Source organism: Panthera pardus, unplaced genomic scaffold (genome assembly GCF_024362965.1).
Source record: "Panthera pardus isolate Hobbes unplaced genomic scaffold, ASM2436296v1 HiC_scaffold_206, whole genome shotgun sequence".
Lineage (NCBI taxonomy): Eukaryota > Metazoa > Chordata > Mammalia > Carnivora > Felidae > Panthera > Panthera pardus.
The window spans coordinates 1-60832 of NW_026526773.1; the positions used below are offsets into that span (position 1 = coordinate 1).

A 60832-nucleotide genomic window follows, 5' to 3' on the forward strand; every position below is an offset into this window, starting at 1 on the left:
GCATTTAAACAGAATGTTAAAGGAATGAAAACACATGACTGCAGGGACATGAAATACACCTCACAAAAAGGCAAATTTATAGATGTATAGATTTATAGTGGGGGGAGGGGCACCTGAGTGGCTCAGTGGGTTACGTGTCCGATTCTTGGTTTTGACTCAGGTCATGAACTCACGGGTTCATGAGTTCAAGCCCCGACTTGGGCTCTCCACTGGCAGTGTGGAGCCTGCTTGGGATTCCCTCTCCCTCTCTCTCTCCGCCCCTCCCCCCCCACACTGTTTCTATCTAAAAATAAGTAAACTTATAAAAAAAATTTTTAAAAAGTGTGTACTGGCAAAAATGTAGCTTTCTAGAAGCCAAAATAATAAAAGAGGAAACCTGGTAAACATGGAAAGTTTTGATAGCAGCAAGTTAAAATTTAAGCATTTGCTGTGGAGAAATCTTCTACTTAAACACAAAGGGATAATCACTTTCCTGGATCTTAACGGAGAGGAATCAGTGTAATTATTACACATTGTCCTCACCGGCATCCTTCGCGTAGACACAATGATGAGCTGCTTAGGGTCATTCTTACTATATGTGACTTTGATCATGGTTCTGACGGTGGCTCTTCTCCATCGAGGGGTGTTGGTCTATTTGTACACATGACATACAAGTTGGGGTCTTGTGCAGGAACATAAATCGCTAGGATTAGCTCTGTAAGAACTGTCTTTAAGAGCAGTGGTATCCACCCCAAGCAAAGTATGGAAGTGCAAAGTGGTTTGCAGAATTTAAAACTAGGTGAGAAACTTTCAGTCTAGAATTAAATATCCTTTGGTGGATAGGAAACTGTCATGAAACATAAGGAGGAGGGAAAATATCCTTGTAGACTCCAATAATTTTAGTGCTACAAGGGATGTCAGAATATTTTTCAGAAGAAATTTGGGATCTGGAGAAATGGAGGCATTGTCCCCAACGTTAAACAGGTAAGTGATGGAGCAGAGGCCAAATGTTGTCTCCTATTTTCTGATTTGTATATCTGACTGCCTTTCCTATATTTTAGGTTAATATTGGTTTCTCAAATGGTGTAACTTATACTGTTGCAACCTCCAAAGAATGCAAACTGTTTTCAAATATGCTTTCTAATTTGCCAGCAGCTAACTTGTTAACTCTCTAGCTAACCAATTAGGCTAGTAACGTAGATACAGAATAAGAATTAATCCCAGGTTTATCTCAAGACCCAATCCTAACTCAACTGAGGGCTAATGTGCTCAGCTATATTAAATTCTCATCCAATTGCTAGTCATACCATTCAGGAAGAGCCATTGGCTTGTAGCCGGCATTTCTTCCATCAATTACCACTTAAACTGTAGTCACAATATTTCTGGCTTTTTGACATTCTCCAAGGTCCTTAATAACACAACAGAAATTTGACAATGATGGTATTCAGATAATTAGCCTACAAGAGAAAATATGTGGAAGGGGCTTTGAAAAGTTTCAAGTGCTATGCAAATGAGAGGTATTTCTTTCTTACTATTTTGCTCTAAGGAATCTTATGAATGTTTTCATTTTGAAACAGATAATGGAAGATTGTGATGCAGACTACTGCACATTTGGGATGCCAGGTTCACACATAATAATAAAGCCAGGACCGAAAGCCAGTTGGGTATGACTTGCTTTTTCAAATCAGACAGCTCTTTCTCCTTGAAACGAACAGTGTCCATAGTTGGTTTGCTCGTCCCTTCATTCCTGAATATTTTTAAATTTATTCATGAACCTGTCTTATGCTAGAGCACTGCGCTAGGTGCTAAGGGATAGAGTGATTTCAGAGCTAGATGTGTGGGGCTCTGTGTTGGAGGAGTACAGAGGCTGGTAGAAAAATCCATATAGGTGCAAATCAGTGCAATACCCTGTGCCGACTGCTATAATAAAGGCTGAAGAAAGAGCTGCAGGCGTTCAGAGGTGAGAGTGAATACTATTTATGAGAGAGAAGTGCCACAGAGGAAGGGACCTGTGAACTTGGCCTGGAAGATGATTAGGATTTTTCCAGGCAGTCAAAGGGAAAGGCCTTGCAGAACCAGACAACTTGATGAGGGAATCGCCGTCGAGGCAGACAGAAAAGTATCAATGTTGTGACAAACATACCACTTCGTGATGTCCCTGGGTTCATTGCAGAGCAAGTCCTATTTGTTGGTGTGCATCTGTGAAATTTCACAAGCATCTTAAGCTCCCCTTTGTTGGTGCTGTCTCAGAGTCCCGTGGAAGCCATAGCCATCTTGCGCCAGTTTCCATTTTCCTCAAGCCTGCAGAGGATGTCTGTGGTCGCTCAGGTGGCAGGGGAGGATCACTTCCATGTGTACATGAAGGGTGCCCCGGAGATGCTGGCCAAGTTCTGCAAGTCTGAAACAGGTACTAATTGACCCTGTTCTCTCTTTCAGGAGGTAAAAATGTTTTAGAAGCCCAAACACACAGAGCACACAAGACTAAATGAATGTGGAAGTGATTGTTTTCTCAGTGAGTGAGAAGTGGGCCCAGGAGATCTGATAAGACAGAGGTGATCATTTCAAGGCCGTGAGGCAGAGAGTAAATATCTGGCTTTGATCCATCCAGAAAAGTCCAACCACAATGGGGTATCAGGGAAGGAGATATGAAGCAAACATCAGGAGCCAGAACAGGAAGCTACGTAAGGGTGAGCGAACCAGGAACGTGGGAAGGGAATAATGGGACAGGTCTGGGCCCTGCACTCAGCCTGCAGCTGGGGTGCTCCGCCTGACACCTCTGGGGGCTGGCACCATGTAAGGGCCTCGTGCAGGTCAATGGAAGGAGAATACAGACAAGATAAATCTTTCACACACACACAAAGTAATTAGAGCAAATTAGACGGTATTAGAGCAATGCAATTGATCATTTTCACAGCAATTTCATCTTTCTGGGCCAGATTTTGAGCTGATTTGTATTGTCTCTTTGTCTTACAAACATATGCACTCTCTAAGTGGCAGCCCAGATTTGTAAGGATACTGTTGCATTCAAATGAGTTCATTTGGATAAAATTGGCCTTTTTCTCCTGATTTTCATCTACATTCTCCCTATGATTGCTGATAGCCATCAACTTGTGCACACAATTTTAGATTTGGCAAATGATTGCTTTAACTTCTCCCTCTACTTAGAGCCTTTTTTACCTTAGAAGCGGCCCCTTTTTCTGACTTTGATCTTCCTCAGAACTCCCATGACCTCTAACACTCTATCCCTCTATCACTCTATCCCTCACAGACTGATGGCCTATATTTTGCTATACATTTTTTTTTTCAGTCTCACAGATGCAAGTGAGTATCTTCTTGAAATTTTAACTGGTGATTATTGCCCTTGCTCCCTGGTAAGGGTTTGGGCCTGTCACTTCTCACCTCTCATCCTTCTGGTAGCCCAATTCTTATTTGTCCTGACCTCAGATCTTTGACATATGCTAATAACGTCAGTGATTTCTCCCCCTGTATTTAGGAAATAGAGAGCTAGGAGATGCCTTGATCCCCACCTTCTGGATCATTTTAGAATTACAGGAAGCTTGAGCTGAATGGGGATACTGAGGTCCACACCCTCTCATTCTATGGATGGGAAAATTGAGGAGCCAGAAGAGAGACCTACCAAGCCCAAGGTCAGAGAGCTAGTTGGCAGTAGAGTGGATACTAGAAATCAAGTGTTTTGCTACCTAAGCCACTACACTTCCATTACACTGTTCTTTTTAATGCTCTTCTAGGCATCCTACGAGCCATAAAGATTTCACAAATATTGTAATATTGGTAATGACTACCATGTCAAAATACACAAACGGCATTGTGTCATCTGTCCTCTATAGCAGGGATTGCGAACTTTTTTGCAAAGAGCTAGGTGGAAAATAACTTTGGTTTTGCAGGCCACATGGTGTCTGTCTCAACTGCTCAACCCTGCCATTGTGACCCCAAACCCGACATAGATGATAAACAAATGGACATGGTTGCATTTCAATAAAACTTTATTTACAAAAACAAGCAATGGACCAGATTTGGCCTTTAGTTTGCTGACCCCTGATCCAGAGGATCAGCTGTTTTCATTTTATCCTTGTAGACATAGTCGTGAGGTCTAACCTTATTAAAGCCAGCCAGTGGAGTTGACACCCAGGGGATGACCGGCGCATCCTTGGCATTCATTTCTGTCAGAATAATAAGAGCACCCTAATGAAGTTGTGGCTTTTAGCCAGAGCTGTAGTTTTTCTATTAAAGTATTTTTTTTTTTTTTGGAATTTTAAAACAAAGGTACAGTGGATCCCAGAGTCTTGCTTAGGAGGTGGGCAGTCTTCAGTGTGACCTTACCTTTACCTCTTTCCTCTCACCTGACAGTACCCAAGAATTTCCCACAGGAACTCAGGAAATACACAATACAAGGCTTCCGTGTCATTGCTTTTGCCCATAAAGGCTTGAAGATGAAGAAGCTTTCAGAAGTAGAGAATTTAGCCAGGTAAGGAAGTCAGATATCGACACTAGAGCAGGCTCTGTGTGTGTGAAGTAAATGAATGTTGGAGATGGACAGAAGGACAGCTCCAATCACGAGGAAGCCTCCTGGAGATGGAAAGTCGTCTCATCCAATCTCCTAACTTGGAGCCGGGCAACCGTAAGCCACACTGGGGAAGACTGGTTGGAGGTAGAACAAAGATGGTAGTCCAGATCTCTTGACTCCCAGCTGTCAGTGAGCTATCTCTGCCCGGCAGTCCATCATCCAATCAAAAATAACCAACACTCCTTCAATCTTGGAACATTATGTGGCTGACTGGCTTGGGGGTCCCACGTACAAACGGGTTGAGAAGGAGAGAGTGGGCGCTGTGACACACTGACCTCCAGTATGCTTTAAACCTGGTTTCAGACCTGGAGATGTAGTGAGTCTAAGTTGAGTTATATGAAATAGGATTCAGTATTCTTAATTACATTAATGGATAAGATGTCCTCTTGAGAGTATAATCTGCAGATTCTTTTCTCTTTTAATGTTTCTCAGTTTTTAAAGGTTATTTTTGAATTGTCTAAGACAAAGGAGTAGTGAAATACTGCGGAACATTGAATAACAAACTATGCATTATCTTCGATGTAGTGTTGCTGATAGAGAAACCCTCACTTATATACAATTAGCACCTTCACATAAGATGTGGATATCCTTGGTTCAATGTTACTGTTTACAAGCTATGTCCATGTGTTCTAATAGAATCTTTGTCCCTTCCTTGCACTGTGTCTATTTCCCTCGTCTCTCAAGTGTAGGATTGGATGATCTTTAAGGAGCCTTTCAGCCATGACATTTTAATCTTCTAAATAGAATCAGAAAGCTCATTTTGAAATCAATGAAATAAATTATGGCACTCTCAGATTTAACATTAAAGGTGTTAGCTATTCTTGAGCAAGCACGAAGACCCATAACACACAGGATTTTGTAATTTCTCAAGGCAAAAATTTTAATAACAAAATCTAAGGTTATGTGTGAAGAAAAAATTCATGTAGTTTGACAAGGAATATTGCCACCACCCAGCTGCCACACACTAATGTAGCTGTGATGTTCTCATTTAAAAGTCACTGATGAGTAGACATTATTATAAATATAACAGATTAAGAAAGTGATGATCGAATGTGCTAGATTTCCAATCATCTCAGATTTTCCCAGAGAATATCAGGATCCTATTATGCTTCTTAAAATTTCGCTACTATTTTCAAACAGAGTAAGGGAAAAGTGTTCTCAGTTTTTTTTTAGAATCAAATTATATTTCGCAAAGTTTTCGAATCAGAAAGATCAAAAACTTCTTTAAAAACTGGTGTGTCATAAAAGGGAAGTAGAAGAGTTTCTTTCTGTCTCTCTCTCTCTCTCTCTTTTTTTTTTTTTTTTTGGAAAAAATAAAACACCCACACTAACAAACAGAAGAAATACTTTGTCAAAATTCTCCCTTTCATTGGTTTAGCAAATTTCTATTGAGTTTGAGGGTGCACGAGATACTCTTTAAGGCACTGAAGATTCTGAAGTGAGACAATCTTTGCCCTCAGAAGCTTATATCCTAATTGGGAAAGATAAATAATGATACCATTTTACATGGAGTGATCAGGGAAAGTCCTCTGAAGAGGTGCCATTTGAACAGAGATATGGCATGAGGATATCCAGAAGAAGAGTATTGCAGGCAGTCAGAAGAGTGAGTGCAAGGGCCCTGACACAGGGATTTGCCGGGAATGTTGCAAGGGAGCAAGAGGCCCAAGTGCCTGAATTGGTGGAAAAGGGAAGAGTCCTCAAATAGAGACCAAAACTGGAAGAAACTGGTGGGACGATTCTTTGTTTTAGTTCTAGCTAATGGGAAAATATGAATCCAATGTATAATAGACAGCTATGAAGGTAAATGATAGAAATTTAACACATTCTGTATTTAGGTAGGTCTTTCATAATATTCTCTGAGATCACTGAGGCAGGATTCATATCCGATAATCTGAGTACTCAGCAAGTGCCCAATACAAGGTCTAAAACAGAGTGATTGTTTGGTGAGTGGACTTTTGAATGAAAGATGGAGTAACTTGTTCTGTACTCCAGAGAGAAGTTTCCTCACTGTGTTCCCATCTAAGTTTGAGTAATATTTTTCATCAAGAAATCCAACTCTGCTCTTTCTCTTGAAGAAGGTTTACTGACTGCGTGTTTATTTCTTCTATCTCCCAAGTCCTACCAGCATGATAGAAAAGAAATAACATCAAAGAAAACTAGAAAGGTGATTAAGTGCAGACAGGAGATTTCTACCATTTCTGTAAGATGAAAAATAGGTGGGGGGCGGTGAATGGAGTCTGAATCAGTAGGGATGGAAGAAGTGTGGTCTACGCCATGACAGAGAGAGAGATGGCGAGAGGGAAGTTGCTCCACCCTGTAGAGCCTGACAGGCAGAGACTCAGCTCTATCACGTACTGTGGAAGGTAGACGTGGGACAGGACTGAACATGGGAGATTGTACCCAACAAGGTTAGGTCCCTAGGTCTCCAGCTCCTCCTGCAATCTTAACTCCTCCCTGGGCAGAAAAAGGAACAATGCGAGATTCAGAAAGAGATCTTGGCCCCCCACGTTGACTTTTTAAACAGTCACCTGAGATTTATTCCATTCCTGAGGTGAGTTCCTATAAAATGAGTGTAACCCAGTTAGACTCCAAGCTTCCAATTTCAAATTCTGATAACTTTTTGAAGGCTTAGCTGATATCATATATTTTCTGGAAGTTACAGATGGAGGTTGAAAGGAATGATTCCATATTCAACTGTGACCGTAGTATCCCGTAGACTTACTAAATGCCTAACTAAACTGATTACCAGGTCACAAAAAAGCTCTTTGAAATTAAAAACAAAATATGTGTGATTAACAAAAATTTTAAAAACCAACAGAAGAGTTGGTAGATAAACACATTCTTTTAAAAAATGGAGTTGAAAAATGGAAGAAGTTGCTAAAAGATATAAAAGTGGTTGCCTCTGGGAAGGAGAGGGGGTGAATAGGGGTGGAGACAGGGACTATTGGTTTTCATCATAAGCTTTTGGGTTCTTTTTTATTTTTAAAACATATGCATGCATTACATTGATAAAATTTAGAAAAAGTTTTTTAAGGAAGAAATAAATTCAACCGTCAAGACTCCGTAAATAAGCTTTAATATTTTCTCCTGAATCCCAAGAGAGAAGGTGGAGTCAGACTTGACATTTCTGGGACTTCTCATAATGGAGAATCGCTTGAAAAAAGAAAGCAAGCCAGTCTTGAAGGAACTGCATGAAGCCTGCATCAGGACCGTGATGATTACTGGTGTGTACTTCTGGAGGCCTGACACGTTCAATGTATCCCAGGCGTCAGAAAAAGACCATGTGAGCTAAGTGGGTTCATGTGGCTGAGGCAGAAGGAAAAATACTTAGCTGTCATGTGTTACTGTTCTTTGACTCCTTTTCTTGCGGCACAAGTGCAGCAGCCCCAAGATGACTGTGAGATTTGGTAGCAGAGACCATACTTCATTCTCTTTGTCTAATGCCCCTTCTCCCTACTTGGGCCTGGTCCAGAGTTAATAGGCTCACAGTAAATGTTTAAACACAAGAACGGATATGTGCTCATCAAGAACCCCCGTGAGACGTCTGTGTAAAGTGTGTAAAACTCTACTTAGCTGTCCTTCAGGGCTGTGGGGCAGGCATAGCATATGCTGATCCAGTCCACGCATGGCCCAGCCCTCAGTGTTCTAGTCTCTGTTTGACTGCAACCCAGATCCCCAAAATGGTTGCATGCGATCAGAGTGGGCCCGTGTTATCTTCACCACTTGGGGCTCTCAGTCTTGTGAGGGTTCATCAAAAAGCATGTAACCATTTCCTTATTCATCCTTGCATGTTTTGGAAATATTCAATGTTGAAGACATGATACCATTGTGGCAGGGAGATGCAGACATTGTTTTTGACCACTAGAGACAGACAGGCTTGGGCAAGAGGGACAGACAAATGGTTATCAAATAAGGCCCAAAGTGGGAAATGCCCCACAAAGAGCACCAATATTGGGGTATGCCCACTCAGAGGAGGCAGAGCTCAATTTGAGCTGCTGAGAGATTTACACAGAAAGCAAGCTGACTCTCTTTGTCATCTAGGTGACAACCTTCAAACAGCGATTACTGTGGCAAAGAATTCTGAAATGATTCCTGGAGGAAGCCAAGTGATCCTTGTTGAAGCCAATGAACCAGAAGATTTTGTTCCTGCCTCTGTGACTTGGCAGCTGGTTGAGAACCAGGAGAATGGACCAGAGAAGAATGTGAGCAAATGTTAGAAGGCCCCTTGGTGGCCTGGGCTGATGGCATACAGCCCTGGCCTGGGCAGCCTTCTCTGGGCGTTAGAAGTCACCAAAGTCAAAACCCTTCACAGCTGTAGGTTCTGAAGTTTGCAAAGCATTTAGCATTTCCACTAGCACTTCTCGCCCTGGCTGCATGAAGAAATCACCTGGAAGAGTTTTAAAGCTTCCAGTGCCAAGGTTTTACTGGTGAAATCCAAATCTCTGGGTTGGGAGCTGGCATCAGCCCATGATTCCAATGTGGCTGGGAACTTATGTCCATATTTCCCATTTGAATCTCATAGTTGGCCTATACAGTTGACAAACTGTTCAATTCACAAATGTGAAAACTGAGGTCCAACAAGGTAAACTTGCCCAAGACACACCGCTGGCAAGTTGCAGAGCAGGAAATCAAATTTAGGTCTGTTTGATAGCACCCAGATCCATGGGCATTTACTTGTTTATTTTTTTAAAGACTTTTCAGAAGTACTTTTAAGTTAAAAAAAAATTTTAATGTTTATTTTGTGAGAATGAGAGAGAAACAGATTGCAAGCTGAGGAAGGGCGGAGAGAGAGGAAGACAGAATCTGAAGCAGGCTCCAGGCTCTGAGCTGTCAGCACAGAGTCCGACGCGGGGCTCAAACTCACTAACTGTGAGATCATGACCTGAGCTGAAGTTGGACGCTTAACCCACTGAGCCACCCAGGAGCCCCCAGATCCATGGCCATTTAGATTGTGCTGTGTTCGTGACGTTAAGTTAGCAAGTGTCAAGCTTTTCGAGATAGCAAGTTTCCTGTGCTTTTGTGAAAAAAATGGGCTGCAGCCTGACATTCCATCATTAAATGTGGCACATCTGCCTGTCTGAATTCCAGATGGTCCTCCAGGTGATAAATTACAAAAATGCTCCCTTCCTTCAGGCTGACCAGCCCTTTGGATTGTTAAATGTAGAGTAGACCTCGTACAGTATACAAACTGCACAACTGTACAGTGACCCTACCCCTACTTGGCTCAAACCCCATCATATTGGCTGTAAAAGATGACAGTTCTATCTGTACTTTCAGCAGATTTCTGGTGCTTTATATCCTTGCAAACTCGCTTGCTTCTGTGTCAGTGCATGTTGCCTCCATTTCACTGTGTGATAAAAATCAGGTCTTCACTAATTTTTAACAGTCCACTCACACTACCCACTCACTAATTTAATACCTTTACTGAAGTTTTGGCCATCGCTGGGTAGTCTGGTTCCCTCCCACCACACTTTCCCTATCCAACTTTCTATTGAAAGCAGAAGGAATTCTTTCCTTGCCTCATGTGGAATGCTTTAAGCATATTTTTGTTGGCTATTTTGCAGTTGGGAGAAGGGGCGTGGAAAGAGAGGGGTGTATCTCCTTGCCTCCCAATTCAGAATATCAAGATGAATCCCTCTAGTGAAAAGAATGTTCTCACCTTCTATGCTATTTGAACTCAGAGTTCTACACTAATGTAAGGACCCCTGAGAAATGTTGCATGAAAAAGCATGATCAGCTGTCAACACTGTGAGTGCATGTGCGTTCATCGGGTGCTCTCTCTTGGGGCTGAGCCAGGTAGAGCTAGATTGCAGTGATGGGAGCACATTGACAAGTGGAGGGCAGGAGAGAAAGAGCCGGTGCAATGGAACATAGGGCATGGAAGAGGAGTGGAACACCATGAAGGAACATGTTGCCTGTTGAGGTGGGGAGAAGGCAGGTGCTATAAGGAGCTAGGCTCTGAAGAAAGAGTCTGCCTATTTTACAAGGAAGAAATTGGAGAATGATTGGTGAGTGAATGACTGGTAAAAGATCTTAGGAAATAAAAGCATGAAGAGGAGAGGAAAGAGGAGGGAAGAATGTTTTCTACTCTTCCTTGGAATCACTAACGGGTACCTCGGAAGGATTTCCTCAGCAGACTGACATACATGTATTAACTCCTAGGACATGATCCTGAGCATTGTGTTGTCAATGTCTCATATGTTCATATAATTTGGGAAGGACATTTTGAGTGTCTTCTTCATCGGAGTCTAGGTTCCATGGACAAATTGCACATTATGCATTTGCTGGCATTACACTATTGCATAACTTGAATACACTTCCTTCCATAAAACATAGGAAAGCAGAGACATTCTTTAAGAGCCCATGTGGAAACAATGCCCTTTTGAATTTAGGAAACCTGCGTTAACATTGGGAACAGTTCGGTGCCTGATGGAGCAAGAGGGAGCTGTTATCATTTTGCAATGAGTGGGAAATCCTACCAAGTGATATTTCAGCATTTCAACAGCTTGCTTCCAAAAGTAAGTACTGGTGAAATGAAGTGTTTTGTTTTGCTCTCAAATTATTGAGGCAAAAAAAAAAAAAAAAAAAAAAAAAGAAGAGAATAGTGAAGGTGATGATCAGTGAGGTTGTCTCAGATTTGGGGAATAAACACCCCCAAAAGTGCTCCTTCAGAAGTTCCCCAGCCCTACCTGATCCTGCACATGCACATAACCCCCTCTTCAGAGTCTGAGCTCTGGTACAGCTCTTCACCCCCCCATGGCCAGCCCAATCCCAGTCTCCCTCCTCCTTTCCCTCCCCAGCAGGGAGGACCTCCAAATAGTTCCAAATGTGCTGCCTGTTTTGTGGGTCAGCCTCTCTCTGAAAGCCACCAACTCATGTCAGGTTGAGCTCTATTCCCCTTCCTGTCTGGATTCTTAAATTACAGCAGCAGGAAACAAAGACCCCGTGGTTTATTTTCAAAATCATTTGTTATCTTGTCCTCTGTGTGTCTATTTAAAAATAGTGCTGTGCAGGGTTGTGCTGTCAGTGTGAAGGAGATAAGTGGAGCACAAGCTGAGGGCAAGCAACCATCTGTTAGCAGTTTCCTGAAAATTCTGTCACCTTAACAGACAAGACCATTGAATCTAGACCCCAGAGGCTTCTAGAAAGCTCTAGTGCAGTACCTAATTGAGGAGATGGGGAAGCTGAGACTCAGAGAGTTGAGGTCCCTTGTCTAAGCTTTGCCCAGCTAGTGGGACCAGAGCTGAGAATGAAACGTTGGTCTCCACTCCTCACCTATCACTTTTCCTCTATCTATGCTGCAATTGTGGTGATAGTGTTTAGTAGAAAGAACTGTATTTCCTTAAGCATTTTTGTCCCATATACTCTGCTGCTTTTCAGCTATTATTATTAACTAGAGCTTATCCCATCTCAGAAAAATGGCCAGGAAAAAAGTCATAAAGTTGTGATGGGAGATGAAAGTGAAACTTAAATATTAAAGCATTGAGTCCCCTTTCTCCCTGTCCTGACATTTGGGCTAACCACACACCACCTATTGCTATATTCAAAGAGTGGCTGAGAATGACTTTCAGGGCTGTTCTTTTTTTAAAAAAGTGTCCTTGGGGGCTCCTGGGTGGCTCAGGTGGTTAAGTGTCCAACTCTTGATTTGGGTTTAGGTCATGATCTCGTGGTTCATAAGATCGAGTCCCATGGTGGGTCCATGCTCACAGCAGAGAGCCTGCTTGGGATTATCTTTCTCTCTCTCTCTCTCTCGCTCTCTCTTCCCTCTCTGCCCCTCCCCTGCTCTCTCTCTGTCCCTTTCTCTCTAAATAAATAAACAAACTTTAAAAATAAAAAAAAAGTGTTCTTCATCCTAATCTTATTGCAGTAGTTGTTTTTCTCTTTAGATCCTGCTGAATGGAACCATTTTTGCAAGAATGTCTCCTGGGCAGAAATCTAGTCTTATTGAAGAATTTCAGAAATTAAAGTAGGTATTATTGCACGAAAGGAGAGTGTATTCATTATCTATTGCTGCGTAACAAATTAGCCCCACATTTAGTGGCTTAGAATAACACCACTTATTATTTTACATTCCAACGGGTCAGAGAGCCAGGTGTGCTGAGCTGAGTCTTCCGGCTCAGGCCTCTCACAAGGCTGAAGCTGCGTGTTAGGCAGGACTGCAGCTACCTCAGTGCTGGAGGAGGAGGTACCCGCCACCGACCTCCCTCACGTGCTGTTGGCAGGATTTAGTTCCCTGTAGCTGTTGGACAGAAGCCACCCTCTGCTCCTTGCTACATGGATCATTTCATAAGGCAGCTCATAGTGTGGTAGCTAGCATCCACAAGAGTGATCAAAAGAGAGAAGGAGAGAGATCACCATTTTTTATATCTTCATCTCAGAAGAGACATCGCATCACTTTTGCTGTATTCTCTAATACAGCACTAATACTCTAATACAGCACAGTATTCTCTAATAAGAGGCACTTCACTGAGTCTAGCCCACACCCAGGGAAGGGCTTTATATAACGTCTTGAACACCAGGAGATGGCAATCATAGAGCCATTTGGAAGCTGCCTACCCCATACAGCATTCCTTCTGTGGCCCATACAGCATAACTTAAAGGAAGATCCTCTGCTTGGATGTGGGGAATAGAAAAAATAGGGGCTTATATATCTCAGAATGAGAAAAATGAGGAAGTGTGTGAGTCATCCCTTGGAATTATTTGAGGTTGGTCCATTAGAAGATATGTGAATGATTCCAGGACCAGTAGGAAAGAGGTGGAATGATAGTCTCACTATATCTGGCCCTGGCCATGGTTTGGGTATGGAGGCCAAAGTAAAAAAAAAAAAAAAAAAAAAAAAAAAGTCCTTTTTTTTTTATCTCCTTCAAAATATAGATAACCATGTACATCAGAGTGAAATGGTTCTTCTTGAGACCAGAACTACCTATAATTTTCTGGGAATGTTATAATTTCTGAGCTACATATTTCCAGAAAGTGAAATGGAAAGAGAGTAGTGAAACTTCATATAATTACTGACAAGTAGTAGCTAAAATCAGGAGACTGCCTTTCACTATTATTTTGTGTTGCCAAAACATTCTTTGGGAAGTTTTAAAGAGAATGCCTGTCAACTCCCATAATGCCTTGAGGCTGGGTTAGTAGCCAGTGTTTAAGTGACTATTTTACTTACATGGTCATTACCCATCTCAAATGCCTAAGAAATTTTGCCAATTTATATGCTTACTTTTGAAAAGCTATATTCCCTTAAAGAAAAATCAGTTCAGGAAAATATGCTGTCTCGGAATGAACTGTCTTCTCGATTTCCCCATCTTATTCCTCCTGACTTTATCACTGACAATGCACATAAGGTTGTCTGAGTTGTCTTCTGAATTCAGGGAGCACTTGAAGATGTAAGATTCTTTGTGTGATATAGAGACTAAATATGTGATTTGAGCCTGAAGAAAAGGACCCACTTCAGCAAATGTACACAGTCATGACATGCGTGTGAGCCCATGAAATGTTTATAAGAATATTTTCGTATATACCTGCCAAATATTGGGTTGAATCTTATGAGTTTGTTTGTTTTTGACCATTTTTGACTTATAAAAATGACCATCTCTTATGTGTCAGTTAATCATAAGGAAACTGTCCAAGAACTTTATTTTTTGCCTGTATTGGTTTTGTTATTACTCTTCTATTCATGCTGTGGTGTTTGCACACCAAACTGGTAGAGATTAGGAGCATATGCTCTCATATCACTCCAGAATGCCTCAAGATTATGTGTATATGCTTTTGGTTCTTTCTGTTCAACCATTTCCCAAAGGTTTCTCATCCTAGTGTCTAAACTTCCAGTGGCATCAGCCACCAAAAAACACAGATGGATCAGGTTATTCGGTGCATCAGGTGTGGGAAGTGCTGTGATTATGGCTGCACACGCTTAAGCTTAGCCCTGATGGATACAATCACCCAGGACTTGTTTAGAAATGTGTAATCTTCTTGGTGGCCGTCCTTGGCAAAATCACTGTCATTTCCACATGGTGGAAACAACTTAAATACAACACCCTTATTCCTCTGGGGATATTGCTGTCCAAGTCGTTTGCCATGAGCCTGATGCCACGTGTGTTCAACACACACACATACATCACGTGTGAGTTGGTTGTGATGAAAATTACCCAAGAGAGGCGTTAAGGCATTAATGTTTTTTATCCGTCCCCTGCAGTTACTACGTGGGCATGTGCGGAGATGGAGCTAATGACTGTGGGGTGAGTAGAACACATGAGTGGTAAAGGCCGAGTGAAGGAAACGTTTGAAACTGATGGTTTAAAGTGTTGAATTATGTATAAAATCATGTATGCATAACATATCAGTGAAATCGCAGACCAAACTATGTGGCTATTACAAACTATAGAGAGGCCTAAATTAAATAATTCTCAGCAGATGCCTTCCCATACACAAGAGAAAGCAGTACGTGTTTTAGACTCTGAGTGTTGAAGATATGGTTGAAATAATAGCCCACCTTGAAGATTTATGTGCGTAAGCAAATATTTTCAGTACAAAATCTTCAGCACAAAACTGAACGGGATTGCTTTGTATTTCCAAAGCCTACTAGATCCTTAGGATCTGGGTAGTTGTGCTCCTCTCTTTTTAAATATTTTCGTCTAAGTTCTGTGAAAAATTGTGTTCACGCTTAGAGATCTATTATGAATTTTTCTACCTTATGCTTCACGAGAAGACGCTCGTTGTTAGTCTACGCTTCAAAACCTAAAATGAGTTACCCATTCCCATAATTATGTAGAAATTAGAACAAAACAAATCATGCTAAAAAAGGACATAGTCTCTGCCCCCCTAAAATTCATTATCTAGTGGTGGAAAGAATCATGCATAATATTAACCCAAACAGGGGCCCCTGGGTGGCTCGGTTGGTTAAGCATCCGACTTCGGCTCAGGTCATGCTCTTGCAGCTCGTGAGTTCGAGCCCTGTGTCAGGCTCTGTACTAACAGCTCAGAGCCTGGAGCCTGCTTTGGATTCTATGTCTCCCTCTCTCTCTGCCTTTCTTCCGCTCATGCTCTGTCTCCCTCAAAAATAAATAAACATTAAAAATTATATATTAACCCAAGCATAAAACAGATGATCTTAAAATATGTAATAGAGATACAAAATACTAAGAGAGAATAGAGGGAGAAGGAACTATTCTAATGTGTATTGAACATGAATTTAGTATGTGCCAGCCACGGTAAACAGATGCTTTGCGGTTCTACAGAACTACAGAACTACGAAATCTCATTTTATGCTCATACAATTCTTATGGGATTAAAAAATTGACTCTGGCCTGCTTATTGGCCACTGTCTGCTCTACGCTCTCTCTGGGCCATTTCGAGTCTTGTGACAATGATTTAGCCTTTATTTTAGTGAGGCAACACAGGTCCTAGAAGGATGTGTGATAAGTACGATTCGGTCCCTGTCTCCAGTGAAGATGCTGTGAGCCCCGTACTTTGTCCCAACAGTTAACTGGTTGGCTATATCAGGCAGCCCAGGGAAAGGTGGGGATTTGATCTCTTTTCCTATCGTTCGTGAAGATGGTCTGCTGAGTGTAAGAACTGTTGATGAGGAAGACCCCCACACATACCCATCCAAATGCTATCACCTTTTCAGTTGACTTCTTGAATTATTCCTTCCTTTTGCTTATCACATCTACATCCGCACAAGCAATGCACACACATGCATATGAACGCACGCACCACTCTTTTGCCCCAGGAGCATCGTTTAGCTGGCGCCTCTTTGGTTGGTGACTTTCTGGATCTGGAGGGGGATAGTACTCCATGTGGAGGGACAGCGTAAACAGACACCCAGGGCTGGAAGGTTACAGGGTTATAAACTCAATAATGTGAAGAATAGCTCATGGTGTTCAAATAGAACATGGCCCGAGGAGTCATGGGTGTAACGTGGATTTATCCTTCTAGGCTTTGAAAATGGCTCATGCGGGCATTTCGCTGTCAGAGCAGGAGGCATCTGTGGCCTCCCCTTTCACCTCGAAAATAGCCAACATCGCGTGTGTGCCTCATCTCATCAGGTAAGCCACTAGTTCCCTTCCACCCTCATGACCGACGGGCTCATTGTCTGGCTCTGTACAGAATTCAACCACAATTTAAAGTGATAAATGTCACACAGAGGTATGGGTACAGTGCTATCCGAGCACCAGTTAAGGGGCCATTTGTGCTGCTTGGGAATGCTGGTAAAAACCACAAAAAGTGACCTTTGCCGAGGCTGAAAGGATGAAAGGCTATATTGTATGGACAGTTGAAAGGTAGAGTTGATATTTAAAAACTGATTGCATTTCTTACTTCTCTCCCTTATCTTGTATGTTGGGTGCTTACTGGAACCTTCCTCCTGGGGATTGGGAAGGGTGAGGCAGCACAAAGAAAACACTCCATCACATAGCCTCCCCAGATAATGTTATCTCTCCAAGATACCAATCAGCAAATATCCAAAATGATCGCAAGACTTTTATAATCGAGGGAAGGGGAAGGAATTAAAGACCATTTATTTTGTCAAGATAGCTCCCTCACCTCCATTCTGCTCTCATTACTGATTTTCGTCTCTACTCATAGTTTAAACGTAGTTAAGAATAAAATGTTAGGTTTTATATTTTGTTCACAAATCGTACTCTTCTGTTGCTCCCTATAACACTGTGGGGTAACTTTAGGCCATCTTCACAGCCAGTGGTTTGAAAGACATCCCTGAAACTTGAAGTTTATTCCAAAGGGATGAACATGAAGTTCTCCAGCATGTCCCCTGGTGCATCTGTGCATCTGAATGGGCACCTACTAGCAGGAGTTACTCACCTAAAGGTGCTAGGCTTGAAATTCTATGCCCGTGTCTGGTTGCATAGCAAATAGCTTGACACATCTCTCTGATCTCGGGGTGCCTGTCCCTGTGTCCTTCCACACCCTCAAACATCAGCAGCTCTTCTGCCTCCAGAGCAGGAGACTCCTCTTCCTAACTCCCATGTTCTCTGCTTCTGAGAACTATCTGGTCCTTAGAGCCCTCAGAACTTCAGAGAAATCTGAACTCTCTCCTTTCTTCATCCATAGCCAAGCAGGCATTATGTTTTACTGGATTGTCTTTGGGAGACTGTCTCCAAGTCCTCTCCTTACTCTCTACTGCCTTAAATTTGGTTCCTAGCCAGTGACTACGAAATGAGAGTGCCCAGGACCCTGTCCCTATGTCAATACAACTCATGGAGCTTTTTAAAATATTGTGCTTGGAAATATGGCGGATAAAGGATGAGACAGATTTTGTCCTGGAAGACTCATGTTCCAGTAAAGGTACAGAGAGATAGAAATATAATCACAAAACAGAGAATCATCTGCCTGATCAGTGAGAAGTGCTCAACAAATTAGTTTTAAAAAAATTAATGCTCAAACAATATGGTAATTGTTCCAGTAGTTCCAATTGGTAACTCAAGCCAGGAGGGAAGGTTTCAGGAGGGGAATTGGGACTTGAAGGATGGATAGGAAGTACGTAAACAGGAAGGAGGTGGGAGAACATTCCAAGTGGGAGAAGTGGAGAGCCACATTTAGAAATGGGATTTTAACTGGAGAGTGTAGAGCCCAATAGCCCAGGCTTCTCAAGCCTCCTTAAGCCTCCTGTTGGGAGGCTTCTCAGGTGGGAGTTATGGAGGGTAAGCTGGAGCAACAGGTGTGGAGGGAGTTTAAACTCTTGGATGGTTGCACAAGTGCCTATTTGATCCATCTGAGAAGCAGTGCAATTTGAATTTCAGATGCTGCCTCACACACATGGCCCAATTCATTTGTGAATGGAATGCAGTGTTTTAAGATACACGTCATGGTGTAAAATTTCTCTAGTGGCAGATGGTTTAGTAAGACTCAAGGTGGAAGCTCTTTGCTTTTTTATTTCCTAGATTCATAAAAATTAGATATGGTTCAGCTCTGTTAGGCTCATTTTACCCTTGCTATCCTTGATGTATGCTTATTTCTGAGAAAACATCCTCCAGAGGGGCAGCGAGGTACTGTTTTAAATGCATAGGTCCACAGGTTTTCATTTGTATCTTTTGAAACATGACTGACTTGTTGCTAGAGTGGAAGCCTTTTAGGATAAGGACTGCACCTTATTCATTTCTGTATTATTGTGCCCAGCCCTAAGCTGGACACAACAGAGCACTGGATGAATGTTTGTAGGCTGCATAAATAAATGAATTGGCTTCTTAAAATTCATAATTATAGGAGTAATTTTGGAGACCCATAGTTTATTTAGAATGGCTTCTTGAGCCCTTCACAAAAGGAGAAAAAGGATGAAACCACCAAGTTTATGTCAGAAAACGGTCTAGGCTTCACATGCCTGCCCCACTCTCAGCTTGTCTGCTGCTGCACCCTCTGTGCTGAAAACAAATGTTAGTGCCTCACAGCCTGGTGGAGAACATCTGCCCAACGCATCCTGGCCCATCCCTCCCAAACATTCTCATCCTGCCTGAGCCCAGGTGGTTATTTGTCTTTTAAGGTTTTCCTTCTTGAGTCCCCATTTCATTGACAAAGTCTTCAAGTAGCACTAATGCCCATGTCAATGTGGGGGGGGGGGTGGTGGTGGTGATATGGGCTGCCCCCCATGTGAATTCGCTTCTGCTTTGATGAGAGCAGGCTGCAGGAGGGGTTGTTTGCCAAGTTCACCATCCCTCCATCACATGTTCCTGCCTCGTGTTGCTGTCTTCTTTGGCCTGTCATAACCCACCACCACACCAAGCCTCAGTTAAGGGAATAGCAGCCAAACAGGATTTTTCAAGGCGGGGTGGATATTTACTTCTTAACCTGCGGTTTTTACTGTTGTCTTTGTGTCTTTTGAAGGGCACACCAGCTCAGATTATTACCATGGGTTCTCCCTGGAGTATGGAAACCAACAAAACCCAATTCATCTCACATATTGGAGGCACACCCACACTTCCTAACATGTAAAAGCACCTGTCCTTTAGCTTAATGTCTCCACAGGACTCCAAAACATACACACTTCAGTTCTCAGAAGCCTGTTGTTAGGATGTAAAGAGTCACAGCTGAGTCAATGCTTGACATTTTGTATCTCATCATAATGTCATGTGTTTCTACTATATGTGTTAATCTTTTTAATTCACTGAAAATAAAGACTGTGCCTGATTCATTTATATCCTCCATGACTCTTAGCACAATGCTGGTACCTTATAAGCCCTAAATAAAAGTGAGTCAATGAGTGAGGTCATGATAGAAGCTGAAAATGAATGAACAGATGAGTGTTTCAACAAATAATTGAGACGATGAATCATTGATTAAGTGAATGTATATTAACAAGCTATTAAATTTGAACTCCCTTTGAAATATAAAAGACTGGGAGATGTATATTATGCATAACCAGTTATTTTTATCTTTTCTTAAACAGAGAAGGCCGAGCTGCTCTGGTTTCATCCTTTGGGGTATTTAAATACTTGACCATGTACGGCATAATCCAACTTATTGGTACATCACTGCTCTATTGGGTATGAACCAAAATAATTTCTTCCCAGTTTTAATTGCATTTACATACTTGGTTTGTTCTTGGGGGTGTGGCTCCTACACAGGATTTAATGTTTTATAAATAAATGACATTTCTCAAAACAGATGTCTGCAAACTTTGGAACTTGACATAACTGCACATACAGCATGGAGCTAGAAATAAGTAGCTAGAGATCAGTTTTCTAGCAGTGCTGTTTTCTTCTAGATAACCTAAGATACTTGACCTCTTCAAGCATTTAGTTCTCCACTTGGAGTATGAAGAGAACTTCAGAACAGCGTAAATACAACTCAACAAGAAGTCGGTCTCCAACTATGGGCAAAAGACTAAGAAGAGATAAAAAGAAAGAGAAGTTCTGGAATTTGACCTTGAAGGGCTCAAAAACTAGGAAAACTCACATACTGGAGCTTTACTTCTGAACTCGCCCAGAAGTTAGACACATAGACATGTCATTAGTAAAGGATTAGCATTTAAAAATTTAAAAAAAAAAGACTTTTGCAATTAAATGATAAAAATAATCACTTACAAATTAAATAGCTATATGGAAGGGATATGTATAAGTTGAAAATCTTCATTATTTCAGTCATAACTTGCTCTAGAGTAAAATGATCCAACAGACTCAGGGAGTGCTTCAGAGAGCATTTATTACTATACTGCTTTCCTGGGACATTTGAGACATGAATGAGGACCACAGGTCTCTAGCATCTGGTGGGCTATTAAGCACAAGAATCACACACAGAGGGCTAAGGGGCAACCAGGTGGGTAGAAACAGAAACTGGACTGGGAGTCAGAAAACCTAGATTCAAATTCTGCCTTTATCACTAAGAACATACTAGATCTTGCCCTTGACCAAGCCTTTATATGCCTCTGGGAGGTCAGGCTGGCAGATCCCCATAGTTCTATGAAAACTGCTTCCGGAACAAATACTGAAGCTGCCTGTGAAAATTCCTCCCTGTTTCGTGTCACCCTGCCTATATATAACTGCACCATTCTGAGGGGGAAAGAAGAGGAAGGATGTGAGAAAGAAATGTAAAGAGGACAGAGACTTAGAGGATGAGAACCATTGGGAACCCTTTATGGAGGATGAGGAATCATTTGTATCTTCTTAAAAATCTGAAATATTTCTCAGTTCAAAGTCTTCACACATAGAATTGGAATGATAGTCTAGCCTGAAGCCATTCATTCTGATGGTTTAGACCCAGAAAAGAGTGTCCCCCAGAGACCTTAAATTAGAAACTTCAGGGCCTTGGGTTCACACTCTAAAAATCCAGAAATATTTCTCATTTGCATAAATCTGGTCTATAATGGCTCAGACCAGGTTATAAGTTAGTGCTCAGTCAGCAGCTATGAAGCACATAAACAGACCTGGCTGCAAAAGGTATTGCAAGGCAAATTTCTGGAGGTTATATGCTGACTTTTATATATGACTCCATAAATGTAAACTTCAAACAACTTCTATGTCTACACAGACCTTAGAAAGTCAAGCACACCAGACTGAAGTCTGTAATGGGCTTTCTTGGGAATAGTGGCAGTTGTTCAGTTTGTAAAAATGAATGGACCCCAAGAGAACTATTTGTGAACTCAATCCATGGATAGGATGGAGAGGAACACCTGTTGAATGATTTGAGGCTTGGATTTCAAATGTTTAAGCTTGAAGTTCCCAGCGGGTATCTTATGTCGAGAATTCAAATGTCCAGGCTGAGACTACAGCTGTCAGATTACTGTGGCCCAAGCCCGGGTGTTTCCCAACGGACTGACTCTTGTTGCTAACATGGAATTAAGTTAAACACTGGGAAAATAGTGATCTGGCTTCATTATCTACAATGAGATGCTAAAGATCATAGGTAAGTTACTTTCTTTTTAAAGAGGAGAGAAAAATAACAGTTGCTTCCTGATTACATTCAGAAAGAGAGTTGGCAATAATAAAAATGCTACAATGGCAGAAGCAACATTTATATTTACTTTTATTTCCTTTCCAGCAGCTACAGCTCTTTGGGAATTACCAGTATCTCATGCAAGACGTAGCCATTACCTTGATGGTCTGTTTAACAAGTAAGTACTTCAGCAAAGTAAACAGCATTATTTGTATTTATTTACCCATGACATTCTAGAAATGCTCATACAAATAAAAGCTTTTGCGAAAGATACACCTTTACTACTGAAACCACTGTACTTGTGAATTTTTTGAAAGAGGTGTTGGCAGTAAGTGGAGGCTTGAAGTCCTGAGATTTGGCACTAAAACATCCTGATAGCAAATAAATCTTAGCTTCATAAAATGGTCAATGTATTCTGAGTTCCTTGTGGGTTTGTGTCTTGTACATAGAAAATTGTACAAGAAACCTAGAAAGGGAAATGTTTAAAACCCAAAGGTGACTTTCCATTATTCAGCTATGTTTCACACTGATATGAAACCAGATTTTTGCCAGGTCTTTGACATGTTGAGAACAAATGCGAGCATTTAACTCTAGAAATTCTCTCAAAAGCAAGGTGTGACTCACAGCAGCTACTGCTCATTTCCTTCCTTTGCGAGGACACTGCGATAAAGTATTTCTTATCCAAGGACTCAGGGCTTCATACTAACTCTTAAGGGAGAAAGGAGACTGCCTCAACAGAGAGCAAAGAAAAAGAATGACATAGTCATCTCTTTTTCCTTGTTCAACAATGAGACTGTTATGAAAACAGATTAAAAAAATCAGACAATGCAGAATATTAATAACCTTGAGAATTTCATGTAGCATCTTAAAACATGAAACGGATACATCAACCCTGTGGCAAAATTTACCAGTGTCAGAAACATAAGTGACATCAATTTCGATTCTTAAGGTGAAAGTGTGTATTTGTAGTCCATTAGCCTATTTTTCTGTGCATTATTAATGGTCACATGACTGGAACATTTTGAGTCAATGATATTGCCTTTGCAGTGTTGGCTATTTTTAAGCATTTTGTATGATTTACTTGTGAACATGGTTGATGATGCTAAATAAAAGAAGAAGAAAAGAAGAAGAAGAAGAAAAAAACCCACCAGGAACTTCCAGGAGCTAAGCTAGCAGTAGTAGCATAAAGGTGAAGGCTATGGCTATTCTCCACCACTCCCTATCTCTGAGAACTTTGGCAAATTATTTATGAAATAATTTTCTGACATGAAATGTTCTCATATGGTTGTGAGGATCAGACAAAACAATGCATGTGAAGGGTACAACACAGTGTGTCACACACTTGTAAGCACTCACAGCAAGATGAATGATACCACCCTGCACCTAATCTCTTTTTCTTCTTTTGAAATAACTGGCTAACTCAGTGAGCCCTTGAACAGAGTTAGAATGCGTACAGCTAGGCTGATTGGTTCAAAATCCAAAAACGTGGGTAGTAGTGTTTGTGTTTTACTCCTCTGCCTTCAAACGCTATTGTTTTTCCATCACTGCAAGCCCAATCATCCCACGGGCACATCACTTCCTGGTCAATATCAGGTATTAAAATGATTTCATCTTCAGACATCAAAAGTCTATGTATCGTAAATTCACATTTTGTGTTTGCATCCAGTTCAAACTTTTTCTTCCTCTAGATCAAACCTGACCTTGAAGCAAGCAGTGGGAGAGAAGGCCATACTCTCTACTTTCCTTGGGCCCCTTGCTCAGGGAGCCTTGGAACAACAAAAGCAAATGGCCCTTTATACACGTGGGGGTATTGTAGTTTTGTCCTGTCGAGTACCCTCTAATGTGGCAGGCATCTAAACTTCAGGCAATTGGTATGGGATCACTGGTGAGTTTGGGGGTTTTTCAGATTCCTTTGAATTGCTCTGGACTAGACTCCTTCCTGACATGGGTGGTACTCTTTCCCTCTGACTCCCCAGGATTCCTTTCAACAATTGCCTGCTGGTGGTAAACACCACGAAGACTTTTTCTACTGCTTGGCTCCCTAGCCCCCGCAGACTGCCCCCACTGGGCAGATTCCTTCCAACACAGCCCCAGCCTGGCTAATTTCCATAGCATCCACTTCACCTAATGGATAGATATATAGCTTTCTCTCGCTGCTGCCCCCCGTCCTTCTCCTCTGATATTGCAACCGAAGGTGGCAAGGCAATCTTCCCCCTCAAGACACTTCAGGTCTCTCCTAGAGTAGTTCTTATGACCTCCCCTAATTTTGGATTGGAGTGATGCTAGGAAGATAACCATAATTCTTGCAGCTCTTAACAATTTCCTTTAAAGCATGGTTTTCTCTTATGTATTTGGCACATAGGTAATTGCTTGGGGGTAGGGGCATGGCTACACTTGAAGGACCAGTATGGATACCTCTGAGTGAGTACAACAGAGATATGGCATGATCTCTCTTTACATTCAGTTGGGATTTATCATTATCAAATATGAGATTCAGTAAAATTCCCCAGACAGAGGAAAAGCCCCATTCAACATCCTCTTAGATGTGTTCACCTCTTACTATATGTTAGGCACATAGGTGTCTGAGGCATGAAAAGACTGATCACTGAAGTATAGAGTTAGTTGGGGAGGGGGCTTCACACAAATGTATGAAGGAAATGAAAGTCAAAAGTAGTGAGTGCCAGAACACAGCAAGTGCTTTGGGAGTTCAGAGAAACAAGAGGTTATTTCTGATAATAGGCAGAGATGGCAATGGAGAAAAGAGAGAAATACTAAGGATGGCTTCATGGAAGAAGTAACATTTGCACCAAAATAGAAAGGATGGACAGATTTCAAAAATCTTTTTCCCAAAAGAAGAGCTTTTCAAGTAGAATGAGGCAGCATGAGCAAGAGAGAGCTGGGGCATGAGTTTTTCAATTTGACCACACTGTAGCGTATGTGAAAAGGAACAGCAGGAGATGCAATTTGAAAAGATGAGTTGGGTCAGATCATAGAACTTGACTACCGGGTTGAGAACCGTGGACATTCATCTGCAGATGTTAGTAGTCATTGACAATTGGATGATTAATATAAAGTCACTCTCACCAAGGCTCTTTTCTTTCCAGGTTCCCAGGTTAGGGTGTTTAACCTCAAGCCTGAATTAGTATGGCACAAAGACAATACCATTGCATATTTAATTTTTTATGCACCTGCATATCTATATATACCCTGTCTTGTTCTTACAAGATTTTAAGGTAACACAAAGGTAACTAATAAGACAAGCTATATTAAAGGGGAAATCAAGCAGAATAGTAAAATGAAGTCAGAGAAGTCAATTAAGAAAATATATGCCTTAAAGCTCAATTTGACCCTAGTAGGTATAGGAGCCATTTTGAAAGGAATTTGTTCTAGCTGCATCTCTATCCTCTTCAACAAAACCCACTCAAATTAGATCAAGAAAATAGAGATAGGGGGATGTTTATGAATATAATTCTCAGAAAAAATCTGAGACTAGAAACTCAGAAGCACCCAGTCCAAAGAAGGGCTAGAACACCAAAGAGTGAAAAACAGAGGCCACTTTTTTTATTTCCAAGAAACCATCTTGTCTCTTTCTTCTCCTTTCCACTCTGTTTTCATCTGACTTAAACTCATTCGCCTTGCAAATGACCCTAAATGGTGTCTCTATTATTGAATCTCCATAACCTTTCTGTTTGTCTTTGCACAGCTAATTAGCTCAGCCTCTCGGTGTCTCATTTGCAAATATTTTGGAGAGAAAATTCATTGACCTAACTTGAGTAAGATGTCTACCTTAAGCCAGTCATTTCTGTGAATGAAAATGAGGTCATGTAATTTGGCTCCATTCAGGCCAACCATTTCAGTGTGTGGAAGGAGGTACTGTCCAGAGAAAAAGGCTGTAGGAGGGACTCCATCCATTATGTAAATGCATCTCTTACATAAATTCCAACATTGCTTCAAAGAATCGTAAATTTTTTTTTTTTTTTTTTTTTTTTTGGTTCTTGGTCCCTTTGGAGAGTATCATGGAGGACAGAGATCTTTTCACCTTAAAAGCCTCGTGAGGCACATTCAAAATCTTGCATGTGGTTCAGGTGGGTTCAGGAGGCTCTGGAAATTTGAGTTACATGACTTGAAATGTCCATAATATAAAGCAAGCCAACTATTTAGGAGAATCACACCCACATTATATTCAAATAATGCTGAAAAATTATGAGTATCCTTTGAAAATAAAAATTTGAAACTGCTAGGTCCTCCCACATAGCAGGCCCTGTACTAATTTCAGTAAGGGACAGGAAATGGTATGAGCCTAGATTTCCTCCCTCAACGAGCTCACAGTCTGCTGAGTGCATGTGTCAACGACTAGATTTAATGTGAGACATCCTCACTACAGGGCAGCAAAATGAGTAATGTGCTGTGGACTCTCAGAGGAGAGAGTGATTAATTCTGAATAAAATATAACACTTCACAAGCTTACATTTCTCTCCATGCAACATGATTGCATATATCATCATCATTTTGAAGAAACCTGGGCAATTCAGAAAAGTTTTTTATCCTTTTTGATTCATGAAATCCACACTACTGTGATATGCTATAGAGCAGAGAATGGGGGGCTTTACAGACTTAAGTTTATTTTACCACGCTGTTGCTCACAAACTATGGGTCTTTACATAAGGGGCCCTACTTCTCTGAAGCTCAGTTTCTTCACCTGGAAAATAGAGATAACTATTTTGCATTGATTTTTAAAGAAATAACGTTTAGAGGCCCCTGGGTGGCTCAGTCAGTTGAGCATCTGACTCTCAATTTCAGTTCAGGTCATGATGTCACAGTTTGTGGGTTCGAGCCTAGCAGCGGGCTCCTCGCTGACAGTGCAGAGCCTGCTTGGGATTCTCAGTCTCCCTCTCTCTCTGCCTGCCCCCCCCCCCATTGGCCCTCTGTCCCCCTCTCTCAAAATAAATAAACATTAAGAAAAAAAAAAAGAAATGATGTGTATAAGACACTTAGCATAGCCTCTGGAACATAGTAGGGGCCCTTAAACGCTAGCCGTTAATTTTATAGTCAGATATACACATTCTCTATCAGAAAGTATTAGGATTTCTAATATGGGAAAAGTTAAAATATTCTTTATGTTAGGACTCTATCAATCAGCTATTACCACATTACTACTGTATAACAAACTTCTCCCCAAAACCCAGTGGCTTACAATACCATTGCTCTGTAGATAGTCAGCTGGTCTAGGTCAGCTGAATCTGATCTGTTTTAGGAGGTAGATCAGTTGGTCTTGCCCCAGGTTAGGGGTTTCATTCAAGTCAGCTCCACATTTTTAATTCTGGAGCCAGGCTGGCCTAACAGACCTGAGCATGATCACGGAGAGTGAGCATTGCCATGCAAGCAGGCCTCAAACCTCTAACATCTCTTCGGCCAGAGAAAATCACAAAGCAAAACCAAAATTAAAGGGTGGTAAAGTGCACTCTACCACAATGAGGCCAATAATTCAATCTAGCACAGTCTCTGTGTAAAAGAAAAGTCAGAAGCTCAGCGAGCATCTGAGAAAGAGTACCGGAGAGCAGAATACACAGAGATGCAATTAGACTTCTCTCCATTATCCACAGCCTACTTAGTCATTTGGTGGCCGTCTTCTTCCTTGAGTGCAGGAACATGGGAAGAACTAGAAACACTGTAGCCTCTCTGCCTTCTGTGGCCCCAGGGCACAGTCTCCTTGCATTGACCACAGTCCACATGGTGCCCCTTCCTTGCGTGCCATGCAATGACTTCTCACACCAACCATCCAGAGTGAGGCCAGACTTTACAACTTAAGGGCACAGCCTCCACAAGACTGCCCTTACTTTAGACCTCAGCCATAAGTTTGGGGGTCCCCATGACACCCACAAGTCTGATTAGCTGGCTGCAAAATTGGGGGGTTCTTCTTCTCCCCATAGGTTCAGTGATTCATATCAACAACTCATTGAGGGAAGTGCTATACATATGATTCCAGTTTTATAATAGCAAAGGGATACAAATCAGAACCAGCCAAAGGGAGAGTGAGGTCTGGTGGGAGGATCCCCACACATCCATTGTCCTCTTCGTGGGGTGTCAGTTTGCCTTATCTTCCTGGCATATCAATGTGTGACAATATGCAGAGGATTGCCATACAAGGAAATCCACCTGAACTTTGGTGTCTAGAGTTTTTATTGGGGTTTCATTATTTAGACATGATTGGTGGAATCATTTGCCATGAAGTTGATCTCAATCTTTTTATTTTTCAAATTTCTCTTTTTTGAGATTTATTTTTGAGAGAGAGAGAGAGAGGGCAAGCAGGGGAAGGACAGAGAGAGAGGGAGAGAGAATCCCAAGCAGGCTCTGCACTGCCAGCACAGAGCCTGATGTGGGGCTTGAACTCATGAACCACGAGGTCATGACCCGAGCTAAAGTCAGGAGTTGGATGCTTAAACCAGCTGAGCCATCCAGATGCCCCAAGTTGATCTCAACCTTTGGTGTCATGGCATCTATATGCTGGATTATCATTTTATCACCAACTCTCTTTATGCCTGCCATCTGTCATCTTATTTGCATAAACCATCATTGCTATTATGAATAAAGACACTCCTATCAACTTAGGAAATCCCAACAACTTAGAGGATACATCCCAGGAACTGGGAATAAAAGCCAACCAAATTCTTTATTACAACCCGTCTTTGTCTTCCATTAGACTTCAAGTTCTTTGGGGCAGATGAGATGACCTCCTCATCTGTGCATACTTCACAGCTTGCAGCCTAGCACTGTCCCAGGCAACTATTGATTAAATTGGTAAAGGTAAAGCCTTAGGTGCACCTGGGTGGCTCATTCAGTTAAACCTCTGACTCTTGGTTTCAGCTCAGGTCGTGGTCTCGCGGTTTGTGAGTTCAAGACCTGCATCAAGTCTTCATGCTGACAGTGCAGAACTTGCTGGGGATTCTCTCTCCCCCTCTCTCTCTGCCCCTTCCCTGCTCACTCTCTCTGTCTCCAAATGAATAAATAAATAAATAAATAAACTTAAGCAAAAAAAAGGTAAATCCTTAGATAGTCATAGAGCTTTAGAGTAAAAGAGTTGGAAGAGACTTTGGAGACCACTTAGATATTCCAACACATTCATTTTATACTTGAGAAAAATGAAGTACCAGAGGGTTCAGGTGATTACCCAAGAACCCACCGAGCAAACTGAAGACCTACTTTAGAGTTTTATCATCCCAGACTGGACACCTGCTCCTACCACCCTACCCCTTCATTCATGAACACAAACCTCAGCATACACAGTCTACTTTCTTCCTTACATCAAAGAAACCAATGATTTGCTATGAAAAAGGAAAAGGTATCAGCTATGAAGACAAGAAGTGAGACACGACTCTTGTGTAAACCTTTGATGTAATGTATCTAATTCCTGACTTTTCCATGCTTCTTCCCTGCACTGCCCTAAGAAGTAAAGTACATTCCATTTTCAATAGCTTGTTAGAACATATGGCTCCTAAGAAGGATGCAGTCTGTTGTTTTTGTGGTTCTGTTTAATCTCTGCCTATCGCCTATCCTTTAAATTAAAAAAAAATACATAAACTCTAGGATCAAAGCTATAATACATTTTAATACTCTCATCTGGAAGCAAGACTGTTTTGAGTTATTTTTCCTAACCAAGCTTAATACACTCTAGCAGTTCTCCATTTACACACTTATCCAGCAGGGAACAGAACACACCTCTAGCATCTATCCTGGTACACTAAAGTGCTCAGAGAATGTTGGATGAATGAATAATAAAATCGGTACTTAAAACATAATCTCCAGCATATGAAGATTAATCTAGCCTGATGCCTCTTACTCTCCTTATCTTAAACTCTCTGCCTTCCTACCAGCACTGAGAGATCATAGTACTGCTTATCCATGTGGAAGGCCACCTTTCTATTTTACATACATTTCCTGGTCATCTTGTTGTGAAGAAAATATATGCACCATGAAATATGGTAAATGTATTATTTATAGAGCTTTTAAACCTATTACTTTTTGTTTCTGAAGGTGAAACAAAAGCATGGAAGAGGCAAAGGCTGGTAGCATTGGATATACACCTAAGCAATGTGCTTCCCTAGATGTAAACCCTGAGTTCATGTTTGCTGAATCTGAATCCTAACGGAAGTCTCAAGATAACAGGCATCTCAATCTTCTATTGTCAATAATGAAACTGTAATAGGGGAAAATGCATTTGTCTTTCAGTGAGTTCAACTCATGCCTACCCCAAACTGGCTCCTTACCGACCGGCCGGACAGCTCCTCTCTCCCCCTCTGCTGCTCTCAGTCTTTTTGAACACCTGTTTCACCTGCATTGTGCAAATCTGTGCATTTCTCTATGTGAAGAAGCAGCCCTGGTATTGTGAGGTCTACAGATACAGGTAAAGTTCAGTTTTTTTAGTTTTCCTTTCTGAAGGTGATACAACGAGTGCCCAATGTCACTGTACAACTTGGTTGAACATACACCCTAAATTTTTAATTAACAACAGTTGGGTCTCCAGGGTTCTATGCTACCAATGTCAGGATAGAACACCAAACACAGTTAATAGGTGGAGTCCTGGGGTGAGCCATGTCAGTGGGGGGGGGGGGGGGAAGATCTTCACATTGGTTGTTAATGTGTAGACTAAATGTGTTTAGTAAATGAATGCATTCATTCCCTGGTGGTTTGGTTATCATATAGACCAGAGGTCAGCAAACGTTTCTTACATAGGGCTAGACAGTAAATACTTTAAGCTCTTTGGACTAGACAGTGTCTGTTGCAATTACTCAGTACTACTGTTGTAGTGAAAAGCAGACATAGACAATAAAAAGTAGGTGTGACTATGTTCCAATAAAACTTTATTTACAAAAAGAGGTGTTGAGTTGGATTTGGCCTATGGACTTAGTCAGCTGGCCTCTGATTTACAAGAGAGATTGGCTTAAATTAGCTTGAGTTTTTCAAGCCTTGAGGTAAGGCTTGGACAAACTCCTCTTCACAGACTCCATGATGCTCCTGAAGCACCGGAGCCCCAGCATCCAGTGAAAGATTGAAAACTACTGAATGATGTCTAAGATTGCCATTTACACCCTAAATTCAGCAATTCAAGTATTATTGCTTGGAGTAGAGAATTCATTTTTGTCTCAAAACCAGATTTTTCTCCTCATCGGAAGGCATATATTCAGATAAGTAAAATTCTGAATCTGGGAGACAAGCAGGGATAGCTAAATGGATGATGGCTAGGTAGTCCTGCCTTTATCACTAACCCTGCAACACTAGATCTTAACTCTCTTATCTGCAATGTAAGTATAACAGAATAAATATATTTTTGTGTTAAACTCTATAATTCAGGCCTTCTGGTCTATCTGTCTTGTGCAAAAACATTTTGTGACTACTGATTATTTGTTTCATTAATGTACTCAGCAAACATTAATTGAACATCTACCATATGCCAAACACATTGTGGGACCCTAGGGAACCAAAGATATTAAGACTTAAGTCTATTTATTGGGAACTAATTTCATCTATAAACAGTTACAAGAGTAAAAAGTTTCAAGCTGAACAAGAAAGCTGATACAAACTAATTTGTGAGTTTGGAGATTAAAAAAAAATAAACATTGCAAATAGATCAATCTGGACTGGGAAGGCTCATCTTTTAAACAAATGTTTTTCTGAGGAACTCTTCTGTGGCATTTCTGTGCTAGGTGTTAAGGTGTTGTAAATTTGGGTAAAATCACAACAAAGTAAACCCAAAAGAGAAATTCCATATTCAAGGAACTCTCATCCCAGGGGTGGAAAATAAAAACATGTGAATGAATAATTGCAGAACAATGAGCTAAATACAGCACTAGAAGCAAGAACAGAGAGCAGTAGGCAAACTTTCCAGTGAACTAAAGACAACAGAGGGATGGAGACGGAATAGAGTATTCGACCCAGGCGTGTGCAAACTGTAGTACTTGGGGAACAGAAAATTTTCCTATGTGTTTGGAGTATAAGGAGCAGAGAAGGGCTGGCAAAAGATAAGGGCAGGAAGCCAGATTCGAAGATTTCTGGGCTTGCCTGAGAAGTTGGCATTTAATTTATTAGCAAAATAGAGCCACTGACACTCAGAAACAGGAGAGGGTCATTTTTGGATCCTCAGGAAGAGAGTGATATAGAGCAGGCAGATTCATACTCAGGACCTAAGGTAGTAGGCTTATATTAGTCCTCAGAAGAGAAAACAACACATACATACTCTCTCTCTCTCTCTCTCTCACACACACACACACACATGTGCCCACCACAACCCTCCCCCAACATGCACGAATGCACACACATGGGCAGCCATGGTTCATTTGTTCTGAACTGAAAGGAATTTCATAGAAAATTATCATCCAAGCCCTTTCAACACAAATCACTTGTTCTAAATGGAATGAGAGACAAAGAATAATTTTGACTTGTTCTAAGTGTTATTTCTGCTTTGTCATTGCAAGAGGTGAACAAAATATGTCTTGGTAGTTACTGGCTGGGACAATCTGAAAGCTGAGACCCCATGGCAGTGATAAACTTTTTTTGTTTTCCCGCCACCTGGATAAAAATAGAATAGAAAATCCTATAAATGTTGGCGATTCTCTTGTAGTGAGTGCTTTCTGGACAACCAAAGTAATTTCTCAATGAATATGAGTTTGGAGAGAAATGGGACTGAAAATACAACGCTGATTCCTGGTTCAGTTTTAAGTTTTGAGAGTACCACACTGTGGCCCCTCACCACCATCAACTGTATCACAGCAGCGTTTATCTTCTCTAAGGGAAAGCCATTTCGAAAACCCATCTACACAAACTGTGAGTATATGAAGTTTAATTTTCCTTCCATTTCCCCACCCTCCCCAGGATTGCAGTTCAGTGGTAAAGTGATGGCTGAACTCTGGAATGAAGTATCTACAAATGGTTGTATAATGCTTTTGTGACTTGCTCTCATTCTTACAAGCTCTCCCTCTAGTTATCCACCATTTTTTTTTTGTTATTTTCTTTCACTTTCTGTATTTTCTCAGCTTTATCTTGCAATTAAAAAAGAGGGGTGCCTGGGTGACTCAGTAGGTTAAGCGTCTGACTTCGGCTCAGGTCATCATCTTGCAGGTCCTGAGTTTGAGCCCCACATCAGGCTCTGTGCTGACAGCTCAGAGCCTGGCTGGCGTCTGTTTCAGATTCTGTGTCTCCCTTTCTTTCTGCCCCTCCCCCAATTGCACTCTGTCTCTCTCTCCCCAAAATAAATACACGTTAAAAATTTTTTTTAAATGTAATTCCATTAAAAAAAAATGTTTTTTAATGGAGTATTGAAAGATAATTTTCATGAGTGGTAGAAACCTGGGCAGGAAACTCCTTATGTGCAGATACACACATGCATTATTAAATAGTTACGAGTCCTGTCCTGTTGTGTCATCAAGAATGATTTTGAGTATATATATCCAGATACTTTGTAAAAGACTTTTCTAACCAATTCAGATACAACTTGACCTCTTTGTAGCTTCACAACATTGGGCAAGTTACTTTATTCTGTGCATTTCTTGAATCACCAGTGAGGATGAACACATTTTCATGATTTTAGCCATCTCTTCTCTGAATTGCCTACGTACATTTTTATCCATTCTTTTCCAACAGGGTCACTCTTCTATTTCTTATTTATTTGTATGAGTTTATTCCTTTGCGATTTTCTTCCCATTGCCTTTAGGCACAGAGAGGTTTTTCCCATTGCAAAATCAGGTAGATTAGAATTTCTCTTGTTTTTTAAATTTCTTTTATTGCTTTTTAAATCTAATGTTAATTTCATCATACAGTTTGAAGTAGAGATCAAACTACTTTATCTAACTAGTGGTTCGTTTTCCCAGCAGATTTTACTTAATATTTCTTTTCATCATTTATTTCTCAACCGATTATATGCCACCTTTATCATACCTACATATTCATGTATATTTATGGCTTCATTATATACATAATTTATATTATGTGAGTTTTTATATTTGTTATATACTTACATATTAATTTATATACAATTAATTAGTTCCTAGACTATCTTTTCTGTCTCATTAACATGCCAGCTTATTCTTGGTCTATCACTATACTTTAAAAATTATAGTTTCATTTATTTAGCTATAGTTTTATAATAAGTTTTAATAAGCAGTTAGATTGATGTATCTTCATTACTCTTCAGTTTTCAAACATTTTTTACTTCTCTTTCTTATTCATCTTTCCAGATAAACTCTAGAATAAATTGTAAGGCTTTTTTAAAATTCCTTTTTTGAATTTTGATACTTTGGGGAAATTATAATGTTTACACAATTAAGTCCTTAGTTTTAAAGACATACTATATTATGCTTCTCCATTTGTTCATTCTTTATTTAAAAAAATTTTTTTTAATGTTTGTTTTTGAGAAAGAAGGGGGCAGGGCAAAGAGAAAGCTGAAGCAGGCTCCAGGCTCTGTGCTCTCAGCACAAACCCCTAGATGGGGCTTGAACTCAGGAACTGTGAGATCATGACCTGAGCTGAAGTAGGACACTCAACCAACTGAGCCACCCAGGCCCCCCAAATTTTATAGCTTTTTGATATCTGCATTTCCTGTTGGATTGATTTTGTGTGTGTGGGTAGTGTTTTGTTAGGTTTATTATTAGGCTTGAAAACTCTGACTTTTTCTTTCCTGGGTCTATTCTTGACAATTTGCAAGAACCCAGTAAAATAATCTGGCTCTAAATCCTTCCTTTGAAAGATTTGTGTTTTTTTTAAAGGACTGATTTGTTACCCTCTTTCTATTATTTTCTTTTCTTTTCTTTTCTTTTCTTTTATTTTATTGTTTTAATGTTTATTTACTTTTGAGAGAGAGAGAGACAAAGTGTGAGTGGGGCAGGAACAGAGAGGGAGACACAGAATGCAAAGCAGGCTCCAGGCTCTGAGCTGTCTGCACAGAGCCTGACAGGGAGCTCAAACTCAGGGGCTGCCAGATCATGACCTGAGTTAAAGTCGGACACTTAGCCGATTGACCCACCCAGGTGCCCCAAATTATCCTCTTTTTAAACTGTGTTTTCACATAACAAGTTTTCCCCCAGATATTTCTAGTTCATTGAGATTATTGAGTCTCAGCATAAGATTTTGAGTCGTATGTTCTTATAATTTTATTTCCTTTTATAACTCTTTGAATATTCTCATCCTGTATGTGTTACCTTTTTCATATATTCTTACAAGAACGATATTTTTGCTGGTTTTCTTTAAAAGACCAGTTCTCAGATTTAATAAATTCTGTATGCTTTCTCTTTTCTAACTTATTAATTTTGCTGTTTTCATTCTTTTTCTTCCTTCTTACTTTCTCTGAAAAAATTGTAATGTTTGAATTGACTTTATAATGTAAGTATTTTCTTTTGATTCTTGTGAAACAAGAAAATCATTCAAGATCAACAAAGTTTGGGCCACGTTCTTTACATTTTCACATGTCTCTAATTATGACTTGATTTCTTCTCTGACCCACCTAGTTTTCAGAATAGAGAGGTTTCCTTTTCAAGTGGAAAGGGATTTCGTTTTCATTCCTCTAGTCCTCTTTATTCAACAGTCTGCAAATGGACTTGATTTGCTTTTTTGTCCCAGCTGATGTTTTGAATTTTGTGTTAAATCTGTATGTTAGAAGGGATTTTTCATTAAATTTAGTTAATAATTTCTAGTTTTATTGTCCTGATCAGAGAACCTGGCCTGTAAAATTTCTGCTCTGGGGAATTTACTATAGTTTTGCCATCGTATGGCATAACCTGCAATCTGTAATTTTCTAAATAAGTCATAGATATTAGAAAAGTAAGCCTCATTCCTATTCCTAAATTAGAAATATACCTTGACTATGTTAAACTAGTTTTAGTAATTATTTACCATTCTATCTATTGTCACTACCACACCCCATTTTTTTTTGGTACAGCTGTTTTTTCAAAGGTTTTGAGAGCATGCTAAGACCTTCCTTTCATTTTATATTTTCTATAAACTTCTTCCTGATTTTCTTATGATATTTTTTAGTTTTGATTCAGTGTTTGATAATGCCCTTGGCTCTTGTCACAACAAATCAAGATTCTGCTTTATGTTTTAAGCTAAATCACTTATAGTCCTTTTTTTGATTGTGAATGTATTTTACAAGGAGGATATGATATATTACTTTGGCAAGTACTTTAGTTTGAACAGTAACTACAAAGCTTTTTACATACATTGAATTAAGTGAGAACCGAATTAGTTACATCATAGTGACTTAAAGCTTGTGGGTAAACTCAAGTCCTACATCGAAAATAACTGAAAATCTTAAGTTAAAAACAAGTTTTATAAACAAATATTCTAACAACAGAATCTCCTAATAAGTCACTTAGTCTCAAAAGTCCTTGGAACTTTCTATTACAATATCAAGCAATTTTATTTTCAACTCTGTATCTTTCTTGATAGCCTTTGGCAGATCAACTTTATAATGAGACGATCTAGAAAGAATACAAACTTAATCTTTATGGAAACAGATGTGACTATTTGCAAACCCTTCCCTTCCTTGCAAACAATCTGTAGTGTCTTGCCCAGGACATGTCTTCCCAAATGACGTGTGCAAAAAGAGTACCATTCTTTCAAGCTTCCTCATCAACAGCAACTGATCTAGGGAGGCAACAATCACTTCCGTTCATCATTATGTTCTCCAATCAAAGCTGAATTACATGAAGGCTTTATAATTTTCCTTCCACACTGGTCATTCGTGTGCCCACCTGGCCTGCTTTTCAGATCATTAGTCTAAGGACGGTGTGATGTGTCCAGCACTCCACTCAGTTGCTGTGACTACCAGGCCTTTGTCAGAATGGACACTTGGGGCATCATCTTCTTCCCAACATCTGGGTCCCTGGGACATGGAAACAATGACATAAATGAAAAATCCACACAGCCATCTCCTGGGCTCTTCTTACCCAGCTGCACACATTATTTTGGGAAATAAGCGATCCTGGTGCCCCTGCTTTTTCTTCTCTCTGCTTCACACCCCTCCCAAGCAAGCCTGGCTCTTCTTCTGGGAGGTGTGGCATCTAGCTGTATATATCAAGTGAAGCTTGGATGAATATGAGGGGGTGTGTAGGTGCACAGGGGTGAAACAGAGCTTTGATGTCTTCACAAAAATAGGGCCAGCTGCAGCGGCACGGTCATCTCCGATTTTTGGTTCGTATAGACCTGTATAGAGGTGGGGGCTGGCAGGCCATAAACCTTGGAATAAACGAGGTAGAGAGAATATAAGAGAACATCCAGTTTGTTTGTTTATAAATTTTAGAGCGTGTTAGGATCCTTTATATCATGGCAACACTGATGAAATCCAATTGTTCGGGCCTGAAGGTGCTAATCTCATCAGAAAACATTTGTAAGGCCCATCTACAAAGTGTGTAAAAGCTCTGTGGATGCAGACGTGGGTAGGGCCGGAGGGATAAAAACAGTGGTGTTGGCACAGTGCATCCTGGGAAGTTTAAGCTTCCTAAAGCAAAGCCATTCGGGCAGGTTGGAGAGAAAGAACCCAGCAGATGTACATGATAGCTCCTCATTCTTTCAATTCAGAGTCCTACAGAAGGGCATACAAAGTCACTTTTAAGAGGTTACAGTCTAGTAGATGCATAAAGATCTTGCAAAGCAGAGTGTTACATAACCATATGAAAGAAAACTTTGTGAGAGAGGCCTGGGTAGTCCTTAAAAAGAACGTGGTATCTGAATTGGGCTCTTTAAGAAAAATTTAAGAAAAACTGCCAAGACATAAAGAATATCCGCTATACAGGGTACTTTGTGAACAAAGTCCTCCATGGAGGTAGCAGGTTTGTGATTTAACCCCCCTCCAACACATAAGAAAGAGCAATAAGAGACTAGAACAGAAAGGCAGATGGAAATTGGATTCCATTCAAGGAAGACCTTGAATATCAGTTGAAGACCCTTGGACTTTATTCTCCAGGCAACAAAGAATGCAATGATACTAAGAGGACTGACCGTTCATCCATTCATGCACAATTCACCAGACACGCAGTGATAAAGCACTGGGGCTTCTCTGGTGACCCTTCACGTAGGCTGGTCACTGCAGGGCGTCCCGGCCCTCCCGGACTTCTCAGCTGACGTGACTCCTTTATGGAGTGTCCTGTATTAGATCAGCAGTTTTCCATAGCACGCCTTTCAAAGGAAAGATGTGAAGCTGTCACCTTTGTCTGGTAAGCATTAGAACATATTTTAAAACATATGAGGATCTATCAAAACATCTGAAGATAGAGCCGATATTTGCCCAACAGAGATAATTGATTCTGCAGTGTGTGCCAAATTATATGAAACATTCGTTTAGCATCTAAAAATAACGTTTGGTGTTTCTTCAGATATATTCTCATTTCTGCTGATATCTGCCTTGGGCCTCACAGTTTTCATTCTGTTTTCTGACTTTCAAGATATATATCGTGGAATGGAGGTAAGTGGTATTCATTTCCACCTCTGGAGTGACTCATATGTGCAATGGGACCATATTTGCACTGTAATTTGCAAGTCAGGTATTACCGTATTCTCTCCAACCATTTCATGTTGTGAGGCTATTCTGACTTCCTAGAGGAACAAATAACTCATCACACATATGCTAACCTCTGCTTGTTCCCATATCATCTGTATTATCAATCTAGAACATTTATCCTATTCACACCTAAAAATGCTGTTTGGATACTTTATTCATCCATGTTATGCTAATATGATAAATTGATGTGCTAATTCAGTAATTCTTCAAGTGTCGTTTTTTAAACATATAGTAGAAATCCTTTATAATGTAGTTGTAAGGAGTAAGAAAAAGTAGACCTGTAGGCCAATCAGGTTCTGTCTGTCAGACATTGACTATGGGGAGTTTTATTTCAGTGGGCATCACTTAACCCAAGGGGTGGTGGGTTAAAATAAAATTTAAGAAGAGGTCATTGAACCCATTCTTAGAGCCAGCATTGTGGGAGAAATGAAAGAGAGGGATTGACTCTTGCAGTCTATAGTTTTGTTGAGGACATTGTGTCCTATGCGAGTGAAATGATGACATGGCCACCTGGGACCACCTGTGCTTGTAGAGGGTGTAGGGAGAAGTGGGAAGAACACAGGAAGGAGGAGCTCTCACGGGGCCTGTACCCTGTACCATCATGGAGGGCCTCATGGTGGAGGCTCAACTTGATCTGGGTCCACAGGATAGGCTGGATTTTGCTAGGTAGGAGGTAAGGGTATTTCAAACCAGGAAAACAGCCTGAGCACAAGCAGAGAAGGCTGCAAGAATCTCTTTTGTCTTGGAAATGCAAAAGAATGTAAGGTGGCCGAAATAAAAATCGAAAGCAAGACTTGTTTCACAGAATGCTTGGAGGATTGGCAAAGCCTGAGGCAACATGCTGTGGAATGTGAGGAAGGCGTGGTGTGGCTGGACAAAGGTGGCCAGGGGAGTTTGGGCTTTCTCCTGAGAGCAACAGAGAGTCAATGAAGATATCTGAGCAGGCTTTCCAGCAGGGCTTTTAGGACAGCCTAATTACGTGATGGCAGCCTAATTACGTGATGCTATATGCTTGAGCAGAGAGTCTATGGAGGGAGATGCAGTTAGGAAATGAGAACCTAGACCATTTAGTCACTTACAAGACATTATGAAGCTCCAGAGCATGCTTGGCACTAGCGAGCCCAAGATGTGTAAGGCGCGTGGGCACAGCTCTCAAGTAGTTCAGAGGCTAGGAGGGAAGACCATCCCGTGGGCAGATAATTCCAAAGCAGTGTGACAAGTGTTTTCCAGGCCAAGGGATGGAGAGGAGTCCTCTCAGATCAGGGCAGGAGCAGCAGGGAGGGGAAGGACCAGGTTCTCCACTACGCTCTGACCCACTGCCAGATCTCACAACAGTCTCCAGACAGCTCTGCACCCAGGTGCTCTGTCTCACAACCCTGAGAAAGGCTGTCTCTACATGACGGGAGAAAATAAAGCGCAATAACCCGTATCTGACTGGGGATGAGAATTGCAAGGGGGCAATCAGATGCTGTGGAGAATCTGTGGTTTTAGTCCCAACAACAGCTCAGCCCCCATATTTGACTTTGGGATCAGAAAGGGAGTTGTGGGAGTAATCTTTTGCCACTGATGCCAGCATGGGAAGTTGTAGTGTTAATACCTATCATTTAATCATAATTGGTGGCCAATAGGTACCCTTGAATCCTTAAAAGGAGGTGGGTTGTGTGCGTTCAACGTTGATCAAGCCGTTAGACTTAGGGCTGGGAACCTTGGTTCGGAAAGTTTCCACCTAGTATCAAAAGTAACTGGTAACCTCTGTGCCCTTTATGTTTTACTCATACGTCAATTTCACTGAATGAATGAACTCCAAGTAGATTTTAACTTTGGGAGGATTAGAAGTGATAGCAATATTAGATGAATGACTTAATCCTGCATCCTCTTACCTCCATTTGAAAAGATAAAAATGAAGAGAGACACACAGGTTCCAAAGTGTTTTGTCTCATGTCTGTGACCCATGGCACATTTTACCGAATGTTTACTCTCAGGCAGTGGAGGAAACACAGGCCAAGAGGCAGTCAGTTCTGATTTGAATTCTGGCTCTATTTATTGATTGGCTTTGCATCCTTAGGCAACGCACTGACCTCATCTGTGAAGTGGAGAAAGCAATGCCTACCCTCCAAGCTCAGAGAGCTGTTACAAATACATAAATTAAATAAGATAATGTTTATGTGTGTGTGTGTTCAAAATTTAAGGTCTGCATGGTATAAAGGTAAGATTCTTTTTTTAACAGTTTATCCCAACACTGACATCATGGAGGGTTTCGATTTTGGTGGCAGCCCTCACCCAATTCTGTGTGGCCTTCCTCATAGAGGTAAATTTCTGTACATCTCTTACACTCTTTCTGGGAAAATAAACAAATAAAGGGTCTCATTCTCAACACATACCTGTTTTTTAGATGGACCGTTTTTGTCTCCCAAAGTGATAGTTATTAACGGTTTATAAGAACTGTGCATGTTCTCTTTGGGGGAAACTCTTGGAGAGTGATTTAAACTTCTCTAAAGGATGCATAGAAATGTTCTCAGGATCCATGTTTAGCATGGAAGGCAAAACATCAAATTAACTCTAATTTTTGTCTCCCATGAAGGCATCGTAGTGTATTTTTCTAGTATTATCAATAAGCTAGTAGAGACTAGACCAGGTGACCTACAAGCTCTAAAATTCAATGAGACCTTTCAGCGTGAAGAGCTGTCTTCAGAAGGGCTTCCTTAATTAAGAGTGGAAGGAAACCATTGCTCATCTAGTCAATTCTTACTCTTGAAAGTCTTCCCCTATAGTATTTTTCTTCTATTCACTGTCATTAAATGACTTTACCTACTCAGTGAAAGTCCTGGGTATTATTTTTTTTAAGGGACCGTTAAAAAAAAAAAGATTCATGTGTTGTAAATCCCTTGGGAAAAGGGTTCAAACAAATCTATATAAATATATGTGTGTGTGTGACACACACATCATTGTATACAATGAGTGTAAAATTTCTCATACTCTAAGGAATTCCATTTGAGACTATATATATTTTTACGTATTTTATTTTTTTTAAGTTTTTATTCATTTATTTTGATAGATAGAACACGAGTGGAGGAAAGGCAGAGAGAGATGGGGAGAGAGAGAAAATCCCAAGAAAGCTCTCTGCTGACAGCACAGAGCCCAATGTAGGGCTCGATCTCACAAACTGTGAGATCACTACCTGAGCCAAAAATCAAGAGTCAGATGCTTAACCAACTGAGTAGCCCAGGTGCCTGAGACTATAGAGATTTTTAAATAACCCAAAGGGGGAGAAAAAAAGCCTACATGTATGAAGGTATTCATCGTAGTATTATCTATGGTGGTAAAATTTTATTTTATCTTAATTATAAAACATTTTAATGTTTATTTATTTTTGAGAGACAGAGTGTGAGCAGGGGAGGGGCAGAGAGGGAAAGAGACACAGAATAGGAAACAGGCTCCAGGCTCTGAGCTGTCAGTACAGAGGCTGATGCGGGCTCGAACTCATGAACCATGAGATCGTGACCTGAGGCAAAGTTGGACGCTTAACCAACGGAGCCACCCAGGTACCCCTATGGTGGTAAAATTTTAGATTCAACCTATATGTTCAAAAGTAGAGATGCTGTTTGTTTAAATCAATCGTTATACACCAATTTGAAAAAATGGTATAGGATCATTAAAAGTGATTATTGAGAAGACTATGGCTACATGTGACAGAAAGTCTAGCATAACCAGAAGTGGAATGCAAAATTTGACCATTCCTATTATAAATGTGTAAACATTGTGAGTGCATGTGAACATAGAAAAAAAGAGAACCCTCCCCAAACGGAAAGCAAAACCCATTTGATTTCTAGAGTTCCTCCATTCATTCAACAAACCATCAGGGGGCACCTTGTAAGTGGCCTGTGGCAGGTAGCAGTGATTTTTTTTTTCCTTTTCTCGATTTTGAGTATGTTATTTTGTTATCATTTCAGTCTGGCAGTAAAATAATTCTAGGTGAATCACCAGCCAGGATTTAACTAGGAAATCTGTAGAAATGAAAGGCTGTAAGCTTTTGGTGTGAACACAAGCACACTCCCTTCTCAAGGGAGAGAACCAGGGAGCTGCTAGACTTGGTGGGGACAGCAGGGAGTAAAGTTGCCGCAGAAGCAGCTTTAAATAAGTACATCTGAGAGGCCCCGGGAGGGCAGTGAGCACCCTGGCTGCAGGGGAATGTGGAAGGATGGTTTGATTGTTTTCTCCACCTGATTTCTCAGGATTTCATCCTTCAAAATCGAAAGCTCTGGCTGTGGATCAAAAAAGAATTTGGATTCTATTCTAAAAGTCAATATAGGCACTGGCAAAAAACACTGGCAGAAGATTCCACCTGGCCTCCCACAAACAGAACGGATTATTCAGGCGATGGTGAAAATGGATTCTACATCAACCGTGGCTATGAAAGCCCTGAACAGATTCCAAAAGCGAAACTCGAATTGGAAGGCCAAACCACAGAACAGCATTTTTGGACCAGGCTGTAATCAGAATTATTGTCATATGGGGTTAACAGCATCTCCTTGCTCCCAGAAACTAACATATTGTGGAGAGGTGATGGCAGTCTACCTCTACCTTTCTTTATCCATCAGAGAATTCAAGGTGCATTTCTCGATGTATTGAACCTTGCAAAAAAGAACCTTAAATATGCTTATTTTGACTGTATCCTCCACTACTGAGGAAAAACATGAACTTCCTCGATTGTCTTTTTTTTTTTTTTCCTTAATATTGCATACCATTATCCTGGCTGAAATGCCCAAGCTTTTATGGTAGTGAAATTAGTGATATGAACATCAGTAGAAGGAAAATTCAAGAAGAGTTTGGTCTTTGAAAGTTTCACCAATATATCTTTATTTTCACAGACAAATAAAAGAATGTGGGGGGAAAAAGTCTTTCTGTCAATAAATTATCACAAGTTTACTGAACCTTATATTCACTTGCGAAGACCATTTATGTACTTATCTTTGCCCAAGGTCACAAAATTCCTCTTTTTGCTTCTTTTGTATGGCTTTAATAAAGAAAGAAGAACTGAGATTTCCTTCAGAAAAATTAACTCTGTAATAAGTAGAAAATGATGGAGGTGCCTGTTAACTGCCTGTAATCTTGGCTTGGGCACAGCTTATATCTAAGCCAACTCCACTGATGTTGGCATCACCCAAAGTATATTGTTTTGGGAGCAGTGAGCCTGAAAGTCCGTGGTAGATCACAAAGATAATGGGACAAATGTTAAACTATACTTTTCACTTAAAGAAGCATGACAGTTTTATTTATTTTTTGCTATGGACAGATGAAACCCTCAGGTTCTAAGTCAAAAAGTTGGTTCAAACTCAGCATTGCTCATCTTAAAACACAATCCTGGAGTAGGGACTCCTAATGTTTGTGTCTACAGCATGACAAGCATCAGGCTGCTGAACGACCTCAAGTCCCATTTCATCTTTTCATTATTTTACTCAATTATGTGCGCACTAATGGCCACAAGAAAAGGTATATCCTCTGTAAATATATTCTGTACGCTATTACCTTTAATATATATCTACCTCTCGGTGACCTTGAGAGGACATACATCTCTAGTGAACCTTTTAAATTAGCTAGTAGGCTTTCCTTGTGACCATAAATTGAGTTTTGCTAATTTAACATATCTTTAATGGCTCATAGGCAATTAGCTAACCAGTTCTATCCCACGAGCTTCAGTTATGTGCCTAACAGTGATAGATGCATTCAATAATACCTTTATAATTCTGTAATCCTTAGAGCTGAAAAAATGTTTTTAACATTTCAGCAATGCATTGCTGTATATAGTACTATACACTTTGTTATACACACCAGCAGCATAAATGCAAATTCCTATAAAAACAAACCCTTTTTATTTACACTTTATTTGCTTTTTAACCTTTTCTTGGGTGGATGGCTTTAGAGAGGGATTATTTTAAAATGTGTCTAATTTAGTGACTACCAATGAAAGATGAAAAGACAAAGCAGAATTCTAGATTAAGAAATGTATGCCAACCTAAAATATATGGCAGCTCAGATTTCTTGAACTGGCGTTATTTGTATTTAGTAATTTGACCTTCAGAATCAGAAGATTCAATTGACACACTATGACATTTAGATAACATAAAAAGATTAAAAAAATCTTTATTCAATAAATGTACAGCCTCCCTTGCCCAGTTTTTCCAACACCCTATTAGTTATCTGATAGATGATGATATTTATTTCATAGATCTTTTTTTGTGTGTGTGTGGGGAGGGCACATAATAAAGTTGAACCCTATGCTTGACCTTGCTGAAAGTACTCTCAGAGAAGGGCTTAATAGTCTTGGAAGAAATGTTTGATAAAAGCACAATGAGCATGACCCTGGGCAGTCTTAAGCTGCCCATCATGAAGAATGGACATTTTTATGGGAAAACTGATGACTACCTTTGTGAGCTTTCCTCTCAGGGTGAACACCACTGGAGCCTGAACACAACCTATGTGGAAAAGATATCATCGAATTCAATTTAGAAGTGCATTTGTGACCCAGCACAGCTAGGACTGCCTTGTGGAGTGGAGGGGTCTAGAATTCACTAGTAAGGTTTGACCTGAAGATCCTCAGGAGGTCCTTTCTGTCTCCACTTCCGTTCCCTCTCCCATCGGCTGGTGTGGTAATCCCACCACACCCGAGTCTCCTGCTTTGGGTAAAATTTGCCCTCTGCAGTCATACTTTATTAAAAGGTAAGCACACCCTGGGAAAGGTAACACATTAAGCTGATGCCAATTTCACCCTAGTTTGACAATATTAGAAAAATTCCTTTCTTTTTTTTTTTTTTACTATTACTTGAAAGGAGAGCATAAAAGGAAGAAGAAACTTAATGTAGAATAAAAATGAAGGGGTGACTTTGGATCATGGTATCCGGTAGAAGACACCCACCTCTCCCAGAGGACAAGTGGAGGAAGAGGGAGTTTGGGAGTTATCTGGAGACAGAACTGGTGTCATAAGAAAGGGAACGGATTAGACAGGGAACAAGGAAGAGAGATGGGGTCCCTATCATTGATAGGGTCATAGACCCTATCTATTCATTGAGTCTTCTGTTTAGTTACTTTATCTACCACGTTCCTTATTCCCTGATCATACCCTCTCACCCCCATTTAATTGAACTTTTTCTTTATTTAATGTCATGCTTTTAATTATGACATAAGAAGGATATCATTGCTTAGCAGTGTGGTTGGTAGGGTAATGTTACAATGTCTGATACAATCCTAGGGTATTGAGACCTGCATTCACTTTTTTTCCACCTGCTGCCAACAGGAATTACATTGGGAACATATTAAAAAGTAATTTGTTTCATTCAACATATAATCAACAAAATGCAAGGATAAAATCATGACACTCCTTGACTTACAGTAAAAGCCTTAAACAGTAACAGGAGATATTGTTTTCTAAAAATGGCATTTCAAACCTACATTTAATGATCTCTTGTTAGGGTTAAAAGGGTCAAACCCCCGAAATACTTCAAAGAAAACAATGTAGCTCCGTAGAACAGAACAACCCACTCTTGCTGTTCACTCCTGACACATACTCCTGACAAATGAGTGACTTCCAGGGAAATCTGGATCCCAAACACCAGAGCAAAGGACCCCAGCTCCCATCCGCCCCACCCCCATCTGCACAGGAACTAGGAGCTAGGAGTCCACCCTCAAATGGATTGTGAATCAAAGCTCCTCAAACTGCCTAACCAAATGCTCAATTTCCCAGTTTCTTTTTTTTTTTTTAATATGAAATTTGTTGTCAAATTGGTTTCCATACAACACCCAGTGCTCATCCCAACAGGTGCCCACCTCAATGCCCATCAATTTCCCAGTTTCTTTTCTGTTCAGTTAGATGTCAATCTGAACAATTTGGGAATCTTAACATTTCTTTTAAAACCACATACAAATGGCTCTTCATTCCTCTGGCAAGTACAAAATAGCCCACCCTCAGGAGAAAGGAAACCAATATTTATGGTAAAAGATAAAATATGATGTGATTGTGTTAAGATCTTCCGCTGGCTTGCTCAAAAGGCTACTGCTTCTTGTTTAAGCTGCCACAGCAAATCTCTGCTGGTAGGGAGAAAAATTTCCACGGCTCAATAATGAGATAACATCAGTAAGCAATTTATTAAAGAGACTGCCATCCATCACTGGAATTTTGAACAATAATGATGCATCGAAAATAAGTATTCCCAGTTTTTTTTTTTTCCCTCCTCACAAATTCCTTCAATTCCAATATCTCTTCAGTAAATTGTTAATAGTATTTTGCTCTTTGTCTTTTTGGAAACAAGCCCAGGAGTGAGAAGACACCAGCAGCAGCTGTCACAAACCCAATGGTACTTATTGCTTGGTTGGCCTATAGAGAAATGAGAAACAAAAAACACCACAGCTTATTCTAAAGGCACCTCAGTGTCCTAAATCCAAGCAAACTGAAGACCCTTTCAATGACACCAGAAAAATTTAAAGCTTCATGCCAAATTAAGTTCTGTGTGAAGATGAATAAGTTTATAATTTTTATAATTATGACAAAGAGATAGTTAAATACATGTAGGTATACGTTTCTCATATTTTTATGGCCCCCAATAGTTTATAACTCATGATGGCACAATTCCTAATAATCATCATAGTACATCTGGGAGGTAGTGTTACTCCTATTTGGGAAAACTTGGTAAGGTAAGTGATTTGCCTGAGGTCATACCACCAACATGTTTAGATATGGGTTGAGCCATGAACCATGTGTTTCTCTTCCAAACAATCCCTACCTCCTTAATACACCCTAGTTTGGTCTATACCAGAGTGAATATCATGTGTGTGTGTGTGTGTGCGCATGTGTGTTCCTGACTCAAGAATGTCTACTAGAGAAAGAATTCACAGATGTAATCTAAACTAAATACCTCTATGCTCTTATTTGGTAGCTACAATTTCTCTTTTGATAAACAAACTTCAAAAGAGGTCGCTACTGATGTTAACTATTGTGTCACAAATTAATTTCTCATGTAGACAAACTAAAATAAACTACTCTCAAGCTCAGTTGTCCATAAAGGAGTTCAGACGTTTGTAGCTTTAAGGGTATTAATCATCATGATGAGGGATCTAATAAATATTCATGATTTTCATGGCACTCAGCTAATATTGCCTTCCATCTGCATGAGTTTGCATGCAGTTTTATGACCCAAAGGTCATATTCAGATGCTTCAGAGTCATCAGACATTCTGAAAACAACAATTGTTCTCTGGGATTGAAGAAATCAGGCTTTCAAATAAAGCAAAACATTTTCCCCAAATGATTCCAGGGACCAACCCAAATGCTGGAAAGCCTGACCCAGATCACATTTGAGCATGCCTTCTCTCTAACCCACAGGTCTCCACCACAGAGCCTGCCACCCCTACGTGACTGCCACATAGTGCTGCCTCCCTACCTGCAGCTTCCCTGTGGGAACCAGACCGCAAGGGCCTGGCCAATGACAGGAGCATTTACTCCATTTATATCACCCTGCGGTCTGCAGGGACAAGGCCAGGCACCAAAACTCCCTGCTGTGCCACCATCCCCAGCTGCCAGGGAGAGTGGCAGCTGGCGAACAAATGACAAATGCTATTTTACTTTACAATCCTAACTTTATGTGGTTGCTTGATTATTTTACTCATAATTTTTAATTAGTCACCACCTAAGTTATTTCCCGGGGAAAGAGTCAGAATTTGCTGCAGTCCAGAACTACCCATGGGGAGCCAGGGGGACAGGCAGATACAAGACAGAGGACAAAATTCCAAAGAGAGGCAAAATCAGTAATCAGATAGTCAATCGGATAATCAAGCCTAACTCTCATATAATTCCAGGCAGATGCTGAGATCCCAAGATCTGATACAGGGAAATGTGGTGGTGGCGGGGCAATGAACAAATAGGAAGATGCAATTGGTATCTTTAGAGAGAGGAGTCAAATGGCAGTAGGGTACAGCCCTGGGGAAGATCCTGTGGGCTTCCCAAATCCCAAACACATTTAAAATTATATTCTAGACGGCAAAATCCTGTGACAATCCCTTGGCGTTTTGTGTATTGGGATCTGCTAAACGCAGACCTAACTCACTGGGTATCTTTCAGCCAGTAGAAATACAAGAGATGAAAGAAATCCCACAGATCTAAGAGGCCTGGGGAAAGCAATGTGATCCTAAGCCAAAATCCCCTGACAGCACACAGGCCAGATACAATTACAAGGAAACTATTTCCTATAGTGCACGCGGTTTCCCAAATCCCAAACACTTACTTCAAGTTACATTCTAGATGGCAAAACCCTGTGTGATTGGGACAATCCCTTGGCGTTTTGAGTAACAGGATCTGACTTGCAAGATTGTAACATCTCAGAATGTTCTCAGAACCTATATGAACACGAGCTTTTATTTCACAATTTAGGATTATAAAGTCACCTAAGCTGACTCTTCATACTTTTATCCTTTACAGGGCTTTCTGACTGTGGGCCATAATAAAAGCCTCATTCTGAGGATCTAAACATGACCAAGGAAACATTAGTTGAATCTGGAGTGCTGTATCCTGACATAGCACAGCTGGGTCACAGATGACCACAAGGTCTACCAAAATTCCTTTTCCTCTGAGACTCTAAGTTCACAGTGCTATGCACTGAAGCACAGTCAGGGTATATTGTAGATCAGCTTGTTCAGGCCTATGCAAGAGTGCTGCCATCTTCCACAAAGCTAGGCACATTTCAATACCTTGTTAAGACTATACCAGTGGAACATGTCTACTTAAAATCTTTTTTAAAAGAAAAGACAAGCCACATACTAGAAAACAACAAAACAAACCATTTCCAACAGGCAAATCTGATAAGGAACTGTTATCCAAAATATGTAAAAAGTTCTTAAAACTCAACAAAAAGAAAACAAGCAAGCCACCCAGTTTAAAAATGGGCAAAAGATCTCAAGAGACACATCGTCAAATATGCAAATCACAAAGGAGCATATGAAAAGATGCTTAACTTCATACACGTTTAGGGAATTGCACATTAAGATAGTGAGACACCACTGTGTACCTATTAGAATGGCTAAAACCCAAAATGCTCACAATACTAAATGTGGAAGAAGACATGGAAAAACAGGAACTCTCATTCGTTGTTGGTGGGAATGCAAAAGGGCACAGCCACTTTGTAAGACCTTCCATGGTTTCTAACAAAAATAAACATATTCTTACCATACAATCGAGTAATCATGCCCTTTGGTATTTACACAAAACCCTGCACACAAATGTTTCTAGAAGTTTTATTCATAATTACCAAAACTCGGAATCAACCAAGATGGTTTTTAGTTGCTGAATGTACATCCAGACAACGGAGCGTTACTTGGTGATAGAGAAAAATGAGTTACCAAATCATGAAAAGACATGGAGGAATTTTAAATGCCTGTTGCTTAGTATGCATTCTTCTCAGCAGTTGCCAGAGACTTGGGAGGAGGAAAGACGAATAGGCAAAGAGAGCACGGAGAAGTTTTAGGGTAGGGAAACTATTCCGTATGATACTGTACTAGTGGATATATGTCACTATACAGTTATAATTTATAGAATGCAAAACACTAAGACTAAACCCTAATGTAAACTATTTTAGGAGAGGCAAAATTTTTCCTTTGTGCATCTTAGGTTTTCAGCTGAGGCTCACTAATAAAAGGCAAATTGACAAGAGAAAAACAGAGGTTTATTAACATGTACATCTCAAACATACACAGGAGAAACTCAGGGAAGAGTAATTCAAAGAGGTGGCTTAGAATTCAGGCTTACATAGCACATCTTCAGCAAAGATCAATACATTTGTAGAGTAATGGCAGGACAAAAGAAAGCAGTTTCAGGCTGCCAAGGATGGCAGACTGCGGTAAGGTAAACATGGGAAATTAATGGCAAAGGCTAGTTAGTAAGGGTTGTTATATAAAATTTTTTTTTACATTTATTTATTATTGAGAGACAGAGAGACACAGAGCGTGAGCAGGGGAGGGGCCGAGAGATGGAGAGACACAGAATCCGAAGCAGGCTCCCGCTCTGAGCTGTCAGCACAGAGCCCGACACGGGGCTAGAACTCACTAACCGCGAGATCATGACCTGAGCCAAAGTCGGACGCTCAACCGACTGAGCCACCCAGGTGCCCCAGTAAGTGTTGTTATTTAGATTCCTCTACTGGTTGTCTGTGATGATTAATTTTTGTCCTTCCTGCTAGCAAAGGGAAGAGGGACACCTTTCAAAATGTATCTCCCACTTTTAGGCAAATATGTGGAGAGCAGGGCCTCCTTCTTAAGTGCCTTCAGCTCTTGATAATAAATAATAATCCTTATGACACAGATTTTGAGGTGATATTCTAGTTTCCTTCACTATGGACTTTGGTGGATAATGTGTCAGTATTGGTTCATTATTTGTAACAAATATACCACACTGATATGGAACGGTGATGGTTGGGGAGGCCGTGTATATGGGTGATGGGGAGGGGGTATGTGGGAACTCTCTAAAATTCCAGATCACATTTGCTGTGAACTGTAGATTACTCTAAAAAAAAAATAAAGCCTATAACTTTTTTAACACAAAAAAGCACGAAGAAGAAAAAGATGGACCATGATCCTTCCACCTTTCTAATCTTTTTAAATGCTGTTGAGGTTTTTTAATTTCAGAGAAATACATAGCCATTCCCCAAGAAAACTGTTCTTTGTCCAAGACCCCTAATCCCTTGCAGCAAAGGCAGTCCTGAGAAGAAAATACATTGCAATCCAGGCCTATCTCAAGAAACAAGAAATATCCCCAACCTAACCTCACACCTAAAGGAACTAGAAGCAGAGCAGCAAAGAAACCCCAAATCCAGGGGCGCCTGGGCGGCTCAGTCGGTTAAACTTCCAACTTCAGCTCAGGTCACGATCTCGTGGTCCGTGAGTTCAAGCCCCGCGTCGGGCTCTGGGCTGATGGCTCAGAGCCTGGAGCCTGCTTCCGATTCTGTGTCTCCCTCTCTCTCTGCCCCTCCCCCGTTCATGCTATGTCTCTCTCTGTCTCAAAAATAAATAAACGTTAAAAAAAATAATTAAAAAAAAAAAAAAGAAACCCCAAATCCAGCAGAAGAAGAGAAATAATACAGATGGGAGCAGAAATAAACAATATAGAATCTGAAAAAAACAGTAGAACAGATCAACGCATCAAAGAACTGGTTTTCTGAAAGAATAAACACAATTGATAAACCCCTAGCCAGACTTTTCAAAAAGAAAAGAGAGAGGACCTATAAAATCATGAATGAAAGAGAAGAGATCACAACCAATACCACAGAAATACAAACAATTATTAGAGAATACCATGAAAAAATATATGCCAACAAACTGGGCAACCTGGAAGACATGGGCAAATTCCTGGACACCCACACACTACCAAAACTCAAGTGGGAAGAAATAAAATATTTGAACAGACCCATAACCAGCGAGGAAACTGAATCAGTTATCAAAAATCTCCCAACAAATAAGAGCCTAGGCCAGATGGCTTCCCAGAGAAATTCGACCAGACATTTAAAGCAGAGTTAATACCTATTCTTCTCAAGCTGTTCCAAAAAATAGAAATGGAAAGAAAACTTTCGGACTCATTCTATGAAGCCAGCATTACCTTGATTCCCAAACCAGATAGAGACTTCACTAAAAGGGAGAACTACAAACCAATATCCTTCTTGAACATGGATGCAAAAATTCTCAAGATACTGGCAAATCGAATTCAACAGTATATTAAAAGAATTATTCACCATGACCAAGCGGAATTCATTCCTGGGCTGCAGGGCTGGTTCAATATTCACAAATCAATCAGTGTGATCCATCACATTAAAAGAAGAAAGGATAAGGGCCATATGATCCTGTCAATAGTTGCAGAAAAAGCATTTGACAAAATACAGCATTCTTTCTTAATAAAAACCCTCAAGAAAGTCGGGATAGAAGGAACATAGCTTAACATCATAAAGCCATATATGAAAAGCCCACAGCTAATATTATCCTCAATGGGGGAAAATTGAGAGCTTTCCCTCTGAGATCAGGAACACTACAGGGATGTCCACTCTCACCGCTGTTGTTTAACATAGTGTTGAAAGTCCTGGCCTCAGGAATCAGACAACAAAATGAAATAAAAGGCATCCGAATTGGCAAAGAACAAGTCAAACTTTCACTTTTTGCAGATGACATGATACTGTACATGGAAAACCCAAAAGACTCCACCAAAAAGCTGCTAGAACTGATATATGAACTCAGCAAAGTCACAGGATATAAAATCAATGTACAGAGATCAGTTGCATTTCTATACGCCAATAATGAAACACTAGAAATAGAAATCAATAAATTGATCCCATTTACAATAGCACCAAGAACCATAAAATACCTAGGAATAAACCTAAGCAAGGATGTAAAAGATCTGTATGCTTAAAACTATAGAACACTTAAGAAAGAAATTGAAGAAGACACAAAGAAATGGAAAAACATTCCCATGCTCATGGACTGGAAGAGCAAATATTGTTAAGATGTCAATAATACCCAAAGTAATCTACCCATTCAGTGAAATACCAAAATTGCACCAGCATTCTTCTCAGAGCTAGAAGAAACAATCCTAAAATTTGTATGGAACCACAAAAGACCCTGAATAGCCAAGCTAATGTTGAAAAAGAAAACCAAAGCCAGAGGCATCACAATCCCAGACTTTAGCTTCTACTACAAAGCTGTAATCATCAAGACAGTATGGTATTGGCACAAAAACAAGACACATAGACCAATGGAATAGAATAGAGAACCCAGAATGGGACCCACAAATGTACAGCCAACTAATCTTTGAGAAAGCAAGAAAAGGGTATCCAATGGAAAACAGTCCCTTCAGCAAATGGTGCTGGGAGAACTGGACAGTAACATGTAGAAGAATGAAACTGGACCACTTTGTTACACCATACACAAAAATAAAGTCGAAATGGATTAAAGACCTAAATGTGAGACAGGAAACCATCAAAACCCTAGAGGAGAAAACAGGCAACAACCTCTTGCCATTTGCAACAATGCGGATGGAACAGGAGGGTATTATGCTAAGTGAAATGAGTCAGTCAGAGAAAGACTGTACCATATGCTTTCACTCATGTGGAATTTGAGTAACTTAAGAGAAGACCATGGGGGAAGCAAAGGGGGAAAAATAGCTTTTAACAAAGAGGGAGGCAAACCATAAAAGACTCTTAAATACAGAGAAGAAACTGAGGGTTGATTTGCGGGGGGTGTGGGGGAGAGGGGAAAATGGGTGATGAGCATTGAGAAGGGCACTTGTTGGGATGAGCACTGGGCATTGTATGCAAGCAATGAATCTACTCCCAAAGTCAAGAGGACACTATATATGCTGATGTTAGCTAACTTGACAATAAATTAGATTTAAATAAATAAATAAGTAAATAAATACATAAATAAATTTGTTGAAACTTTCAAAAAAAAGGCCCTTAATCCCTGAGGAGACCCCAAAACTAATCAAACACTAGCTATTGTTGGTAGTAATATTATGAATTGTTGATAATAATGAAAATAATAATAATGTGCTACAGTTTCTATCAGATCAACATAAATTTTATCGAGGAGTACCAATACAGAGCTATAAAATTCTTAATTACTATAATTAAAAATAACATTCATCTAAGACACATTGTTTATTGAGATGGATGATATATAATACAGTGCACTAAGAGACTTCAAATATCTAGTATAATCCCCCAAAGAGCCTCAGTTTATAGGTTGGGAAACTGATAAACAATGTTCTCCAAGCCACCAACCTAATAACTGGGGAAGATGTGGTTGTAGCTCAGGTAAGCACAATTTCAAAGCTTAGGTGAGTTCTTAGGGCTGTCACTGTACTTCCTGCAACAGAACCAGCTAGAGAACAGTTCTAGTTGTTGAGGAATGATTAATTTTTCATGGGTCTTGATTCTGGGTATGAAAGGGGAAAAGATGAGGGATGGTAAATTAGAGCCAAAGCAAGAAGATGGTTCTGATCCCATTTTTTTTTTTTTTTTTTTTTTTTTTTTAGCCACATTCAAAAAAATTGCTTCTTGAACACAGTGGACAACTTTATCCTTTACAAAGGAGAGGAATGGACTTCACTTCCTAGTTACACCCTTAGTTTTTAATGCGAAGGTGAACAGGATTTTTTGTGTGGATATTTTCTGTGCTCTGGCTCACAAGCGATTTATTGTTACATGTGAATAGCACATTCATTATGTTAATATATTTCCTAAAGAAATGCATTTCCAATTAAATTATTTCCTAATGAAAACAAATGTATCCTTTTATGTTCCCTGTCCCATCTTCCCAAGCTTCCGTGAGGGGAATTGGAAACTAATTCCTTAGAACAGATGTTTCTGTAACTGATTCAACCATTTCAGGATACTGGGAGCCTTTATTCATTCTCTAATATCCCTTTAATAAATCTTTAGGTTAGAACATCAACGTTGGAATTGGATTGGTGCCACAATAGGTAGAAAGAAGGCAAATGAACCAAGCATGCTTTTAGTTAGGAATCTGCCACGCTACAAAATAGTGTGAGAGACGACAACATTGCATGCTACTTTAAAAATAAAGTAATTGATCCATTTTAAGAAATCATCCAAAATCTCAACCAATCAAAGGACCTGCTTAAAAGCACAAGATTCCTCTGAAACTAGCATTGCAAGGAGACAGAAACAATTTTCAAAGCCACCAAAATATGTCTGTCATTAGCTGGCCTCTCTCAGTCAGGTAATGGAGAAGAATCTCAGAGTTACCATCTCTATTTCTGGCAAAGGAACTTCCATTTAAATATTTCAACATTCTTTTCAGAATGTCCCTTTCAGCATGTGAGGCTGCTGTATGGCAGAAAAACGGAAGGAAGGAACCCTGAAGGACAGAACGCAACAGGACTGACAGAAAAGCTACGGTCTTGATTCTGCTTCAAGCTCCTTCCAGCCCCAAATTCAAAATGTCCACGTTCACGCATTAATATGGTCATAACTGCTACATGATCTTGGACACCTCAATTCCTGTCCTTATCCTTCAGGATTCTCACCTTTTCTCCATTCTTTTCATTTTGTTTTAGGCCTGAGAATCTTATAGTCAGTAGTGCTTATTTTCCCAAGGTAAGCAACTTCTATGTCTTCTAAAGAAAACTCACCTGCTCTGAAACTCCTTCTCCATAGCGAAGCAAAGTCACAAAATGCTCACAGTTGTTGACAAGTATGTCATAATCCACCTCTTGTCCAATAACAATCTCTGACCGCTGCATGACTTCCTCCATGGGGAGAGGAGGATAAGTTTCATCATATTTATTGTTTATTCTGTATGTGTCGTTTCCCACGACATCCTTCAGGGGCTGCATCTTCACCAGGGCCTTCCTGCTAAATATAGACTTGGCGCTTGTAAATGCTGCAGGAATGCCATCCTCTATAAGGAGAATTCTGGTTAGCAAGATGTGGTGACCCAGCTCAGAGAACCCCAATGCCAGAGTATTGCAATGCCACATGTTTGGAAGTGATGGAGTCACTGAACCCAGCTCGGTTCCCAACTTAGCACCAAACCAGAAGCCACTTTAATCATACCAGGCTTAATAACTCACTTGGTAGTTTATCTATAATGAGGGAAAATAGAAGAGAAACCTGTATCTGCCCATAGAGAAAATTGAGTGAGAAAACTACCCATTCTTGAGAAACAAGTTCTCTATCAATTGGCATTATTATTAGAGATCTTGGTATGTGTCCCTAACAGAATACAAATAAAACCATTGTCTCCTTTTTTTTCCCTATAAAATATGCTTTTATTCAGCATCTGAACCCTTCCCAGCTACTCTCTTTGGGCCTCAGCTGTGTGCATTGTGATTGATAAGCTCGTCCTAGTTGTCTAAGTGTGCTCCTTACCCCTTTCTCTGCTTTTTACACTTGTTCTTTCAACTTGGCTTCAATTTGGTTCCAATTTGAAACCCCTCCAAGGGGTCAGCTGGGGTCAAGCTGGGGCCCTGCTTTTATCTTGCCAGTTCCTTTAGGCCAAGAAACTAAGTCCTGAAACTGAATCTAACCTAGTAGGCCCTGTCCACCAGATGCAGCCCCATGCAATGCCATACCCACCTGTTACATGTCCCACCCCTGCAACTCCCTTTTAACTGCCTCAGTTGGCAAACAGTTACCTTTGTCTAGATACCTTTGTCTCCTGGCCTGCTACTGCCAGTATCTGAGGTTGGACAGATGATTGCTCAGTGTTCAGCTCTAACACCTGGCCCTGGTCCCTCTCCATCTGCCCAAGACTGCTATGTTTGGCTATGTGTTCAAGTCAATCATGAGAGAGTCTCCATGTAACCGGTGTGAAGAGAGTCTTCCTTTTTGTAATAACTAAAAGCTAACTTTCTTTTCCACTCCCTTTTTTTTCCTACCTTCCAAGTTCCTTTTCCTTCAAGCAGCATTTCCAGTTAATATCTTACACATTGGAAGTTCTTGTACAAGTTCTTAGAGCAGAGATCTCCTAGTTAGAATTACTAAAGTTTTATTTACACTAGTCTGATGCTATCAATTTATAGAGGAGGACACTGAAGCTTAGAGAGGTAAACTGGCTTGCAAAATACCACCTGAGTAGTTAACAATAGAACCAGAAAACTGCGTTTCAGTCTACAGGATCAGAGCTCAGTACTAGAACCATATTAAAATGGAGCTTAACACATGAAAATAAGGGAAGAGCAGAAAAATCTCTTATTGTATTCCAGACGTGAAAACTGCAGAGATATTGCAGCATTGCTTACTGTTAATCACTAGACTCTGCAGAAACTAATGGGTGTGTATCGTAAATGTCACTTTATTTGCCATTTCCATTTCCAATATTCTAGAACAAGAGGCAAATATCTCAAGATGTTGCAAAAGTCACTACATTAAAAATTCTCAGACATCTCCAAGATAGTAAGACCAAGGTTATTAAAACTTCTTTCTAAATGTAACTTGAAGAAAAAAAAATCTCCAGGCTACTTGTTATTTGCATACAGTTTTTTTCTTAAAAAATGAATTAATTTGTGCTTATTTCTAAATATTTAGGAAATATATAAAAAAACAACATAAATGTGTAAATTTAAATCACCCATTATCTGCCCAACCATAATCATGTTATTATTTTGATAATAATATTATCATATCCTTCTATTATGTCTTTTATTAACACATGTATATTGAAGCATGCCTATGTGTGCATTCACATGGGTATATATTATTTCTTTGCAAAGTAGGTATAATATGACACACTGCATTTTTAATCTAGATTTTTTTTCAAGTAAATATCATGCAAGATTATTTCTCAAGCAATTAAGCATGTCCAGAAATATGATTTTTAATGGCCGTTAAATAGCTATTGTTTTGGCTTATCTAGCACCCCATCCCACCTCTGCCTCTTTCTTTCTGGAAATGATTTTGTGCGGGCTAATCACAGTATCTCCTTCTCCAGGGCACAACGATGGTGCAGTGATGGGCATGGGATCCACACTCGCCCAAATCAGATTGTTCTCCATGCTATTTCTAACTGCAACAGGCAGGGATTGGCCCTCTCTTATTAGATCACAAGACTGTAAGAATAAGAGCCTAAGGATGTTGATGACTATCAGTTCAGTCTCCTAGAGAGGCATAGTCTGGGAGAATTAAGACAATACTTGGAAAGGAAATGCAGATGTGAGTCTTGATACTCATGTTTATGCCCCTACATCCAGGCATCCTTGAAGCCAGCACCAACCATCTTTATCCTTTTTTGTAGTTTTCCTCAGTGAAGCAATGAATTTGCCTTTTTGCTTATGCTAACTTTTGTTTGTTTCCGTTACTTGCAACTAAAGAATTCTGTCAATATTCTGTGACAAAGTCATAATTCACTTAACTAGTCCACTATTGAATCTAAGCCACTGTTGGCTTCTTTTTTTTTTTTTTAACCTCTTCATCCCCTTCACATATTTCTTTTTTTTTTTTTTTCAACGTTTTTTATTTATTGTTGGGACAGAGAGAGACAGAGCATGAACGGGGGAGGGGCAGAGAGAGAGGGAGACACAGAATCGGAAACAGGCTCCAGGCTCCGAGCCATCAGCCCAGAGCCTGACGCGGGGCTCGAACTCACAGACCGCGAGATCGTGACCTGGCTGAAGTCGGACGCTTAACCGACTGCGCCACCCAGGCGCCCCCATTTCACATATTTCACCTATCCCCCTATCCCTCCCCTTTGGCAACCACCCACTTGCTCTCTGTATTTGTGAGTCTGTTTCTGGTTTGTTTGTTCATTTGTGATTTTGTGGGTTTTGTTTTTTTTCTGGGTGAGTGGTTTTTTTTTAGATTCCACATAGAAGTGAAATCACATGGTATTTGTCTTTATCTTATTTCACACAGCATAATACCATTTAGATCCATCTATGTTAAGGCAAATGCAAAGATCTCATTCTTTTTTATGGCTAACATTCCATTATATATATATTACATATTATGTATATATGTATGTGTATATACATATACATAACTTCTTGTGTATATATATATATTTGTGTTTATGCCTGTGTGTCTGTGAGCGAGTATATATATTACATCTTCTTTATCCATTCATCTCTCAGTGGACACCTAGGTTGCTTCCTTATCTTGGCCCTTGTACATAATGCTGCAATAAACACAAGGGTACATACATCTTTTCGAATTAGTGTTTTCACTTTCTTTGGATAAATATCCAATAGGGGAATTATTGGATCATTGGTATTTTTGAGGAAACTTTAATTTTCTGTGGAAATATCATACTGTTTTCCACAATGGCCACACCAATTTATATTCCCACTGGCAGTACAGGATTCTCTTTTCTCCACATCTTCAACATCATTTGTTATTCTGCCATTGCCTGTTTTTTAAACTTTTATGAGATAGAAGTGAATACCTTTATGCTGAATTTTATTCTACATCTTTATAAATATTTCTGAAAAATAGACTCAGAGAAGTAAAATTACAGGGTCAGAGCATAGGAACTCTTTTAAGACTCTTCAATACACACTCTTTAAATTCTTTGGTTTTCATTATATGAAGTTTATTGCCAAATTGGTTTCCATACAACACCCAGTGCTCATGCCAAGTGCTCATCGAAGGACTTCCATACAACACCCAGTGCTCATCGAAGGTGCCCTCCTCGATACGCATCACCCACCCTCCCCTCCCTCTCACCTGCCCCATCAACCTTCAGTTTGTTCTCAATTTTTAACAGTCTCTTATGCTTTGGCTCTCTTCCACTCTAACCTCTTTTTTTCTTTTTCCTATCCCTCCCCCATGGGTTTCTGTTAAGTTTCTCAGGATCCACAGAAGAGTGAAAACATGTGGTGTCTTTCTCTGTATGGCTTATTTCATTTAGCATCACACTCTCCAATTCCATCCATGTTGCTACAAAGGGCCATATTTCATTCTTTCTCATTGCCACCTAGTACTCCATTGTGTTTTTAAACCACAAATTATCCATTCATCAGTTGATGGACATTTAGACTCTTTCCATAATTTGGCTATTGTTGAGTGTGCTGCTATAAACATTGGGGTACAAGTGCCCCTATGCATCAGTACTCCTGTATCCCTTGGGTAAATTCCTAGCAGTGCTACTGCTGGGTCATAGGGTAGGTCTGTTTTTAATTTTCTGTGGAACCTCCACACTGTTTTCCAGAGCGGCTGCACCAATTTGCATTCCCACCAACAGTGCAAGAAGTTTCCCTTTTCTCCACATCCTGTCCAGCATCTATTGTCTCCTGATTTGTTCATCTTGGCCACTCTGGCGTGAGGTGATATCTGAGTGTGGTTTTCATTTGTATTTCCCTGATGAGGAGCGACGTTGAGCATCTTTTCAAGTGCCCGTTGGCCATCAGGATGTCTTCTTTAGAGAAGTGCCTATTCATGTTTTCTGCCCAATTCTTCACTGGGTAGTTTTTCGGGTGTGGAGTTTGGTGAGCTCTTTATAGATTTTGGATACTAGCCCTTCGTCCGACATGTCATTTGCAAATATCTTTTCCCATTCTGTTGGTTGCCTTTTAGTTTTGTTGGTTGTTTCCTTTGCTGTGCAGAAGCTTTTTATATTCATAAAGTCCTACTAGTTCATTTTTGCTTTTAATTCCCTTGCCTTTGGGGTATGTCAAGTAAGAAATTGCCATGGCTGAGGTCAGAGAGGTCTTTTCCTGCTTTCTCCTCTAGGGTTTTGATGGTTTCCTGCCTCACATTCAGGTCTTTTATCTATTTTAGTATAATTTTGTGAAATTTGTGAGAAAGTGGTCCACTTTCAATCTTCTGCATGTTGCTGTCCAGTTCTCCCAGCACCATTTGTTAAAGA

General features: G+C 40.2%; 2 protein-coding genes across 2 annotated transcripts; one reads left to right on the plus strand and one right to left on the minus strand.

The window, feature by feature from the left end:
• Positions 1-1537: 1537 nt before the first annotated feature.
• Positions 1538-43937, plus strand: LOC128778795 (probable cation-transporting ATPase 13A5). The gene is made up of 16 exons (XM_053908659.1): positions 1538-1643; positions 2230-2386; positions 4348-4465; positions 7664-7788; positions 8606-8766; positions 10957-11082; positions 12451-12530; positions 14760-14802; positions 16502-16611; positions 19962-20058; positions 22052-22124; positions 30173-30347; positions 32562-32764; positions 38305-38393; positions 40717-40797; positions 42722-43937. Exons 1-16 carry the CDS (start codon positions 1560-1562, stop codon positions 42980-42982), a joined length of 1983 nt encoding a protein of 660 aa, XP_053764634.1. The 5' UTR covers positions 1538-1559; the 3' UTR covers positions 42983-43937.
• A 2667-nt stretch (positions 43938-46604) lies between these two features.
• LOC128778796 (phospholipase A and acyltransferase 1-like) lies at positions 46605-56024 on the minus strand. The gene is made up of 2 exons (XM_053908660.1): positions 55662-56024; positions 46605-46857 (listed from the first exon to the last, which is right to left on the minus strand). Exons 1-2 carry the CDS (start codon positions 56007-56009, stop codon positions 46756-46758), a joined length of 450 nt encoding a protein of 149 aa, XP_053764635.1. The 5' UTR covers positions 56010-56024; the 3' UTR covers positions 46605-46755.
• Between the last annotated feature and the right edge of the window lie 4808 nt (positions 56025-60832).

Coding starts and splice junctions, on each gene's coding strand:
- LOC128778795 (XM_053908659.1), top strand. CDS start 1,560: ATGGAAGATTGTGATGCAGACTACTGCACATTTGGGATGCCAGGTTCA. Junction 11,083..12,450: donor TCAACAGCTTGCTTCCAAAA/GTAAGTACTGGT, acceptor TTTTCTCTTTAG/ATCCTGCTGAATGGAACCAT. Junction 32,765..38,304: donor AAAACCCATCTACACAAACT/GTGAGTATATGA, acceptor GTGTTTCTTCAG/ATATATTCTCATTTCTGCTG.
- LOC128778796 (XM_053908660.1), bottom strand. CDS start 56,009: ATGTGGCATTGCAATACTCTGGCATTGGGGTTCTCTGAGCTGGGTCAC. Junction 46,858..55,661: donor GAGAAGGAGTTTCAGAGCAG/GTGAGTTTTCTT, acceptor ATTTCTCTATAG/GCCAACCAAGCAATAAGTAC.